The 56869-nt window shown below is 39.3% G+C and overlaps 2 protein-coding genes, 1 non-coding gene and 1 pseudogene across 3 annotated transcripts; 2 read left to right on the top strand and 2 right to left on the bottom strand.

Moving 5' to 3' along the window:
- Positions 1–14949: 14949 nt before the first annotated feature.
- LOC110907372 lies at positions 14950–16210 on the top strand (annotated as a pseudogene).
- Positions 16211–19271: 3061 nt separating this feature from the next.
- On the bottom strand, positions 19272–19424 carry LOC118486835. Its single transcript, XR_004880003.1, has one exon. It is a non-coding gene; the product is annotated as a U4 spliceosomal RNA (small nuclear RNA).
- A 2893-nt stretch (positions 19425–22317) lies between these two features.
- Positions 22318–26880, top strand: LOC110903719 (glutathione synthetase, chloroplastic). Its single transcript, XM_022149499.2, has 12 exons — positions 22318–22728; positions 22878–23047; positions 23322–23397; positions 23591–23721; positions 24248–24370; positions 24465–24545; positions 24815–24895; positions 24963–25032; positions 25137–25258; positions 26002–26141; positions 26258–26450; positions 26532–26880. The coding sequence occupies exons 1-12, from the start codon at positions 22402–22404 to the stop codon at positions 26653–26655; spliced, it is 1638 nt and encodes a 545-aa protein (XP_022005191.1). The 5' UTR covers positions 22318–22401; the 3' UTR covers positions 26656–26880.
- LOC110903720 (amidase 1) lies at positions 26844–29829 on the bottom strand. The gene is made up of 8 exons (XM_022149500.2): positions 29605–29829; positions 29376–29528; positions 28806–28930; positions 28578–28703; positions 28163–28493; positions 27871–28039; positions 27660–27794; positions 26844–27087 (listed from the first exon to the last, which is right to left on the bottom strand). Exons 1-8 carry the CDS (start codon positions 29715–29717, stop codon positions 26935–26937), a joined length of 1305 nt encoding a protein of 434 aa, XP_022005192.1. The 5' UTR covers positions 29718–29829; the 3' UTR covers positions 26844–26934.
- Positions 29830–56869: the final 27040 nt, after the last annotated feature.

Below are 56869 nucleotides of genomic sequence, written 5' to 3' on the forward strand. Positions count from 1 at the left end.
AACAATAGTTGGTTTTGTGAAAACGGGGGTTGTCTTTTTCGGAGAATTCTCAACATTTTTCTGGAATGCAATGGGGAGATGATGCAAAGGCGGAATGCCCTGTGAAAAAGTGACCGCCGACATAGAGCTTGGAGTGTTCTTCGCTGGAGAAGCCATGTGGTTGAAGGTAATGAACCGAAATAAATGAAATGAACAAAATTTCTCAGAATTGAAGCACCAATTGCCCCACGGTGGGCGCCAAACTGTTTTGGTCAAAAATCACACAAGGATAATGCAACCAAACTCTTTGTAAACGGGGAATGATGCTTGGTATGATGAACAAAGTAAAGGATCACTTAAATGTAGATTGCACAAGTGACACAAAGATTTATACGAGGAAAAAGCCCTTGATCAATGAATGATCTCCGGCATAAAAAACCTCGGGTGATGGAAACTACCGATCACCAAACTCCAATATAAGAAACAATGTTTACAACTTCGGATGGTAACGAGCTAGGTACAAAGATTGCTATGGTGTGGTATGCTAGAGTGTGTAAGAAATGTGTTGTGTCTTCCAAATGGCGAAGAGTGCCTTTTATATAAGTGTGTGGGGTCGTATTTTAGGTAAATTACCTAACTACTAGCTCGTTACCCCTTTAGAAATAGAAGTAAATTTAGCCTAACTAATTGCCCTTGAATTGTGCTAAGTTTCCATATCGTCCACAACGTTCATCTCTGATTAAGCATATGCCAAAGTTGTAAAGACGAGTCCCTTGTTTACGTTGCTAAGAGCGGATCCTGCCAGACATTCCTGCAAGATAACATTAAATCCAATGAAAACAACTGTTAGTATGAGGATCCCTGTGATGGTCCGTGATCCTGATCCTGGAACTCTTCTGAGGATCACTATCTGCCAAAGAAATAAGGATCACTGGTTAGAATCATATGTAAGGATCATAAGTCATAAAAATCCAGCCCTAACATGATCAATGAATGATCTCCGGCATAAAAAAACCTCGGGTGATGGAAACTACCGATCACCAAACTTCAATATAACAAATAATGGTTACAACTTCGGATGTTAACGAGCTAGGTACAAGGATCACTATAGTGTCGTATGCTAAAGTGTGTGAGAAATGTGTGTCCCCTTGTGAATGTTCAAGAGTACCATTTATACAAGCGTGTGTGGTTCTATTTTAGGCAAATCACCTAACTACTAGCTCGTTACCCCTTTAGAAATAGAAGTAAAATTAGCCTAAATAATCGCCCTTGAATTGTGCTGAGTTGCCATATTTGTCATAACGTCCATCTTTGATTATGCATGTGCGAGATTAGCGTGACAGATTCCTTGTTTACGTTGCTAAGGCCGGATCCAACTCGTAATTCCTGCAAGATAATATTAAGTCCAAAGAGAACAATCGTTAGTATGAGGATCCTTGGAATGATCCGTGATCCTGATCCTGGAACTCCTCTGAGGATCACTATCTGCCAAAGAAACAAGGATCACTTGTTAGGATCACTTGTTAGGATCACATGTTAGGATCACATGTAAGGATCATGGGTCATAAAAATCCAGCCCTAACAATTGTTATGGGTGAAATTCTGAGCCCATATCTTGATTTTGTATCTTGATTTTTTATTAGTTGTATATGATCAGGATACCAGATCAGGATACCGGGCCAGGATATTGGTAATATCCTGAGGCAGTATCCTGACTATTACTAACGATTGGCTTGTAAAACGTTGGTTGCAAGGTACCAACGTTAAAAGACTTGATCTACCTGAAGATTCGCTCAAGGTGGTTGAAAAATGGACGTTGATGGTGGAAGAATGGGTCTTGTAACGGTCAGAAAGGCATATTCCGCGAGAATATCGGATGTTGGTCAATGTTATTGACATTGTAACAGTTATATGAGCTGAAGACCCGGTTTTGTGAGTCAATAAGCACGTGGAAAACAAGTCGAAAGAGTCCCCCAACGTTCAGAATGGAATATTCCCAGCATCCCGGAATAATAGGAGAGTTAGTTTGTTTTTTGTAACTATATAAAGGGGCGATCGGATCATAGGTAGACACAACTTTTCACACACTTTCACTCACACTCTTTGCTCTCTAGCTACTAGCAACCACTACACACAAACACTTGTACTCAAATCTCATTGTAACACTTAGCGATCCGATCAATATCCTGCACTGTATCCTGACGTTTGAAGTAATAGAAGAACAAGGCAGCTGCGATTGTCAGCTCCCGAGGTTTTATGCCGGCGATCTAGATTGATCAAGGGCTTTCCTCGTACATCACGTGTCAACCTTTACTTTTTTGCTCATTGTTTGATCACAGATACAGCTCTATATCCTGAGTCGTATCCTGAAACTGTTTTTGCAAATAACTCAATTAACATATTTTTGAACACATTCTCTTAGCACACTACCTTACTTAACTAATTTGATCACTTAATTGCTTCGGTAATTTTTGACCAAAACAATTGTTTTCCTTCTACATTCTTCTTCCCGATGTCCTACAGCTTTGCAAAAGTTGCAGGTCACATTGCACCTTCCAAAGTGTTTCTTCCTACAATTTCTGCAAAAATGAGGATTTGAGTATTGCCCCGTTCCTCTTTTCTTAGTATTACCCATATGAAATCCTTGGGTAATCTTTTGAGCCAACTCCTTCTTTCGATCTTCCTCTCTTATGCGCACCAGTTCATCAGTTAGGGTATTGGCTAATTCCACAGCGTCGTCAATGGTGCGTGGTCTCGCAGCTTTAACGATGTTACGGATCTCTCCAATTAATCCCCAAATATAACGGGAAATAAGCACCGGTTCTGGCGAAGCCAGGGTTGGTACCATTCTCGCATATTCGAAGAATGTCGAAGTATATCCCCGACAGTCTACACCCACCATGCGATGGCTCAGAAACTTATTTGCCATTTGTTCTTTTTCATACTCGGGACAGAATTTTCTTTCCATTAATTGCTTAAATTCTTCCCAATTCATGGCATAGGCCACATTTCTTCCTTTGGCTTGAAGTACCGTATTCCACCACTCTAGCGCTCCTTCCTTGAAAAGATGCGAAGCATACATGACCTTATCTTCTTCGGCACATTTACTTATCATAAGTACTGCTTCGGTTTTCTCCAACCAACGCAGTGTCGCAGTCGCCCATTCATTGCCTGCAATTTCAGCTGGTTTACAAGCAAGAAATTCTTTGTAAGTGCAACCAGGTGTTGTAGCTTTCATTTTCTTAGGGAGTGGGGCCTGCCGTGGATCATCATGATTGTCGCCTCTGTTTACGCTATTACTGAAGTTATCTTCTTGAGTAAGTTTACTAGGAATGATTTGTTGAGGTTCAGCAGGTTTCTGAGCAGCAGCCAGGATTGCTGGAATAGCATTGGCTATCCCTTGAGCAACGATATTCTCGATATCTTGTCTAGTCATAAATTTATTTTCCTGATTTTGCTCAGATTGATTCACTTCATTAACTGATTCATTACTAGTGTTTTCCATCTGGTAGTTATTATAGGTATAAATTATTAGTGTCAGATAATCAATAATTAAACATAATAAAATAATTGCACATAACCACACAACTTTTACAACACGTATAGCCAAAATTGTCGATTTCTCGACTTCCATTTTTATAGATTATATTAGGCATCCGTACACACTGTTTATCTTACAACGTTTTATTCCTGAGCTATTTTACAAAGTTATATTTTGTTACTACTGTTATTATACAAACATAACCTCCCAACCCCACTATTCTTTAGTCAACTGGCAGTTTAGTAGCGACGTTCCCTCTCGTCGTATTTCCAGGAGATTTGTTCTCCCATTTCCCGGATCCTATTCCCCGTACCTATCAGTTCTTTGCCAAACTGACGGAGTTCGGCTAAGTTTTCGTTACTCATTGGTGGGTTCGGGATAGGTTCTGGGTCGAACTGAGGGAAAAAGTCATAAGGATTATTGAGAAGGTTTTGAAACTCCCAGTCGTTAGTCCACCACTCATCCATTTCTCCTAAAGGTCGGGTGTGGATTAGAGGGTTTGGAATAGCTGGTTCCAAATTGATTGGAAGTTGTGTTTCAGCAGGATAAGGGTAAAGATTGTTGGTGATAGGTCTAATAACATCACAGCTTGCCAGTAGATGATCTAATTCCTCCTGGAATGTAAATTCTTCAGTTTGTTTAGAACTTTCCCCGACTTCTATTCCCGTTTGCCTAACATTTTCCCTGATTTCTATCCCTGCTGGCCTATAACCCTCTCCGATCTCGATCCCTTTTCCTTTATCCATAGGATTTTCTATTTTAGGAAGTTTCCTAGTTGCTGGTTTCCTCCTGCGCACTTTCCTCCATCCTACATATCTTCTTCTTTTCTTAGGCTTTGCTTTCTCCGGAGGTGGAGCTTGAAATTCCATAGGTTCCTCCAAATCAGCAATGTAACCAGTGAAGTCGTTGGAAACTTCTATTGGTACAGGATAGAGATTGAGATTCTGAAGGGCTTCAGATAACTCATTCATGCTGTTTAGCATATATGTAAAATGCACAAAAATGCTAAGTTAAAATTTTGTAACAAAATTTCACAAATAAACATTTAAGTCTTATTACATACCGTTTTATACAAAAGACAACTGAATTTTAAACATACTAAGATTTCTCGTAACTTATTTATTTACGGGATAACTTTTCTTTAGAGCTTCTGGCTTGTAGGTACTATATGTACTAATACTGATTTAAAGGTTTGCATTCACTGCTACAGTGGCTAGATAAAGATCTGCCCATTTTTCATCTAATTTGTCTTCCCAAGGTGGATTATTGCCTATTTCCTGGATTTCCGGATTAAACCTCACTTTCTTTAGTTGTGATTTCTTTCCTTTCTCCTGACTTTTCCTAATAATCGAATTTCTTTTCTCTGGGGTAAGAGGATTCTCATAGTGTGCCTTACGGATAAAGATTCCTTCCTCAATTTCTGCTGGGTATTTTGAGGATGAGGTTCCTTTTTCTTTAAGTGAAGTATCTAGTTTGTGATAGATAGCCGAAAGTCTTTGTTTACCCATACTGTAACTAACAAATAATCAGTTAATAAAACACATAATCACAGAATGGCGATCAGAAATTTTAAGTATTCCTCAAATACTTTAATAGGCTTAAATCAGTGGCTCTGATACCACCTTTTCCTGTCACGGCCCTCGGCCCCGGTTTGACCTGGTCCAGAGCCGTGGGGCAGGAAATCCCGTGGTATTTAATTTAAGTGACAGCAGAAGTCTTTAATACAGGATCTTTTAATACTAAAAATGCTCGTTTGCTTTATTACATAATTTAGGGATAAACCCTGTTAATTTACATTAACATGATTTCACTGGGAAATCTTTAATTCTCAAAACATGTTTCTCTTATTCATTTATATTGAGCCACTTCTCTAAGCTTGTAGTGCTTCACGGCACTTTTCTTGGATCACAATAGATCACCTGAAACATGTTTGAAAAAGGTTTTGTCAGCGGGGAAATACTGAGTGAATCATTCAGTTTACTGAAAACGACACCTTTGTTATAATTTATAGTATTAAGAGCGATTACAGTGTTTCCATATCAACCAACTACCCACAGTATTTGTCACTCGACCGGATCTGTGAGTGTGGTTATATCACTGTTGGTCCGTTCACCCAAAAGTGACGTATATCACTATTTAGGTCCGACTACCTAATAGTGTATATCATAATTTAGGCACGCTCACCTAAAATGATAAAACAGTAGTAATGTGCACAATACCCCACATACCGGCTGTAATTTGGTGATTACAAAGACTTAATCCCTGTAATTATAACTTTGAAAATACTTTGGAGTATTGTAAAACAGTTGATAAAAAGAGAATGACTCACATTGCAGATTTAACGAGCAGTGTATAAGCCTACTGATTAGCCTTGTTTAACCTAATTTAAATAACAATGCACACAAACTGGGTTAGTAACTAATACAGCATTTACGACAATTCACGAGATTAAACCCTCACAACGATTGACAAAGTGCGATACTTAAACATCCAGCGGATTCACAACGAATGACAGAGTATAGCCCGAGTTCGGACAGTACTCAAACATCCTGTCGAAAATCACGACGAACGACAAAGTATAAACCCAATTTGAGCAGCACTTAAACATTCGTTGGATAGTTTCAATCGATCGGACGTTGAATCGTAATAGCGATCGAGTTATTACCCTGTTTATCGCAGCATCGTTTAGTGATTCATGTGTGTTTGTAGTAATTAGACTATATCTCAGCATATATTTGTAATTTGATCGTCGAACAAACAACAGAATGCAAGTGCCAGGCCCCTCTATTTATACCCAAAATTGGCGCCTCCCGCTAGTCGCGGAAGAATCCGTGGCACGTTTCGCGTGTCGCCTGGGGTGTCAAATTTGGGTAGGGTAGGTTAGTCACTGGTATAGGCCTGGTGAGTTGTTATTCGAACGAATCTCAATTTTGACAACAAATTCGGAAGATAATTATCAATTAAGGTTTAACCCCCCTTGAGTTTTAGGGGCCCTGATCCTGATTCCGATTGTTCTGAAAATTTTAGGGTTAATGCAGAATTACTTGGGTTTCTCAATTAGGGTTTCCTTATTAGACAATTAACATAATAAGTATTAATTTTAGTGAGAGTTGTTACAGTGACCCACCCTATCCATTCACACCTTCCTTTTTTTGGGAAACCCTATAAATACCCTTCATATGTCACATCACTTGATGTGACAGCTCCTCTCACTCGACCCAGCCGCTCTCAAGCCTCTTTCTCTCGATTTCTCGCGATTCTTGTAATTTTCAACCTAAATCTTGTACTTTCTTAATCTACACTCACTCTTTCACTTATCTATCTTTTGAATCTTAACTTTTAATCGTGAAATCACTAGATTTGAGGTGTTCTAGGATGATGTCATCATGGGGTCCTTATGAACTTCATGTTTTGGCTTCAATCCACTAAGAATAACTTAGATCTGAACGATTTCCACATGAATAAACAAAGATCTTGCAGAGATCTGAACATATTCAAGGTGGAAAGGATTGAAAGATGGTTTTCTAACTTTCTTTCAACTTTTTACACTCAATGCACTCAAAACCGATAGAATCGGAGCTTGTTCTGGTCTTCTACTCCTTCTTGTTAATGTATTGGTTTAATATCTGAATTCTATCCAAGAGACTACCGATTTCGGGTTAAACATGAAACACCGTCTCGGACTGTAACTGGTCGGACTAGGGTGATTCCTGTCTGATCGGGTTACTTGAGCCATGACGAGGTTCTGTTGTTTAACACGTTATCACGCTGCCTCGAACAAAACGCAAACTATCAAAACAACCAAGTGTAAAGACGATCAGGTCGACTGGGACGGATTGCCGTCCGATCGGATTGCCACCCGATCGGACAGCCACCCAATCGGCCTGCACCTTGGTCCCACATTTAACTTTTATTTTCAACTTTTGAGGTTTTGAACATCGAACGAATTGCCGTCCGATCGGATTGCCATCCGATCGGATTACCACCCGACCATGTGATGTTTGGACTTCAACACTTAAACAATTTTTTACAAGTTCAATGCATTATCAGTTCCAGTGGATTGCCACCCGATCGGTAGAATATCTGATCGAGTGACAACACTGCTGTGAACTTGTTCTCCGAGAAATGTCTCACCGAACGGATCGCCATTCGATCGAGTCGTCGTTCGATCGACCGACCTGAAGGGTAGAGATACTTCTCTGTTTTCAAAATGCTCCAACGAGATCTTCAAAGTACAAACCATCATACACAAACACATCAGATGACAAACCAATCGAATGGTCACTCGATCGGATAACCATCCGAATGGATTGTCATCCGATCGACCGGCCATCCGATCGGATTGCCATCCGATCGGATTACCGTCCAATTCATTGACACTTCGCACCGTTTTACGCGCCGCTCACCGTTATGCTATCGTTAACTGTTCAGGCTAATCTCTCTTTGTGCTCCCTTCAATCCAAGGTTGTGTTTAATTGTTAAACATAATCTGTGAGTATACTCGATCCCTTTTTTGCTTTATGCACTTTTGGGTGTTACATAAGTTATCTATATTCAAATCATAACGACACACAACGCAAACACTATTTATACGCTAACCGCTATTGCATGTTATACGTGACTCGATGAATGCCTGTTTGTTATGTTAACACATTGATTGCTGTCTACCTGCCTTAGCAACGATAGTACTATAGTTTGGACTCAGCACCTGTCGTGGATAGGGGTTGTTAAGGATATTACTTCACGTGTTCATAGTGGTGAACATGTGTTGCGCACTCGTTACTCGCAGTCAAATCACAGTCATTGGTAATGATAGTATCTTTGTCGATAACTTACATGCTTCACATTATACGTTGTACATGTTGGTTATGCGTAAACGATTTCGAACTCTACTATGCTATATCAAACTTGTATGCTCACCTTTACACTTTATGTACTGACCCGTATTTTAACGTATGTGACAGGTGCTTAGGATGCTTGCTTACTATTTGATGGAATCGAGCTTAGGAGAGTCTAGAAACAAACAAACAATTTACTTTTATTTGAAATCTGAGTTGTCGGAACAGAACTATTTGTCTTGATTTTGTCTGTAATAACTATGCTACTTGTTATGTCATGGTATGGGACGTGATGCTTAAATAATTGGTAATCGTAGCTGTTATGGAAACTTTTGGACAATCTGTTTGGCTCAGTGCCGCGCCCCGATGATTCCGCCATCGGTTGGGGTGTGACAGATTGGTATCAGAGCCATAACTATAGGGAATTAGGCAAGACTCGACCTAGTCCGGGTCGATGTCTTAGAAGCGACCTAGTCTATAGTTAGGAACCAACAGACCGACTTGTGCATACCCTTAGGGTTTTGTACGAGCTTACTTGCTATATCTCGCTATGCTCGCTTGCACTACACTATCACTGCACTTTAATATTTGGAAATGAACGAGTAATCAGGTCGAGATTAGGTGTGAAAAACCGCAAACTCTCGACTAAATTGCTTGTTCAACCCGCATTTTATCTATAAACAGGAGAATTTGCGTTGAATCAGGAGTGAAATCCGTACTTTGACACATAATCTCTTCCCTATTTTATCAAAACGGGAACGAAGCTGTTGAGTTAGGGGTGGAACCTAAACCTTGACGACTCGTTCCGATCTCTATTTTGGTTTATAAAACTCTCACCAAAGTCTCGACGGACTCCAACGACTTGAAGTCACACTGTAACTGGAAGGATACGTGTCATTCACCCAAATTCGAAGCAAGAGCACAGTCCCGAAGGCCAACGTGTGTACCAAAAGTCCTTGTGAATAGTCGAACCACTTTGGGCAGTCGACGTCTATCAGCCGCAGACAACCTATTCTCGATTTTTATGTGTTTCGATTCTGAGCTCGCAATTTCCGACTCTGATAACTCGTCGCTTTTATGTGGATTTTATGTGTTTTATGTGATTTTATCTGTTTATATGCCCTAATTTTTGGTGATTTATCCGCTTTCGCTTTGATCGACACACACGAATCGCACTGCACATCCATCTCAAAACGTTAACAAATCGCTACTACTTGGGGTATCATTGTACGCTATGCTGCTCGCTGTGTACTCGCTAATCGCCATCGCTATTCTCGAACGCGCGCGAACTGTGAATGATAGGTTTTTGTATTCTGACAGCTTCTGTGTGCCCTATGTGCCTTACGTGCTTCCGTGATTATGTGCTTATGTGCCTATGTGTTTATGTGTTACGTGATGGTGTTCCTGAGCTTTAGTAGCATTAGGTATGTGAGGTGAGATTCGATTTTATTGTGTTTGAGTCTTATGGCGATGTCTGTTGCAGACAATATCGTCATCTGGATCCTTTCACTCTCGAACTGCTCGTCAAAACCAGAAAGACAAACGCCTTGCTGCTCTCGTCGCGAAATAGATCGCGAAAGTTATCCCTTAAATCGTTAGCGACCTACAAGAGAATACCAGCAAGTCTTCTGAAGAGTCCAGGACAGATTCACCAAAGTCTGTTTTTAGCTTCAAGCAGTTCAAAGCTTGCGGTCCGAAAGAATTTACTGGCGAAGATGGCCCTACGGCTCTGTTTCAATGGTTTGATTCGATCGAGGTCACCCTGCACTCTGAATGCTACCGGCGTCTTCCAGTCTCGCGCTTTAGACTGGTGGACGGCCGAGGGAAACAAACGCGGAAATGATGCAGCTTACAGTTTGATATGGGGTGAGTTGAAGAACGTCATGTTGGAATAGTTCTGCCCTCCCCATGAGCACCAAAAGTTGGAGGACGAATTCTGGCATATCAAGCAGAAGGATGGTGACACTGCTGCTCTGACTGCTCGCTTCAAGCAACTAAGCATAATATGTCCTAATCAAGTCAAGACTCCTGATGTGACAATCAAGAAGTATATCCGAGCTCCGCCGGATTGTGTTGCAGACTTTGTGCAAGCTGCAAAACCAGCAACAATCGAGGAAACTTATCTGCTCGCCGCTGAAATCAACGACAAGCGAGTCAAGGCTGGCGTCTGGGACAAAGCCTCGAAGAATTTGCATCAAGCTACAACTGCCGCAACCGCTGAAACCGCCGCCACCGCTCCTCAGTCATCAAAGTCCTCTCGTCGCAAGAGGAAGAGCAACAACAGCAACTCCAGTAACAAGAACCGTGCTCTCACTACCGCTGCCCCACTTCAAGCTGTACCAGCTCAGCAACAATCTCAACACCGACCAGCTGCAGCACCAGTTACTTATGCACCGCCTGCAAAGCGTGCATATACCGGTTCTCACCCTGCGTGCCCGACATGTACTTATCATCACACAGTGGGAATCGCCTATCGATACTGCGTGCACTGCAACATGTACGACCACTTCACCGCAAACTGCCGTACTGGTCCTCGCCAAGCTACCGCTCTACGTACTGCTCATCAAGCTCTACTTACCGCTCCTCAAGGCCAGCAAGCGGCTCCTGCACCCGCGATCAATGCAAGAGTTTGCTTCGCGTGTGGTGATCCCAACCACTTCGCGAACATGTGCCCGAATAGGGTGGTGAAGCAAGAGCCTCAGCAACAGCAGCAACCCCAACAATAGCAGCAACAACAGCAAGCAGCACGCGCCCGAACCTTCAACATCAATGCGCGCCAGGCTCAGGCTGACAACAACGTGGTCAATGGTACGTTCCTTGTGAATGGTATATATGTTTCGTGTTTGTTTGATACTGGAGCCGATAACTGTTTTGTGTCGTTTGAATTCAGTCAAATTGGTTGCAGAACGGTCGAGGATCGGTGCTCTGATACTAATGATACGTGATGGAATTGAGAGAAGAAGAAGAGAAGAAACAGCAGAGAATTAGCTCAAACAATCGATACCCACTACAACTGATTACAACAGTATTTAACAGTCATCAACTAACTAACTAACAACTACCCAGCCAATTACAACTATAGCCCCCCTATTATTGAATAATACAAAACAGTCCCTCTCTTGTTAAAACCCACATTTATATAATCTTAAACTTAAAGGTCGGTGACTTTTACCTTTTTGATCCTCCTTTTCTTTTACACTTTGGCCATCATACTTTCCAATGATTGTTAGCCTCGATCCCTCTTCATCCCTTTTCTTTTAATATTCAATTGTTTGGCTGTTACTAAATGAGACGTTGATATGGTCAAATGGTTGCATTCTTTCAATTTCCATATTCTCTTTTTTTTAAATATTTTGTAATTTTTAATTGATAAAAGAACTAACCCTCCATTCTTTCATTTTGACAATTTTTTCGAAAACGAGTCTATATATACTGCATTTTCATGTTTCACGTTTCTGCGTTAATGATACAAAACTCATGTTTCAACATAGTTTTTTTTTCGGAACGAGTCTGGTCAAATATAATATGCTTTCATGCTTATTTTTACGTATGTTTTCGTTTGGTTTACGTTTTAACGTCAACTTTGTTCGCAAACGAGTCGGGTCAAATATAATACACTTTCATTCGACGCTACAAATTCGAGTTCCTGTACGTTTGACATTACTAAGTCTTGAAGGTAAGGGCGGTGTAGTGGTTAGGTGGAACCCTCACTAAACGAACCAACCCGGGTTCGATTCCGTTTCTTTTGTAAACGCAATGCTTTAGATCGGATACATCGACACACGCGTTTTCGTATAGTTAATGGATTATATAATGTGTTGCCAGCTATAAACAACTAAGCCGTTGCCGCCGCAACGCGCGGCCGAGGGCAAAAATCTAGTATCATATTATTGAGGAGAGGAGAGGATAACTCGAACATGCAAGATTTACATCTAACTTAAACAAGATTTACATCTAACTTAAACAAACCGTTGCAACAACACACCCAAGACTTACATCGAACTTACAGAATGTTCGAACACGGAGGAGTTGACCGCCTCCCAAAACGAATAATATTGGTCCGTCACGGCGAGAGTGAAGGCAATCGCGACGGTTCAACCTACTACACCGTACCGGACCACCAGATCACACTCACCTGATACGAACACAAATGGTAATCGAGCGTAAGATCGACAAAGAGAAGAAGAAACCCTAAGAGAAGAAGTAAACTCAATTCATCGATGTCTTTATTCATTTCCCAGCATCGTTTAAGTACACAAACATTAACGAACTGGCCCTTATACTATTTAATAATTCCCAATTGACCCCTACACTATTATTACCGTAACAACACTCCCTTCCTATAAAATTTTTGACCTCAAAAATCGAAAGTTGAAAAAAAGAAAAAAAAAGTGCAATTCTTTTTAAGCTTCACTGTAGTAGTGGAAAGGCGGCCCTCCTTTGCACTAACAATCTTGGACCACCATCTCTTCCTATGCCTTCCAACAAAAGCTTCACAAAAATTGTTGTCATTAACTTTGTTTTCTGCTACTTCCTTGCTTTCATTTAAAACACTCCAATTTATGGACATAACCATTGGCAATAGCTCCTCTGCGATGGTAAATGAATACCCCAAAAAGGTAAGTCTTTGGCACTTTGTTTCAGACTTAGAAAGTACAACTTCCTTTAACTCCAAGATACTATTGTCCTCGGATAGTTCGGGTAAAGCTTTTATCAGTTCATCCATGCATCGATCAGAAAGTTGCAAAATTCCAAACAAAACATTTCCACCCAAGTGTAAAATCACTAGGCCTGTTAACTGCTCCATTACGTCTTCAACCATGAAAATGAACTTGGTGCCGCTAATAAATATGAAGCCATCTGATGAGATGGCAATAGTTGACAGCGGTAATCGATGAGCTGCGGTGGAAGCTTGAGCTATGATGACAGGAAGTTTCCTATCAAAAGGTGCAATTAGATAGTCCAAAGAGTTAGCCAATATCTTCAAGTGACCTTTCTTATGAGCCTCCATATAGACCTGCATGTCAGCATCTCCAATGTCAACGAAGGCTACATTCAGATGATTGCTCTCAGGCAATTCAGTCATGTATATTCCAAGTGCTAGAGCAGTTGTAATTGTTCCATGCATCGAAAGTGAAGGATGCAAGCTTGCTATAGTAGCTACACCCATAACAATCGTTCTTTTAACATCAGTGAAATAAATGGGTATCCCAATGCAGCAATTCACAATAGTTAAATTTAAGTTTTTCTCTGCTATCGTAGTTATAAGGGTTGATGCACTATTCTTGAGCAAAGACAAGCATATGTACTGCTTAATGGTTCCAACATCCTCACGCCTAGAGACCCCTTGTTCTTTATTATTGCAATAATGCCATGAAAGTTCAATATTTCTATCTGTGTAACACCAACCCTTGATCACAATGAGAAACATCAGTTTAAGTTCCCATTTGTGGTACATGCACCCCTTTACCCTCCATTTCCCACTACATCCATCCACGAACTTGAAAGAAAACAACCGTTTAGGTTTCCATTTGTACCATATATGCCCTTTTTTGTTTTTTAAACCACTTTTGGCCCACCAAAATTTGAATTTCAATTTATAATTACTCTCCTTAAAATCATACTTCCACGGTTCACTACACCAATTCTTGGACACAATGAGGAACATCAATTTAGATTTCCATCGATGCCACATGTGTTCTAGTACAATCAACACCTGGATTTGAAATACTTTTGGTTTATCTTTGTAATCAAGTCGTATGATATCTTTAAAACCTCTAAGAACCTGCTCCACTTCAAAGGTTTCATTACTCACTTCTTCCAAAATTTTATCAAGAACATCCCAAGAAACAAATAAGCACCCTAACTTGGTTACCCCAGGTCTGCTATTTACAACTTTATGGAAAACATTAATTTGATCTCCTTGTCTATTAAAATTCGGTAAAATCACAACAGAACCGCAATCAACAGGAAAATCTTGACTTAAACAACATATTTCCTTTTCAGTTCTACTAATATCCTTTCCCTTTTCCTTTGAGTCATCTATTTCTTTTTTCTTTGAATCCTCACCCATACCCACATCCTTTTTATTGTCAAATCCAACAGGCATTTCATCAAACACCTTTGGTGCAGTTTCAATTTTAGTAAATTGAAAACAATCTTGTAATATAATACTCTCCCCGTTATCATTAGTGGAACCGGAATCTCGTAGGGAAACGACTGTACATACCTCAAAGTTTGATGCCCTGTTTGTTCCTGAAGTTTGATATCGATTCGTTTGAGTTGAATTCCCCTGCAGAATAGTTTCCCGCATCCTGGCCAAGGAAAACGCCCTCTCCAACTTTAAACCATTGCCAATATTGTGATACCTCATAAGAATATCACCAATTTTTGGTTTAAGACCGCAAATAAAGAGATATGTTGCATAGTCTTCAGAAATTTCTTCAAAAATTTTAGCCCTACTAAGCAAGACTTTGAATTCATCAAAATATTTTCCAATGATACCTTCTTGGCTCAGTGACATAAGTTCCTCCATGGTAATCTGCTCGTTAACTTGTTGATGTTGTTGTTGCCCTAATTATTGAATCGTTGATGTTGATGGTTGTTACTATCGCTGCCCAAACCCACAGTCAGAGGAAAGAGAGGAAAGAATGCTCTGATACCATTGATACGAACACAAGTGGTAATCGAGCGTAAGATCGACAAAGAGAAGAAGAAACCCTAAGAGAAGAAGTAAACTCAATTCATCGATGTCTTTATTCATTTCCCAGCATCGTTTAAGTACACAAACATTAACGAACTGACCCTTATACTATTTAATAATTCCCAATTGACCCCTACACTATTATTACCGTAACACACCCAACAAGGAATCTCTCAGGCCAGACTCGCCGGAACCCAGATCCGCCAACTAGTTTCCGGTTCCGACAGCCCCACCGGACACCTGGAAAGTCTACTTCTATGTTTCACCGTACACGCGAACACGATCGAGTCTCCGGGAGATTGCGAGATCGTTTCCTAGGAAGTGTGTGATTGGAGTTAGAGAGGAATGTAGGATTAGGGAACAGGATTTTGGGAATTTTCAGATTACCGAAGAAATGAAGATGATTAAGGATGTTAGACAGAGGTTTGGTAGGTTTTTTTATCGGTTTCCCGAGGGTGAGTCTGCTGCTGATGTGTATGATCGTGTTTCGAGTAAGTGTTTTGTTGATGATTTGTTGTAGGATCAGTTGTTTGATCTATGATGGTAGTGATACCGATACGTACGGGTTAAACATTTGGGAAATAACTTTTAAAAATGTGCAGGCTTTCTTGAATCTTTATGGAGAGACATACATAGACATGAACCGGCTTAATCATGACCTGTCAACAGACCTAAACCTGATCATAGTCTCACACGGGGTCGCTTCGCGAGTGTTCTTGATGAAGTGGTTCAAGTGGACCGTTGAGCAGTTCGAGTACTTGCACAATTTTGACAACTGTGAGTTCCGAGTGATGCAATTAGGTTCGGGTGGTGAGTACAGTCTAGCAGTTCACCACTCTGATGAACAGATGCAACAATGGGGACTATCCCCCGATATGATAGCGGGCCAAAAATGGCGAGCCTATGCTCCACGGGGTGCCAATATGGAGAAATTGCCATGGTACCTTGACGGTTTCTTAGACCATGTAAGTGATGATGGTCACGACGATTATGATGATGATAAAAATGTCGAAAATAATGTTTCTTGAGTTTTCATGTTGAAGATCCATGCAGTAGTACTATGCACATTACCTCTAGTATTGATCATATACTGTCCTTCAATAGTTATTATGTTTATATTATATATATATACTTTTGTCTCATGAAAGTTGTAACTAGTGATACTATAGTTGTAAATACAACCAAAGGGTCTTTCTTTCTTCATATGTTTTTTCACATTGAAGAAAAGTTTCACCCTAGCACAACCAATCTACGGTTCGACCATAAACTAACTGCTAAAAAGCACAACTTACAGTAAAGGAACATGATTGGATCATGTTGCGATCATGCATCAGCAACCTTGTGTCCCACACGGTGCTTTTAGAAATGGATGTTCCAAAGTTTCGTTTTCAATTCGATAAGTTCATATTGTTCTTATACGACGTATAATAGTAACACATATCCTAAACGCTTTTAAAAGTTTCACTTAACATCAAATTAGTCTAAATGTAGGAAACATGCTAAAGACACATAATTCACACCGATGAGAAAACCATTGTAGGACCAAATTAATACGCGATACACATGACCAAATTAATTCCTCATGTTTATATATTAAGGTTACCACAGAAGTTTTAGGTTGTGGTTGAGAATATCAATTGTACATCAACTACACAAAAACTCTCAGATTTGATAGATAAGCTTTCTTTAAACATCATTATCTGTTGAGTATCATTTGTTTTTTTGAATGACAAGTAAATTACTAAGCTGTTATTTAAGTCCAAAATATGCAAAACAAATATTGCTCATCCTGATATACTATTATTTATATAAAAAAGGAGTACCATTTCTATCCCACATCGCCTAAGAAATAATCTTTCCTCTTCTTTATAAAACACATTTGCGGACCATATGTTACCGGGCTTGGTAGCGCTTGCTTGTAACTCAAGTGAGGGTATCAAAGATGGTTGGACAATGATTCAGCCCAGTCAGGTTGGCTCCATCGGTGCACAAACTGGCTTGCCCATTCCAAGTTGTGAGTTGGACCATGTCGCTTGAGCGAAGGCTTGGGTTACGTGGTTCCTAAAGCAGGGGGCACTGCGTAAGGCTGGCTTCACAGAGCTGCGAAAACCCTTCGCTCACGACAGTGGAAGGATAACAAGCCGGGGCTCCATGGGTCCATAATAATCTACTTGGCTGTCTCAAATGAACAACCATCTTTTTTTTTTTCGATGATATTTTAGATGTTGTTATGTCCCGGCTGTGAATCATAAAGTATGACCAGTTTTGTGAGAACCAAAGTTCTCAGAAATATTTCTTCCTTTATAGTTGTCGAGACCTCACAGAACAAAAATCAGGGAAACACATTGAAGCTCATCCAGAAACTCCCAAGTTGCTTTCATGAAAAAAGTCAACCAGTTCGAACAGTGGACTCTTAGAGTCAAATGCGTGATAATTCGGAACCTTAAAAGTATGAAACGATTTAACAAACTTTCTACCGAAGAAAGGGATGAGGAGACCCTGATCAATTTCATCAGAAAGCAAAGAGTAACAAGTCTGTGGTCTGATTCTGAATACTCAGAATCAACATAATCTTTCTCCAAACACAACTCTTTCAAACATTCCTAGACTAAAAATATGTTGTCTGGTTAAAAGGTTACGATCATTGTGGCTGCTAGCGGCGCACATGAACTGCCACCGATCAAAACGAGGGAACTTGTGAAGATAGCTTTGCAAAAGCTTGCATCTATCCCTTCAAACAATATTCTGGTGAGACCTGTTTGCAATTGTTTTCTTTGCTAAATCATAAATCATGCTTTTTATATCTATAAATATCTAAATAATTTATATTTTACAGTACAATTTACTTACCTTTTATCTTTGTAAGTTTTAACTAAATATATTTTTTTTTAAAAAGTATTTATTAGAAACCAAAGAACCATAAGCAATGCAGCTTTAGTCATTGCAATATTATGGCACCCCTATTCGTATCGTGTTTGCTGGAACTTATCAATGGTAAGCATTGGCAGTAGGAAGAAGATAAGCAAGCATCAAACTCTTTATAGATGGAGCAATTTTGACCATTCAACTCGGGCCATGCATCACCTATCAACGGGCGATATATCTGTGGACTATCATTTGGTTTTTGGATGACAAGTAAATTACTAAGCCGTTATCTAAGTCCAAAATATGCAAAACAAATATTGGTCATTCTGATATGTTAAAGTTTATGTTTAAAGTTGGTACCATTTCTATCCCACATCGGCTGAAGAACAATCATTCCTCTTATTTATAAAACACATTTGCAGATCCAACATCGCCGGGCTTGGTAGCGCTTGCCTGTAACTCAAGTGAGGGTATTAAAGATGGTTGGACAGTGACTCAATCCAGTCAGGTTGGCTCCATTGGCGCACAAGCTGGCTTGCCCGTTCCAAGTTGTGAGTTGGAGCATGTGGCTTGAGTGAAGGCTTGGGTCACGTGGTTCCTAAAGCAGGGGGCACTGCGTAAGGCTGGCTTCACAGAGCTGCGAAAACCCCTCACTCATGACAGTGGAAGGATAACGAGTCGGGGCTCCATGGGTCCATAATAATCTGCTCGGCTGTCTCAAATGAACAACCATCTTTTTTGGAAAACTGTTCACTAAAAACTAATTACAAGTTGAGCATCAGAAAGCAAAGTGCCTCACTAAAACTAAACAATCATGAGGTTTACCTGACATGTTACAGAACAAGAAATGCTTCAAGATTATCCGCAGCTGCATCCTGTATAGGCCATGTACAGATGCAGGAAACTGCATTCCCTGCTAACCTTTTGTTGATCTGGGTCTTTTATGCGATTTAGGTATGTTACTATCCGACCATTTTTATACATTCTGATGTCATATGGGCATGTTTTACCGGTGTTCCTTATTCAAATTTTACCCGAATGACCCAATATTTGTACCGAATTAAAATGGAATAACAAATTCTGGTTTCGAATTAACCGAATCTGTTCGATATGAATACACGATTTTAACCCTACCCAAATTGCGGTCTTTAAAGAAGAAACAAAATAAACGCCGGTCTTTGATTTTTTTAAGTAGAGCCATCAGCAAAACATTAAACTTCAATGAGTTTGATCCAAAAAACAATTGAAATACAATGAACAAAATCTTTTACAATCTATTTAATTTATTTAAAAAAAATAGTAGCAAACTTTTAAGAAAAAGAAATATTAGAACTAGAGATTGTAGGGCTTTACCCTCGAGAGGGAGCCCTTCCAGAAATTCTCGACGGCCAAGGGAGACCCAAAGCCGAGGAGGGGGTTTGGAAATAGTTTTCAACCAGCAATTGACGCGCCTCAGTTATTACCTCATTTGCTGCGTCATTGCCCCAAGCGCAAAGATACTTTTTTTCATTTCCACAACCCCTTCTTTATACACACCACAATCCACCCTTTTCATACCCTCCACCGATGTGGGATCAATCACAAAACTCAATCTTCTTTCACAGCTATTTAGTCTGCTGTTTCACTTGTGTTCCTCGACAACTTGTGCTATAGATGTGCAGATAATGATCAATTAACAAAACAACCAACAATGAGATATTCTGAACCAAAAAAATTGCCAATTATGAATGTTTTTTTTCTTTTTCTTTTTCTACATTTACATCTCCATAATATGTTGAAGATTGTTCATTGTTACAATATGTAGTTCTTGCTTGCACTTGTTAATTGTAAGCTTAGCAGCTGGGAAAAAGAGAAGCAATAAACAAACCCTTTTAGTGGCAATACCCTTTATCTATAATGAGTTAAACAAGTAAGACGAAAGATTAGCTTAAACGGAAAACATACCAAACAGGTCAAAATTCACCTAAGGTGTTGAAGAGGTATGGCCCCAAATCCATACACACATGGCAGGGACCACACCACTTTGTCTCCAGCATGGCGCCTATTTCAACAGAGTGCATCCAGAAGCTTCTAGAAGCTTCTGGAAGGAATCGCAGGTGACACCAAAGATGCTCTCCCAGACAAAAAGGACAACACGTGTCACCAGTAGACGAACATCAGCTGGACCTGCAAAATATTCCTAGGACAGGCCGACAGCCCTTGCCAGAATTCTCCTGACTGGACGAATAAAGATGCGCCACGTCATCCACTACTCTGGGAGTGACAGAGGAGACTGGCGCTCGGTGGCAGCTGGCAAGGCGTCCCTTCCCTCCTTCATCATTCGGCTATAAATAGAGGACTCCTTCGGGTTTAACATTCTGCTCTCTCTCTATTTCACCTACAACACACACTATTCTCCTCAGAACAATACTTATTCTCACGCCGGAGGGTGGTCACAAGGAGAACCCCCCTCCTTGTGACGAGTCACCGGTGTTCTGTTTTGCAGGAATCAGCGATTGGCGAGTGGAGGAAGAGATTGAACCCTTATTGACGAGACGACCCAGCTGGATAACCTAGTGTTAACCAGTGTTTCATCAGGTGTCTTTTAAAGGCATAAAACCTCCTATATGGATTCAGATTCACTAATAACTTTAGACATGCAACTTTTTAATCATATTCGACACTTCAGTAACTTAAAGAAAAGAAAAAAAAACTGGTCAAAAAATGGTGTGTCAACCCAATTGTTGCTACAAAATTCACTTGTTTTGATATGCTGCCTAAGTTGCTAATCTTGTCGCTTCTGCGCTTTCAGAAATGTATCACTAGTTGTAAAATACACACAGGGCCTAGAGTTTTAAAGTTAATGAGATTGGGTCATGGTTAAAAGACTTGAACACTTCATAAAAAAAATATATAGATTGGGCCATGGTTAAATACGTAAACACTAACTTAAAAACTTATGGTCCTATGGATTCGGCCATGTTTAAAACATTCGGTTCGGTTATTTTCGGTTATGAATATAAGAATAACCATAACCGAACCGCAACATGCGGTTATCAAAAATATAAATAACCGACCCTTCGGTTGTCTCGGTAATAATTCATGAGTCATGACATACGAATAATTCATGCCATATAATAATATTAATTCATTAACATATAATATATAAATTTATCCACCATCTCATCCATTAATTTATGAGGACAATTGATGCAATCGACTAACTATTAACTATATGTATTTTTCTTTTGAAAATCACTACAGCAAGATGGTGCAGCAGCCCACTTTACATCCAAATACAAAACATGATACAATAGAGACTCACAATAACCTCTGCATTGCTACATTGAAAATTCTGGGATTATGATGCTTTGTCTGGTGTGTCATTTAGCTTAAGCAGGTAAGATTTAAAAATAAGTTACCAAAATACCCCTTATTAAACATTAGCTTTTAACATGGTTAGAAAAGTGGATGGATTTGGCAACAATTTTAAAACCTCAATGGTTCAGTTGAGAAAAAAAAAACTTTTTGGATGGATTTGGCAGTCGTATCCGTCGTATCCAAACCTTAGGGATGTTTTGGCAGTTTACTCAAGAAAAAGAAACAAAAACAATGGCAAAACTGTAAATTTAAATGGAGCAAAATCATAATTTGGCTGGAAGTATAAAATTTAGAAATATATGAAAATATTAATGGTTCGATTTGATTAATTTTTGTTAAACGATGATACAAAATAAACCGATAACCGGTTTTTGGTTAATTGGGTTTCACTTAATTCAGTTTTTAGTTGACTTCGTTTTCGGTTAACGATTCAATTAGTGTTCACCACCTAGACATTCTTAATCATTTAACATGTCATTTTTTCTAACTAAACAAAGAATAACAATACTATACTCAATTTAAAGGGAATAAAATGCCCTTATTTACTATGTAATTTTAAAAAAAAATATGAAAAAATTTATAATCGTTTAAAAATCACGAGGGTGGGTTATTGACAAATGTTTTTGGACTAATTATTGACAGAATTTGTATGAAACTTATCTGCTTGATTGGCAGAATCCTTTGAAATTCTGATGGATTGGAATTAATTCTCTTAAAATTTAATGTTTGGTTGACACATAAAGGAATTATAATTTAAATATATTCCACCATTTTTTGGATTTTAAGAATCCTTCACATCAATAATGGAATTTCAACTTTCCAATAGAATGTTAATTTTTTTAACGACAAAACTACTATATATCTGAATATATAGAGCCGGTAAAACTTACCAGAACCACAACCACGAAAACAAACGAAAAACTACAACATTTTCACAACATAAACACAATACAAAATTTGAGTCGAATTAATTCCAATTCCTAAGATTTCAATTCCTTTAAAAAAAAATTTCAAGAATCAAACGGCGATGATGGTACGATAATTCGATTCCATCTACAATGACGGCTAAATAAGTAAATAACCATTGCATTGAGTGGACTCCTCAAAAAGTCAAAATGGGTGCAGCCTGTTCTTCATCCCCCCTTCCTCTTTCGTTACCCAATCACCATTCATCCACTCTCCACCCCAAATCACCATCAAATTTCATCATCTCCCCTTCTACTCTCACTTATTATTCCCATTTCCCCAAATCTTTACCCAAATCCTCAATGAATTCGCCCCCCAAATGCAGCAGTATTACAACCAACTCCTCAACAAATTCTCTGAAAACCCCCATCTCCGATCCTCACTCAATCGACTCAGAATTGGTTCAGAAGTTGGTTCATGATGCTCTTGTTTGGAGCTCTCTTCATGGGCTTGTTGTAGGAGACAGAAATGTGGAGGTTGTTTTTTTTATGATTATGATTGGTTTTTAGGTTATGTATTATTTAAAAGATTTTCGAGTTTGGATTATGATTGGTTTTCGGGTTTTGTATTATTTGAAAGATTTTAAAGGTGAGATTTTTAGTTTCAATTATGAATAATTTTGCAGAGATCAGGATTGGTTCCTGGAGTGGGAATGGTTCATGCCCCAATTGCTTTATTACCAAATTCATTTCCAGAAGCTCAGTGGAATCAAGCTTGTGAATTGGCTCCCGTTTTCAATGAGTTAGTTGACCGAGTTAGCTTGGATGGCAAGTTTCTACAGGACACTCTTTCGAGGTAATTCAATACCCTTGACATAATTGTTTGAGTATAAGTTGTTGATTAATCGGTATATATGTTCAAATATGCTATCGGAAAAAGTATGCAAGTGAACATTTTTATATAATGCATATGTTTAGTGTATGTCTTCTTGCTATAATGTTTGAGTTTAGCCTCGTTTTAGTTTTCTTGTGTTTTGCCTTGACAAAAAGAATATGTTTTCAGACTGGTTTAAATTTTACTAATGAATATGAATGTTTTCAAACTGTCTTTTTAAATCTTGAAATTACAGAACGAAGAAAGTGGACGCCTTTACATCCAGATTATTAGATATACATTCTCGGATGCTACAAAGCGGCAAGAAAGAGGTATCTTAATAGTGTATTTATTCTATGATATTATTAATAATCAAGCAAGGCATACAACCTACAATCAGTGTAGTATTCTTGCTGTAAATTACATGGAATGCCTCTTTCTACATGTACATGAACTATTAGACACAAAATTAGGTATATGGTTGGTATCTTATTCAGGTTGCTAAAGTTTTAAAATCTTTCTTAGGATATCCGCTTGGGATTACATCGCTCGGATTACATGCTTGATGAGAAAACAAATTTACTTCTTCAAATAGAACTGAACACAATTTCATGTTCTTTTTCTGGTTTAAGTTGTCTTGTCAGCGAGCTTCATAGGTGACATACATATATAAATATATAGACACACACATTCTATAATTTTTTAAGAGTAAAATGCCATTTTCGTCCCTGAGGTTTGGCCAGTTTTGCGACTTTCGTCGAAAGGTTTGATTTTCCGCATCTGGATCCAAAAGGTTTAAAATCTTGCCTTTTTCATCCGCGCGTTAACTCCATCCATTTTTCTCTGTTAAATCACGGGTATTTCCGTCTTTTTTGTTAACTTGAAGGGCACTTCGGTCTTTTTCAGGGGTATTCGGTCTTTTTACATAAAGTGAAAAGGACCGAATTGCCCTTTAAGTTAATAAAAAAAACAGAAATATCCTTGACTTAAAGGAGAAAATGGATGCAGTTAACAAGCCAGATGAAAATGGCAAGATTTTAAACCCTTTGGATCCAGATGCGGAAAAACAAACCTTTGGACGAAAGTCGCAAAACCGGCCAAACCTCAGGGACGAAAATGGCATTTTACTGATCACTTCAAAGTGTTCAATTTTTAATGAAATTTATATCTTTCATCTTGCAGGAGCTTACTTTCTCATTACACAAAACCCCTCGGGCTTGATTCAGAAAAGGTTCCAATAAACGCGTCAACAAGTAAGTTTGCTGAGGTGTTGGCGAAGGCGTGGGCCGAGTATAGCAACCCGAGGTTCGATTTTTTCTTTTTCATGCTGATTTGTTTTTTTTTTTTTTTTTTTTAATATAATGTGGTGTTAGAAAGATTTGATAATTATGTAATACAGTGCAGTAGTATTGGTGGTGGTTCAACCTGGAGAAAGGAACATGTATGACCAACATTGGCTTACTGCAACCCTCAAGGAAAAATATCCTTTTGACCTTATAATATATATTTTTTTATTCTTAATTTAAATAGGTTGACGGGTCAACCTGTTTAGTCAAACGGGTAATCAGGTGAAATATGATTTGATGAAAAGTTTGTAAGGAAACTTTTGCAAGAAAACTGATCTTTAAGATAAATGCAAAATTATCCACCTCTAATTTAATCAACTTTTAAAAACGCGTATGCAAACACAAATACGAATTTGTGGTATTATGCTTTGAGTGTTAAAAGTAGTCCTGAGCTGATCAACACACATAACGTTACAAGTATCCGGAAGACACTGGCTGAAATTGATGCACAAGGGAAGATTCTTGCAGATGGAACTCTTCAAGTGTATGTATTATTATTCAGTTGACGAAAATTTTCGAATGAACGGCAGCTGAATGTTGAAAGATTTCAGGGATGGTGAAACCGTTGCGGTCATATATTTTAGAGCTGGATACGCGCCCACTGATTATCCTTCCGAATCGGTCAGTAGAAATCGTGAAATTTTTATTTAAAAAATTTCTTTAGTATGTTTTATTTTTCATTTTTTAAATTTACAAGAGAAAGCGAATGTTCGTGTATGTTATAGGAGTGGAAAGCTAGGCTATTGATGGAGGAGTCATCAGCTATTAAATGCCCTTCAATATCATATCATTTAACGGGTACCAAGAAAGTTCAGCAGGAGCTTGCAAAACCAAACGTGCTTGAGAGGTAATGCTAAAAGATATTTATCATTTAAACAAGTATAGGGCTATCTAATCTTAAGGGGTGGCCGTGTTAAACTAGGGGTGCTAAACGGGTTGTGTTCATGGGTTGGCAACCCAAAAATCGTGTCATACATATGTACCCGAACACGACCTGAATATTCGTGGGTTGACCCGAACACGACCAGAAGTTTTTATTTTTTAATTTTTTTTCACAAAATAATATATTAAAATTTTACTACAAAAGACACAAAGGTATATAATACAATTGCATTTTAATTACATAATTTAATGTCAATTTCTATTTTTAAGTTATAAATATGGCATAAAACACCCACCCAATTTAATTTATGACAAAACATATTGTAAAAAAATAAAATATAATATAAATAGGTTAAAGGGGTCAACCCGCCAAGCCGTTCGGGTTGACACGAACCCGACGCGTTTAGCTAAACGGGTTCGCGGGGTTCAACCTGAAACTGACACTAACCCATTTAGACTAAACCCAAACCCGCGAATTTCGTGTCAGGTTCATGTCGTGTCAGAAATTCACACCCCTATGTTAAACGCTTGGTTTCCTCTAGCAGGGGTCTCATGTTCTAATCCAAGCCCATGAGTTTTCCTCAACGGGTTCTCACGGTTACCAAAAAGAAATATAGGGATAATGTGGGAATCTGATGGTTGATCACTTGTTGTAATGGTTTTGAGTATGATAATTGAATGCCGTATGGGTTATTATTCTGGGAGCAGGTTTCTTGAAAACAAAGATGACATTGCGAAGCTTAGGGAATGCTTTGCTGGATTATGGAGTCTTGACGATTCTGATGCTGTCAAGAATGCTATTCAACAGCCAGAGGCATACGTCATGAAACCGCAACGAGAAGGCGGAGGTCATACATCTTATATATTGCAACTATACTATATATCTTTATCATCTTCTTTTCCTTTTTTTTCCAAACTTGAAACAACGTTTGTTTACATTTTTATATTATATTTTTCAACTCAGGTAACAACATTTATGGAGACGATGTTAAAGAAACACTATTAAGATTGCAGAAAGAAGGGTCTGAAGAAGAAGCGGCTTACATTCTCATGCAAAGAATATTCCCAGCCGTTTTCCCAACGCTTCTTGTACGAGAAGGTATTTGCTATAAAGAACATGCAATATCCGAACTCGGGATATTCAGTGCTTATTTAAGGTATCCTATACTTTCCGCAACATCATGTTGATTATTTATTTTTTAGTATGATATCATCTGAGCATATGCATTGATATGCAGAAACAAGGAGACGGTAATTAGTAACGAACAATGTGGTTATCTGATGCGCACCAAAGTTTCTTCGTCAAATGAAGGCGGTGTTGCTGCTGGTTTTGCCGTTCTGGATAGCTTGTATTTGAGTTGATATAAGATAATGTAAGGATCAGTAATCATTCCTTAATGATTTCTGGCTCAATCAAGAGCTAATAAGTTACCGTTTCGGTTTGATCCTTGTTGCACGCTTATCTGTCAGATACCGAAAGTTGCGGCATTTGTAATGAACTTGTATTTTATTCATGTTGTGAGACTTGAGTCAACTACAAAAGTCAAATCTTAGAATACTGAAAAGCGAATACTTTTTCTTTTATCTTATCTTATTATCTGTTTACATAAACAGTTGGAATTACAAAGTGGATACATGAACCTAGTAACTAAGTTTCTCAACAATTTCTACTTGTTCTTTCATAGTGGGATAAAGAGCCTCAACGAGATTTAACAAGAACCCATCAGAACCATGTTTTGCCATCAAAGAAACCGACACAGGAAGACCGTTATATTTCCCTAGTGGGATCGTCACCTGTGGACCAAAACCAAGGTGCAAATATTTCAATACGGCTAGCGAGAAATAAGTAGAAGTGGCAAAATGGACGGGTCGGATAACAGGTCAAACAAGGTCAACCTGATATACTTTTCGCCACAATTAGAAAAAGAGTAAAATGTCATTTTCGTCCCTAATGTTTGGCCAGCTTTGCGACTTTCGCCCAAAGGTTTGTTTTTCCGCATCTGGATCCAAAATGTTTGAACACTTGCCATTTTCATCCAGCTCGTTAACTCTATCCAATTTTCTCCGTTAATTCAGGGGTATTTTCGTCTTTTTCCTACTTGTTTTTGTTAGTAAGGGTATTTTAAATCACATAAAGTGAAAAAGATCGAATTGCCCTTTAAGTTAACAAAAAAAAACGGAAATACTCGTGACTTAACGAAGAAAAATGGATGGAGTTAACGAGCCGGATGAAAATGACAAGATTTCAAACCTTTTGGATTCAGATGCGGAAAAAACAAACCTTTGGACAAAAGTCACCAAACTGACCAAAACTCAGGGACGAAAATGACATTTTACTCATAGAAAAATGTTGAGGAGGTTCTGACCTGGCAAAATCCAGACACTCCAGCTATTGATAACAAGCTGAACGCTCGCGCACGAAATGTTTCCAATGAAGTGGTCTCTGTTTGCAGTTTAGGTGGAGGTCCAGGAACAGTCGGGATCACAATTACGCCATTTTCCTAAACACATAACAGGAAAAGTTCTTGGATTAATGTAGGTACATATGTTTTGAATGTCATGACACGAGTTACTTACCCCTAAGAGAGCAGCGAGGGCTTCCTGTAGTTGGGTCTTCACAGACTCGCATGCACCGATGTGTTCTTCAGATGTGTTGAGGGCATCAAGTATCCGTTCTGATAAACCGGGGCCCAAGTTAGGTTTCACCGTGCTCACCCACTCGCCATGGTTCTTCTTGAATTCAAACCTACGCTCAACAAGAAGGAAAAACAACACATTATGGAAAACTACTGAATTTTTGCCATGCCTATGATGGTCCTATATGTGTTATAAGTCAACATATTTACCAAAATAAATCCAAAATGCACACCTTTGTAGCAACCGCATGGCAGCAGAGAGAGCCGTCAAAGATTTTATGCTAAATTCTTCGTTTTCAGTATCGTTCTCCCTGAAATGATTCAAACTAGGAACTTTGCTTTCAACGTAGTCCCCGAGGTTAACAGGTTGCAAAATTTGACCTCCGGATAACTTCTCTATGGATGCAGCAATAACGTTGGTCACGCGAGTGCTTGGGATACTAAAAAGCTTAAAACAATCTTCAGCAATTAGAACTTGACTAGGTTGCACTAATTTTTCATTAGGCAACTGTAATAATATCTGCCCAACATGGTTTAAAGTCACGGGATCCCTAGCAAACCATCCTGCATAGAATTGGCAAATGCGCGCTCTAAAATACAGCTTTTACAGGTATTAGCATGCCTCAATGTGTAACAATCACAACTTACCAACAGTATCGAAACTTTGAGCCATGGGAATAACTCCTTCGGTTGAAACAACTCCATGTGACGGACGAAACCCAAAGATTCCACAATACGATGCAGGAACTCTTACACTTCCTCCAGTGTCCGTGCCTATACAGATAAAACTGTTAAAACTACTGCACAACTCAGAGATTACAGAAACGTCTAGACAGCTTAAACTCACAGTTGAATGGCTCATCAAATGGAACTCACCTAAAGAGAAATCAACAAGCTCAGCACCAACTGCCACAGCAGAGCCACTTGATGATCCTCCAGGGACGCGGTCTGGTGCACAGGGGTTAACCGGTGTCCCGTAGTGTACATTTTCTCCATTTATGCTGTGAACAAAACGTTATCTCACTGTAAAACCTTTGTATTAGTTTTCTCTAGGGGTGTGAACGAGCTGAGCCGCTCGTTTAATAAACCAGCTTGAGCCCGAGGTCGAGCTTGAGCCGGCTTGCGAGCCTAAATGAGCTTTGATTTATATAATTTTTATTTAATATATTAATATAAAAATATTACTATCATTTACAATATATTATATTATATTTTATATAAAAATTATAATATACATGTAAGTAATTGTAAAATATATGAATTAAATATTTAATAAACAATAAGCAAGCCTAGCTCGAGATTGAGAAACTACTGACGAGCCGAACTCGAGCTTTAGAAATAAAACAATAAACGAGCTGAGCTCGGGCTCCGCTCCGCTCGGCTCATTTACACCCCTGGTTTTCTCATGTTCTGCAAATGGAATCTGTATACATATATCTGACTGACCTATAAGCCATTTCATCCATGACAGTTCTACCAAGACATATAGCACCAGCATCCAACACAGCTGAAACAGCTGGAGCTGTGGATGTAGCAGCAGCATGAGTCCTTAACCAATCTGGATTCCCAAATCCAGACACATAACCTTCCATGTCAAATCTGCAGCCGACATAAACTTTGAAAACGATCATGTTTCAAACATGTAGATACATAGACAAATGTATACGAAACTCACATGTCTTTGACGGCAAATGTGAGGCGATTCAACGGAGAAGAGGTTGGTACCGTCGGGAGGATGAATTTCTCCATGAATGCTCCGTAATCGGTGGTGGTTCCGGTCATTGTCATTGAAATTGCAGTTGAAGAAGAGATAGAATTAGGGTTTGAATATGGGGAGTAGAGAGAGGTTTAGAGTGAAGGAGATGAATGGATAAAAGCTCCACTGGCACTCTGATAGGTCCAAAATGACAGTTGTCTGTTTAAATGGGCACGTGAAAGCTTGTGAGGATAATCAGCACGCCTTTGTCTTTCTAGCTGGCTGTCGTTTGACACGTGTGGCTCTTTGGCGCTGTAGTTAGTTCGGTTCTTGGCTAGAGTTCAGCGTGTGGTCTGTTTATTGCTCGTCTACCTGCTATCATTATATAATTTGTGATAGTGATTGAAATGAAGGAAAATTTAAAAAGAAAAAAATTGAGGACACAATTACGTGATTAATATTTATTATATTGTGTTTGTTTTAATATCTTCATGGTGAAGTTGACATTGAAGGGTTGATCTGTTCGTATTGAAGATGAATAAGAAGACGGAGATGTTTAAAACGGGGTGTTGAGACAAATGTATATGTTGTTCAACACTTCAACCTCCTCCTTCAACATTGGGTTATTTCAACATTGGGTTACTGGCCTCACTGGTTTTATATTATAAAATGTAGTTGTAAAATGTTACTGTTTATTTGTATATTTGAGAGAATATTGTTTATGCTCTATTATTTTTTTAATATATTTTGTAAGTGGCTATGAGTGGAGAAGAAAAAAATGTATAAGAAAATATTATTTAATTGAAAGGACAAAGAAAATGTAGTTATTTTTAGTATAATTATAGGGTAAAATTGGTGGAAGGAGTGTGAATGCTCTTAGCGCAAAGCCTCTATGCCATGATCCAGGTTCTTTTTAAGGAGAGAACCGTGGAATAAAGTTGAAAAACAATTTGCGTCCGTAAGAGTTTTTTAATGGAAAGAGGTGGAAAGAAGCTGAAAAAAGATTTATGTTTATTTTTTTAATGAATTGAAGGGAAAGGAAGCTGAAAATATTTGTATTTCTGAGTATGGATCAGCAATTTGGTATCAGTGCCGGAAAATACCGGTATCGGACCATACCGTACCAATCGTATTTCGGTACTGATTCGATAGCCATATTTGGCTTTTTTCGGGATTAGTACTTTTGGTTCGATATGATAAGATATTTTACCGACAGTTTACTTTCGAATATCATACCGAGCATTTTTCGTGCCGGTATCGATACCCATTTTTACGAATTTTGGGATCGGTACTTTATGTTCGATACCGGTACACTAATGATCTCATCCCCACTTCTAAGTTTTTTTATTAGAAAGAAGTAGAAACAAGAGAAAGAAAGATTTTAATGCTCTCCCATGCTAATTTTTCTCCCGAAATTGGTGGATTTTGAGATAAAGGAAGATTTCCTCATAACATTCCACCTAGTTCTTTGCTAACATTGTTGAGGTTTCCTAGGTGAGTCAAAATCCACCACATCAATCCTCTATTTATAATCATTACCCTAAACCCTAACCTAACTATTTAAATTAGGTTCCAAGTTAAGATAATCCGTACTCGTTATAATTTTGGGTGTTTTTGTTGAATTCCACGCTCCAAAACGCTAAGGAGCCCGCTCCCTGGGCGTTTTCTTTTTCAAAAAAAAAATCGTTTTGGCGTTTTTTATCCCACGTCGTGTTCAAAAGTTTTGGCCAATCACCGTTGTTCTACTTTTTCTTTGTCCAATAAAGTTTTTTGATGTTTTTTTATTTAATTTTATTTACACCCTTTTTAACATAATGCACACATCCCAACTACACCCATTTTAGAAAAAACGCCCCATCGTTGACTGGACCGTCACATGACGCACAACGCCCATGAGTAAAGACATTATTCATGTGTACCACTACAGATTTTCTAAGTATTAATATTAATTCTAGCCCAATAAGCTTAGTTAATCAGCCCACTATTTAATTAGGTATAATGGTTTATTTATTAAATCAAACCCATTTAACTATATGTATGTATATATATGCATCAACCAATCAACCTATCTCTTTTAAAAAACTATATTTAATTAGGTATAATGTTTTATGATAACCTTAAGCAGCTCAACGAGGTGGATAAGGAATTTTTGGTCTCCCCGTTTTCTGATACCGAGATCAAGGATGCTGTGTTCGGTTGCCATGATGACAAGGCCCCCGGACCTGACGGTATGAATTTTAAATTCATAAAGGCGTATATGCATTTATTCGAAGGGGATTTTCGGTCACTTTTCAGTCAGTTTTTTAGTCACGGGGTATTCAATAACGGTAGCGGTTCGTCATTCATTACTTTAGTCCCAAAAGTCAAAGACCCGGTGTCAATTAGTAACTATCGTCCTATTACCCTGGTGGGTGTAATGAGCAAGGTCATTTCTAAAGCTTTGGCTAATCGGATGAAAGTGGTGCTTCGTAAGGTCATCTCTGGGACCCAATCTGCGTTTATTAGTGGTAAATGCATCCTTACGGGCCTCTCGTCATTAGTGAAATTTTATCTTGGATTAGAAAAAGGAAGAATAAAGCTTTCTTTTTTAAACTAGATTTCGAAAAGGCATATGATAATGTTAACTGGAAGTTTGTTGACTCGATTCTTCGTCAAATGGGGTTCCCTAATCGTTGGTGTCTTTGGATTAAAGGAGTTATGGAATCGGCTAGATCCTCTATCCTGGTTAATGGAGCTCCTACTTTTCAGTTTCAGTGTCATAAAGGGTTGAGACAGGGAAACCCGCTTTCTCCTTTCCTCTTTCTTACGGTTATGGAAGCTTTGTCCTGCATGATCGACAAGGCGGTTCAAGCTGGTAAATTGAAAGGGATCAAGATGCCTAATAGAGGCCCGGTGGTTTCTCATTTATTTTTTGCGGACAACGCTATTATCCTTGGAGATTGGTCTAAGGAGGAGGTGTCAAATGTGTTAAGGATTCTTAGATGTTTTCATATTTGTTCGGGTCTAAAGATTAATATAGATAAATCCAACCTTTACGGGATTGGCGTGCCTTGGAATGAGGTGTCTAGCATGGCGTATGAGTTAGGATGTCATCTGGATAGCACTCCGTTCAAGTATTTGGGTCTAGTGGTCGGCGCTAACATGAATCAGGTCAATAATTGGTCTCCGGTTTATGAGGTGTTCCGAAACCGTTTGGCTTTTGATGTACTGAAAAGTACATATGTTTATAGTGTATATTTTGGTCAGTTTTCAGTCGTTTTGAGTTTGTTTTAAGTTAGAACTATGATACTGCTGACGTTAAGCTTTGATTTCAGGTCCCGTAGCTTAAAGTGTTGAAAAACGAGGAAAAACGAGCAGTTCGGAAGAAAAACGGGATTCGTACGCGCGTCGGAGAAGTTGGAAATCAGAAAATAATAAAAAAATCAAGAAATCGAGCTTTGAGGCGCCGCGTGACGCCACACCACCCTCGCGTCGCGCGAGGGTCTTGATTTTGACCGGGTTGAATTTCAGGATTAGGGTTTGACTTTTATTCCCAAGAAACTGAACAAAAACCCTAGTTACGAATTATTGAGACTGGGGAGCATTCTTGGAGCATTCTTTGAAGGCAATCGGAGATTTGAAGGCACGGGAATCATTGGTACGAGTCAAGAGTGAAGAATCGAAGATTTAATCGGGTTTTCTAATCCCTTATTTTGTCGATTACTTTCTTGAAACTTTGTTACGATGAATTCTTTGTTAGACAATTTCGTTTTGTGTTTGATTACTAAGATGCTTGGCTAAACATTTAAACCACCTAGACTATGATGATTGGATTGATATAAAGATTTTACCTTTTTCGTTATTTGCATGGTGTTTATGGATTGATTGTGTCTTGTAAAAGGTTTGATTTAATGATTTGATGTGTATGCGTGCTTTGATCCGGTTTATTATTGTTAATTGCTTCGTATGATTCTTAGTGACGGTCTATATCACAACATAGAGTCATGCTAGGGTTTAGATCTTGGTGAGTGTCTATATCACGTAATAGATCTTAATTCTTTAGGGAGAATCGCGCGATAACCTCTAGAAGTAACTAATAATAATTTGCTAGGTCTTAGTGTTCTACTAGTCCTAATAACTGGGAAGTGAGGGGCTATTGGTAGGTCTTACCCGGCGAATTGCTTTAGATAGGCCTTGGGAAAGGTTATGTCTTGGTTTACCTGTCGGTCTTATTAGTCTATCAAATCAAATCTATTACTTCAAACTACCCTAGATCTAGGATTGGGAAAGAATAGGTCAACATTAGGGTACTTACACAAATAATTAGATAACTGGGAAGAAGTCTAATAACCGGTAGGATTAACGGCCTAGGTAGTGTCACAGGTTTCTCCTTGAGAAGGGTCGAGGGGCCTCGTTGATTCTTAATAGGTTTAGTATCATACGATCCCGGTTCCATAACTCGTGCATTTAACTTAATTGGTAATTTCTTAAAAACAATCCAGGATTCTTGTCTAGGTGGTCCAGTTCTCATATAAGTAAAGTCCACAGTCTTCGTTCGTCTCTAGTCTAGTTCTAGTTTAATTTAGTAGTTTAATATAGATTTCCTAGATTTTCCGTAACCCCCCCCCCCAAACAATTAAAACAAGTTAAGTTGTGTCTGTCAGTGTCTAGTCAGAGTCTAGTTTACGTGATAAATAGAGTCTCGTGGTTCGATATCCGGACTTCCTATTTTATACTACATTGATCGGTACACTTGCCGATTGTGTGGTTTAGGTCGAGTCTAGAATTTAAAGCTTATTAGTGTCTAGCTTAGAGAGTCTAATTTAGTTAGTTTTTAATAGTCTGTTTAGCACACATCAAGTTTTTGGCGCCGTTGCCGGGGACTCTTGGTAATTGCGTTCATTAGCTTTGATAGATTTACTTGACAAATACGTGCTACGTGTTTTATTTTGTTTTGTGTTTTTTATTTTCATCTTGAGTCGTAGTAACTTCTGTTTGCTTTTCTTGTGTTCAGGTTTCTGCTTGTAGTGGATGCCACATCTGCGCTCGCACGGACCACCATCACCAGTCAAGCAGTCATCATCTCAATTGGGCCAAGGCCCTCAGGTTGCTTCGTCATCCTATTCTCATTTTCCCAACTTTGATTCCACCCCATTACCCACCCCACCTCCTACACCACCACCTTCGCCAAACCATTCACCTAAAACCTCACCTAAGGTTACACCACCCGATAGCCCTACTTCTAGTACCTCTAGTAATTCAGAAAACTTAGAACCAATGGCCAACCCTAGGCAAACCGTCCATCAGCAAGCCACCCAAAATTTCACCGGCCTCGCCTCACCCATCACCGTTCCACCCATAATTAATGAAAATTCATGGCAAATTCCATCTTATGCCATGCAGGCCATCACCAATAGTATCCAATTCCATGGCCGAGATGATGAGGACGCCCCGGCCCACATTAACCGTTTCTCTAGGATGCTAGCTACCTTTAGCCTTAGCGGTGCACCCAACGATGCCACCTACTTACAGTTTTTCCCGTTTTCATTAGCCGGCCGTGCGGCTACTTGGTTGGACTCTCAACCAACCGGTACCTTTACCACATGGGCGGGGCTTCGTCAAGCCTTTTTGAACAAGTATTTCCCGCCCGCTAAAGCCGCACGTCTTAGGGACCAAATCCACTCTTTTCGCATGGAGCCCGACGAGCCTTACTACCTTGCTTGGGAGCGTTTCCAAAACCTTTGTGCTCGTTGCTCCCAGCATGGTCTTTCTGATTGGGCTTTGTGTGAGAAATTTCATAACGGTCTCACCCAAGAGACTCGTGAGAGGTTCGACACTAATGCGGGGGGGCACATGATGGGTATTCTTACAGTAGCTGAGTGTCGAGAGCGTTTTGAGGCATTTGCTCAGTCTCAATCCCAAGCACGATCCGATCAGAGGTATCAAAGTGGTAATTCCCACACCACTACTAGTACACCCTCCCAAGGGGTGAACCATGTCACCATGGACCCTAGTTTAGCCTCTGTTTTGGAAAACATCACTCGAGAGCTTAAGGAGATTAGAGCTAAGGTTGATAAGTGTGAGTTTTGTCGAGGTGGTCACGACACGAGTGCATGTCCTTTACTAGTTGGTGAGGAGCAATGTGATTATTTAGGAGGGGGGTTTGGTAGAGGTCAGTCTAGCGGTTTTGGTAACAATAATCTTGGCTCGGGTTGGCGAAATAATAATAATAATTTTAATAATAATAACAATTTTCGCTCAAATGGACCTCCTGGTTTTCAAATAGCTCAAAATCCAAATAGAGGTCTAGGTTCGCTTTTCAGTGGGGGTTTAAATGGGCAAGTCAAGGATGGGGGGTCAAATAAGCAGGTTCAAACAGGTCAAGGTTCAAGTTTCGATTTAGGGGGTAGTATGGAAAGAATGGAGTCCATGATGAGTCAACTAATTGTTAGGGATCAAAATACCCAAAAGAAACTTAGTGAACATGATCTTATGCTTAAGAATCACCAAGCTGCGGTCCAAGACCTTTCTAGGGTTGTAAGTGATATGTCTAGGAAGTTAGATGAAAGATTACCCGGTCAGTTTGCAGCTAACACCCAACCTAACCCGAATGCTCATGTAAAAGCCATTACCACTCGTAGTGGCAGAACCGTAGGGAACCCGAGCGTAGAAGAGAGAGAGGTTGATGAGGATGGAGACATTATAGATGAAGTGACAGAGATGGAGGCTCCCGGCAAAGTGCAAAAGAGGCTAAGCCCAGCAAGTACCGCACAGCCCGGTGAATCTCAAAGTGAGAAGGAAGTTGAGAAAAAGCCCATAGACGTTAGACCTTCACCCTATGTGAATCATGCGTATGTTCCGTTTCCCTCGCGTCTTAAGAATCAAAAATACTCAAGGGAATACGGGCAGTTCTTAGATATCTTCAAGCAATTGAAGATTAATCTTCCGTTTATAGAGGCACTCCAGTCCATGCCAAAATATGCAAAATTTTTGAAGGACCTTCTTAGGAATAAGGAGAAATTAGGTGAGTTGTCTAATGTCCCATTGCATGGAGGGTGTTCGGCCATCGTTCCAAATAAGTTACCCGAAAAGCTTACCGATCCCGGTGTGTTCACTATTCCTTGTCTATTCGGTAGTAACACGAACACTAGAGCCTTAGCCGACCTTGGTGCTAGCATTAATTTAATGCCCTTTTCGCTTTACGAGAAGCTAGATTTAGGCGAGCTTTCACCTACTCGAATGACATTGTCCTTAGCTGATAGGTCCGTGAAACACCCAAGGGGAATAGTTGAGAATTTGCTTGTTAAGGTGGATGAGTTTGTTTTTCCGGCCGATTTCGTTATTCTAGACATGGAAGCCGATGAAAACATATCGTTAATTTTAGGTCGCCCATTCTTAAACACCGCCAAAGCTCTAATAGATGTCTCTTTGGGCACCATCACACTTAGAGCGGGCGAGGAATCAGTAGTTTTTGAGGTTACGAGTCCGAAGGGGCATAGTGACAGAGTGCATTTAGTTTCGTTAGTGGGGGAGTGTGAGAATGACGAGAGAGATGAGAAGAAGGATGTGAGTGATGCGAGTTTAGAGAAAGTGGCAGGATTTAAGTGTGGGGACCCACCGGATAGAAAGTTGGAGGAATTGGAGGAGAGAGTGGAGCGTTTAGAATCTAGGATTGCGACACTGAGCAAATCTCAGTGTGGGGATAGATTTCAATATGGGGAATGTAGATTCAAAACGCTAGATGAAGAATTGAGAGGTTTTGAAAGAGATAAGGGTTTTCGGGTTGATTTGGGCAATACATATAGTGGTGCTACAGACCGCGAGAGTATGTTTGGAGGTGAGCTGCATCTCCATGATCCTCCATAAGTATTTGAGAAGTTGCAACTCGTTTGTAGAGTTTGTATAGTTTGTATCTTCATTTTTTTCCGTTTTTTAGAGTAGTTAGTGTCGTTTTTGTTAGTTTTTCGGGTCTTTGTTTGTGGTTTGAGTCATTTGCAGGAGTACATCGCTAAAGATTTGCAGGGAATAATGAGAAAAGAGGTCCAGGTAAGTGTCTTGGACACTTAGAAACATTGTTGAGGGGTTTTGGATGGGTTGGGCAACTTTCACAAATTTTTCTAAGGCATGGAAGTGAAAACTGGACGAAACATTCTGCCAAAATCGACCCGTCGCGCGATGTCTAGCCCCCTCGCGTCACGCGAGGGGTAACGGTTCAAAAATTAAATCTTTGTGGCCCGCCGTGTAGCGCGAGACCCCTACCGCGTCGCGCGAGGCCCTCTTGAACCGGTTCGAATTGTGTTTTGGCCTTTTTTTGTATATTGAGTCTAAATTAGTGGTTTGGGTCGTTTTTAGAGTCGGTGTTGCGTTGGGTTCTGTTTTGCTTTGATTGTGCAGGTATTGGATTGTACCACTCGTACTCAATTTCCATTCGGGTGATTTCGGAACCGCCATATTGATAAACTCAAGCAGGCTAGGCAACGATCGCGAATGAAATGCTATACGATCGTTCGTGGGATTCAAGATTCGTACGGCTGGCACTGACTTTTGTCCTAACCAGCTAAGTCGTTTCCCTTTTTGTTGTTGTTGTATATTTTTATTTATTTTTCGTTTGCAGTTTTTTTTTAGGTAGTGTCGAGTCGTATTTTCGTTCTTGCATTAGAGACAATGCAATCTCTAAGTGTGGGGATGGGATATATGTAAATATCGAGTCTAAATTATTAAAAATACAAAAAAATTAAAAAATTGAAAATCCAAAAAAAAAATTGAAAAACCAGAAAATGTCCTTCGAAATAAAAAGAAGTTTGCAATTAAAACGGAAAATGATAGAAAAAACAAATTTTTGCTCGGGTTCAAATAATAATAATATGAGATTATAATAAACTGAGTTTGCGTCTAGTGTGGGATATGTGGATAGGCCCGGGTTTTGGTTCTAAGTCCCTTTGAGTTAATATACCTTAATTGTCGGTCTGCTAGTGGGTTCTCGCCTGGGAAATATGGGAAACTAAAACCGGCAAAAATAGTATAAGGGGCGCCGTTATAAGCTAAGATAGTTAGAGTTTTTTATCATATCTCGCTGAAAAAGAAAAAAAAAATATAGAATAAAAGTGAGCTAGAAACTAAATGAAAGTAACACAGGCCTATGTAATCCGAGTTGGGGATAGCAACTCTACAGCCGGAATGCCTCTGGGATGTGTGAAATCGACTTGCCGAATAAAAGTACCGAAACCTATGTAATCTGTGATTGGGGATAGTGACTCTACAGTCGGAATACCGCTGGGTTAGGGAAAGCATCGTCTAGTCTCACGAATGAAAAAAAAAAGCAAGCTAGAAAAGAAAAAAATGGAAAAAAAAATATAGATTTGATTTCAAACTCTCTTTATCTTGGTATAAAACAGTTAGGGATTGGTCAAATGACCGTTCTTTTAGTCCTATAAGCTTGAGTTGGGAGTAGGTGGACTGTAAATTCTAGCGTGAGACCCTAGGTAGACTGACCACACTTAAACTAAATTTACATGATAAGGGATTAGGATTGGATTCCGGTTTAAAGGGATAAGTATATTCGCAATCGCGGCTAACGCAAATCTTGGTTTTAATTAATTATACCTATACTTTTGACCCGAGTAATTGTTTGTTTCTGATTCCGTTGCATAATTCTTTTTCGAGGACGAAAAAAGAGTAAGTGTGGGGATGTTTGATGTACTAAAAAGTACATATGTTTATAGTGTATATTTTGGTCAGTTTTCAGTCGTTTTGAGTCTGTTTTAAGTTAGAACTATGATACTGCTGACGTTAAGCTTTGATTTCAGGTCACGTAGCTTAAAGTGTTGAAAAACGAGGAAAAACGAGCAGTTCGGAAGAAAAACGGGATTCGTACGCGCGTCGGAGAAGTTGGAAATCAGAAAATAATAAAAAAATCAAGAAATCGAGCTTTGAGGCGCCGCGTGACGCCACACCACCCTCGCGTCGCGCGAGGGTCTTGATTTTGACCGGGTTGAATTTCAGGATTAGGGTTTGACTTTTATTCCCAAGAAACTGAACAAAAACCCTAGTTACGAATTATTGAGACTGGGGAGCATTCTTGGAGCATTCTTTGAAAGCAATCGAAGATTTGAAGGCACGGGAATCATTGGTACGAGTCAAGAGTGAAGAATCGAAGATTTAATCGGGTTTTCTAATCCCTTATTTTGTCCATTACTTTCTTGAAACTTTGTTACGATGAATTCTTTGTTAGACAATTTCGTTTTGTGTTTGATTACTAAGATGCTTGGCTAAACATTTAAACCACCTAGACTATGATGATTGGATTGATATAAAGATTTTACCTTTTTCGTTATTTGCATGGTGTTTATGGATTGATTGTGTCTTGTAAAAGGTTTGATTTAATGATTTGATGTGTATGCGTGCTTTGATCCAGTTTATTATTGTTAATTGCTTCGTATGATTCTTAGTGACGGTCTATATCACAACATAGAGTCATGCTAGGGTTTAGATCTTGGTGAGTGTCTATATCACGTAATAGATCTTAATTCTTTAGGGAGAATCGCTCGATAACCTCTAGAAGTAACTAATAATAATTTGCTAGGTCTTAGTGTTCTACTAGTCCTAATAACTGGGAAGTGAGGGGCTATTGGTAGGTCTTACCCGGCGAATTGCTTTAGATAGGCCTTGGGAAAGGTTATGTCTTGGTTTACCTGTCGGTCTTATTAGTCTATCAAATCAAATCTATTACTTCAAACTACCCTAGATCTAGGATTGGGAAAGAATAGGTAAACATTAGGGTACTTACACAAATAATTAGATAACTGGGAAGAAGTCTAATAACCGGTAGGATTAACGGCCTAGGTAGTGTCACAGGTTTCTCCTTGAGAAGGGTCGAGGGGCCTCGTTGATTCTTAATAGGTTTAGTATCATACGATCCCGGTTCCATAACTCGTGCATTTAACTTAATTGGTAATTTCTTAAAAACAATCCAGGATTCTTGTCTAGGTGGTCCAGTTCTCATATAAGTAAAGTCCACAGTCTTCGTTCGTCTCTAGTCTAGTTCTAGTTTAATTTAGTAGTTTAATATAGATTTCCTAGATTTTCCGTAACCCCCCCCCCCCAAACAATTAAAACAAGTTAAGTCGTGTCTGTCAGTGTCTAGTCAGAGTCTAGTTTACATGATAAATAGAGTCTCGTGGTTCGATATCCGGACTTCCTATTTTATACTACATTGATCGGTACACTTGCCGATTGTGTGGTTTAGGTCGAGTCTAGAATTTAAAGCTTATTAGTGTCTAGCTTAGAGAGTCTAATTTAGTTAGTTTTTAATAGTCTGTTTAGCACACATCAGCTTTGTTGAAATCAAATTCGCTCTCGATAGGGGGAAGGGTTAATCTCATCAAAGCGGTCCTTGAACGTTTACCTACATACTACTTCTCTTTGTATAAGGCGCCTAAAAAGTTAATTTGGATTTGGAACGGATGATGAAAAAGTTTCTTTGGGGTGGTTCCGCGGAGGAAAGAAAGATGTATTGGGTAGCATGGGATCGGGTTACTTCTCATAAAAAGGAAGGAGGCTTAGGATTAAGTAAGCTTGAGAACCTAAATGTGGCCTTACTTTCCAAATGGGGTTGGAGGTTCAAAACGGTAGGCGAGAGTTTATGGAAAAATGTTATTGAAGCTATTCATAGTAATCGTGTGGGTTGGGAGAGTATTCCTTTTAAAAACTCTGCGGATGGAACTCGGAGGAATATAGCAAAGGTGTTCATAAAAGTTAAAGTTAATAATGATCCTATTCGGAACTGCATCAAAGGTATAATCGGTAATGGAGAAAGTATTGCTTTTTGGTTGGATCCTTGGGTTGTGAACGAGCCGCTTAAAGTTAGATTCCCTGCCTTGTTCTCGCTTGAAGTGTCGAAAAAATGTAAGGTGAAAGATAGGATTTGTCAAGGTTCAGGTCAGTTTTTTGCATGGAATTGGAAGGAACAGCCGCTCCCGGCGGCTTTGGCGTCTGATCTGCAGCATCTATCTAATCTTCTGCAGGCGGTTTCTCTCGGTCGGGTTCGGGATAAATGGGAATGGATAGGCGGCTCTTCAGGAGAGTTTTCTGTCAAAGCCGTGAGGGGCTCCTTTCCTTGGGCCGGGTTCCGAGTGATAGATACATTTACAGTTGGTGTTCTTAGATCCCAAAGAAATGCAATATATTCACCTGGCGCGCAAAATTGAACAACATTCCGACTTGCCTCGCTCTCAGTGTCACGGCCCTCGTCCCGGTTTTACACCGTCCAGGAGCCGCGGGGCAGAAAAACCCGTGGTATTTATTATTTACAGCGGAAGTCTAGCAGGATCGTTTTAAACTTGAAAATGCCCGATTGTTTTATTTCATATCTTGGGACTAACCCCGTAATTTACAATAGAGGAATTTCTCGAGGAAATTCCCTGGTTTACAAAACATGTTTATTTATTTAACTGAGCCACCCTTCAAGCTTGATTAGTGCTCCGTAGCACTTTTCCTTGATTCACATGAGGTCGCCTGAAACATGTTTAAAAATGTTTTGTCAGCGGGGAAATACTGGTGAATCATTCCGAGTTAACAAATTTACACTTAGCTATCAATTACAGCATAAGAGCGATTACAATGGCTTTTATCTTATTTTTATCTGGCGCCGTGTCACAGCCTTGTGACGATGGTCATACCACTATTGGGTATTTTCACCCAAATAGTGATGATTATCACTTGTAACACCCCGTGTTTTCGAATGTCAAAGTCAAAGTCAAAGTCCAAGTCAACTTTGACTTTCTTTGACTGTAGATAGTCGATTTTGTGTTTTAGTTGTATTATGTGGAGTAAGTGTTGTAATCAGCAAGAATCGAAGTAATCGAATGTGTTTTAAAGCGAACCGATCTACGACTGTGAATGATAGGAAGTAACAATGCGATAAAGTTAACTAATCAGTAATCAAGCCGATCTAACAATCATCGAACTCGAGACTCGAGTTATGCGAATTTTGGTATTGTTATACGTGTGTGTGTGACTTATGTGTTACTTGTGCGTGTTTACTTTATGTTTGGTGTGGTATTCAAGCAAATCAATCGAAAATCGAATCGAAACTCGAAAGGCAATCGAACTCAATCGAAACCGACATCGAAACGTGACTTATAGAAGATTGTATGTTAGATATAGTGGTTGGGATTAAAAGTAATTTGACTAGGAACCCTATCGTATTCGTATCAGCGTCTATCGAAATCGAAACGTCGAAAATCGTCGCAAAATACTCAAAGTGTGTCGCGGATCGAACAGGAGGCAACCTGATCGAACAGGCCAGCCGATCGGCTCGCATCTTGCCAGCCGATCGAGCAGCCCACTCGATCGGAGCTCCTGGCCGATCGGCTGCCACTTTCCTCTTTTGGAAGCCTATAAATAGGGTTGTCCTTGTCTTCATTTCCACTTTTGGAAAGTTCTGACCGGCCAGCTCCTATTCTTCACCTTTTCTCAGATTTCTCTCAATCCCGGTAAGTTTTCACTCTAATTCTTGTACGTTTTTTATCATTACTTGATTCTACACCTTTCTATCTTTCAAAACTTGGATTTTAACCGTGAAATCACCAAGATCTAAGTGTTCTTGGGTGATGTCATCATGGTGTTCTTGAAGAACATCATGTTTTGGCCTCATTCAACTATGAATGGCTTAGATCTAACCGATTTCCACATAAACAAGCTAAGATCTATCAAAGATCTAAACATCCACAAGTTGTGAAGGATTGGAAGAAGGAATCCCAACTTTCTTTCAACTCTTTTACACTCAACGCCTTCAAACCGATAGAAACGGAGCTTGAACCGGCTAACTAATCATCCAAACAGTTAAAAGGGTTCAAGATTCGGGTTCTATGAACAAGGTTCACCGATTTCGGGTTAAACTCTAAACCGACATTCCGAACCGTTCACCGGCCGGACTTGGGTGATTCCTGTCCGAGCCAAAGAAACAAGTAGGAACGGAGGTTATCATAGTTCAACACGTTGTCAAGATACCTTGAAAGAATGACAAATAATCAAACAGCCAAGTGTTAGACGAAAAGCCGACCAGGTCAGACTTGTTGGCCGAACGGCTAGGCTGTTCGAACAGCCCAGCCGATCGGACATGCCAGCCGATCGACCGGGCCAGCCGATCGGCTAGCACATGGTCCCACACTTTCAAAATTTCATGAAGCACAGTATTGAGGAAGAGATGTTCGATCGAACTGCGTTTGGTGAACATTACTCTTCGGATCATGAAATACTATACTTCAACACTTAATCGTTTTCACAACTCGTTCGTAGTAGGGAATGCCAGCCGATCGAACAAACTGTTCGATCGAGTGACATTCAGTTGAGGACTAATTCTGAAGATCCTAGCCGATCGAGTGAGCTAGCCGATCGAGTGAGCTAGTCGATCGAACGAACCGTTCGATCGATCGACTTGAAAGGTAGGAACACTTCAGTGTTCTCATATACTACAACGAAAACTTCAAAAGTTTAAATCCTCCAACACAAACACACCAGAGGAAGAAACAATCCACTCGAATGGCCCAGCCAATCGAGCCTACCGGCCGATCGAATAGGACTGTCCAACCGGGCACACCAGCCGACCGAACAGCCCGTTCGATCGAACCTGCCGTTCGATCGACCAGCCCATTCGATCCATTCACACTTGTTTACTTTTCTACGTTACTTATCGTTATGATATCGAACTATTCAGGCTAATCTTTACTCTCAGCGCTCCCTTCAATCCACAATCAATCACTGTGAGTATACTCGATCCCTTTTTGCTTTTAGCACTTTTGGGTGTTACATACGTTACCTATCAAATCACAATCAAACACAAACTATTTGAACGCTAACCGATTGCATGTGCTATTTGACTAAATGAATGTTGTTTATTATGTTTACACGTGGAGTGCTATCTACCTGCCTTAGCAACATAGTACTATAGTTTGGACTCAGCACCCGTTCACACGGGGGTTGTTAAGGACAATTACTTGCATGGATTACGGTGATAATCATGTATTGCGAACCGTCTCGGACGGTCAACCCGCAGTCGTTGGTATCGATGGTCCCATGTCGATAATTAACATGCATCGTTTTCCTCTGTGTACGTGCCTGGTTATGCGTAAATTATTCGAACTCTATATGCTATTATCAAACTTGTGTGCTCACCTTTACATTTTATGTATTGACTTTATTTTAACGTATGTGACAGGTAATTAGGATGCTTATTTGCTAGGAAAGCGAGGCTTGAATAAGTTTCTAGAAGCCCCCAACAAATAGTTGTCTGCCAAGAACAAGCGTCTAAGGCATAGTTGTCTGTAGATCTTGTCCTCTGGCATTGCAGCCAGAAAGTCAACAGAATAGGGGTCTAGAAGCAGATAAACAATTGCTGTAATAATATTTAAATATGAGTTGTCGGAACGGAATTTCTTGTTTGGATGATTATCTGTAATGACATGTTTGTTTATTCGGGATACGGTATGGGACGTATCTTTAACTGGATTATATAAATAGTTGTTATGGAAACTTCTGAACAATCTGTTTCGCTTAGTGCCACGCCCCGATGATTCCGCCATCGGTTGGGGTGTGACATCACTGTTAGGATTGATTAGCCTAACTGTGAGAAATTAGTAATTGATGTGCGTGAAGTGTGTTATATTTTTAGATATATATTTAAGCCCTTTTTACACTTTTAGCCAAGTTTTAAATTTATAAAACACGATATTTACTAACACTAAACACACATATGGGCAAGTGCACCCATCGTGGACGTAGTATAGTGTTGGTAAGATACCGAGGTCGTCCAAGGACACAAGAGCTTTTAATACCGGTTTATCCTCAACGTCTAATCAAATCAAAAAGTTAGAAAGATGTTTTAAACTAAGAAAAATAAAAACTAACTAAATGCTGAAAAATAAAATAAAATAAAAACAGATAGACAAGATGAATCACTTGGATCCGACACGTGTATTAGTATAACCTTTGATTATTTTCGCACTTTTGCACTTGTTTAAGAGATTATCTTAGTTATTGTAGTAGGCCCCTTTTTCGGAGGTGACGTTACCCTCAACCCAGTAGTTTGAGTCAGCAAGGATACAATCCTAAAGGGTTGGATTATTGAAAGATAATGAATTAAGTTATTAATGCAAATTATGGTAGGCCCCGTTTTCGGCGGTGACGTTACCCTCGGCTAAGTAGTCTGAGTCAGCAGGGATACAGTCCTAAATAGCCGGGTTATAGTATTAATAGTAGTTAGCTTATGAGGGGGTCAAAGAGTTTGGATCCCCGCCATCCAATACCTATGGGCATTGAAGGAGATCCTACTAAATTTGACCCAGGTCCCAAGCAGGACCTCTAAACGCTGAACAAGGGCAAGACCTTTACCAAACCGTTCCCTTAACCCCCGACCAGGTAGCCAACATACCTCCATATAGACCGTGGAGATATGAATGGTGAAAATCTTTTATTTTATATAGACAGTAAAATAATGCCAAGACACCACGGACAAACGATAAGGAAAGATCACCTTCAACATAAGTAACTAGTTATTAAAGTCATTAATACAAAACCAAATAAAAAGTGCAAAAGATTAAAAATAAAAAGTATTATACTAAACACTTGTCTTCACCAAGTGATGTAAGAGACTTAGGCAAACATGGCCTTGATTGTCAAGAACTCTTACGATCAATCTTGGATCCCGAGACGACTCACACACTCTATGATGGACAATGGATGATGGTGGTGGATGATGGTGTTATGGTGGTGGTGGGTGGTGGATGAAGTGTGAGAGAGGTGGTGTGCCAAGGGATGAGAGAGAATGAAGCCAAGCTCCTCTATTTATAGGCTGAACAGAACGCTGGACACGGCCCCGTGTTCGCTGAACACGGCCCCGTGGTGAGCAATGGAAGCTTCTACTGGTTTGTCTTTTCTGCTGCTTCCTGGGCACGCCCCCGTGTTCACTGGACACGGGGCGTGTTCAGGCTCTGTTCTCTTCTCTTTGTCTTGGGAGGTGCCGTTGAGGGTCCGGGCAGTTTACTTTTGTTCCTTTTCTTGTATTTATGGTAGAATTAGTGGTCTTTTTGCTTCTTTTGTGATTTTGAGCTCATTTCATCCTGAAAATACAAAAGGAAGACAAAAACACTCTTTTTCCAACATTAGTACTTAAAAAGGGTTAGTTTTATGCCTTAAATGATGTGTTTTATATGTTGCATTTTACACACATCAAATACCCCCACACTTGAACTTTTGCTTGTCCTCAAGCAAAACTCTTTTAATGTGGCTTACACTCCCAAATGGAATAGGTAGAAGAGAAGTTTTTTAACTTGTCCTAGAGTGTCGGGAATCCAAGGTTTGTATAGGTTCTATTTTTACCTTATTTACAATCTTATTCGTCATGGTTTATTTTGAACTTTTTCATAAGATAAACTACTTAATTTGGCATAGCATGCCTTATTAAAATTCCATTTATATACAAGTTCACATACCTCACGGGAGATCACTCAATCACTCGGCCGAAGGTGTATATTTAAGTGAATCACTCGAGAGCTGCACGGATTTACATTTTCCATATGCTTGCCAAGCGATCAATCCTCCTCCTTTTTAACTTTTACCTTTGTAAATATCAAGAGGTCTTTTGGGGTGAAGGCTTGGGTTTAAAGGTGGGTGGTTGGTTAGTGGTTAGTAAAAAGGGCGAAAATCGTAACAAGTGTCGGTTTTCGTAAAATACCTTATTTTTGGTGACATTTATTTTTGAAGTATTTCTCCAAACAAGCTTTTTGTAGCTTATGTTTGTTTTTGACTTCATCATAAATTTTTTTTTTTTTTTTTTTTTTTTTTTTTGATCACGTAAAGGTATGTTTATGAAAAACCGAGTTTGTCACTAAAATAAAGGTGAAAAAAAATGAAAAAGGTTTTTGGTGGGTAGAAAATTGTTTTGGGGGTAATGAAATGAAAGGTTTAGGCTCAAAGGGGTTTTCTAGGGGGATTTTGGGTAGGTAAAAAAAATGAAAAATAATGGTTTTGAAAGAAAAATAGTTAGTCCTAATGCCTCCATCATTTACTTACTTGGGTTTAAGTTGGTAAGGACCGGGAATGTATCGTCGTGGCAAGTTCTAGATTTGTAAAGACCGAGCGGCTATTCACACAAGAAACGAAAAATGAGCATTTAATCTAAATATGTGTATTTTTATGCTCAATAAAGGCTCAAAACTCACTTTTTGTGGGAATGGGTTTTTAATGTGACCAAGCATATATAATCGAATTTTAGCTAGACTTGTTATACCGTTTCATAATTTTCTTATGTTAGTTCTTTTTATCACGACGCTATCGGTTGTAAGTTTGTAAAAATATAACCCTTTTATAACTTGTTATTCCCAACTTAAACTAAGACAAGTAAATAAATAAAAAATGAAAAAGTTTTTGAAAAAAATTTGGGGTGTTTAGCGGTTCCAATAGAGTTTTGTGTAAGGCTTGTTTTAGGATTTTGCAAAATTCCAAGGTTTTAGCATCCCCCCCACACTTAAATTACACATTGTCCTCAATGTGTCCAAAAATAGAGTTTTTGGTTGATTAGAATATGTAAAAGTGTGTTTAAAAACAAAGATTTGTGTTACTGGCACTCTGGACACGGCCCCGTGTTGACCGGGCACGGCCCCGTGGTCAAGTGCCAGTAACAAAAATTATAGAATTGAAACAGAAGCCTGGACACGGGGGCGTGTTCGCTGAACACGGCCCGTGTCCAGTTACCTGAACTGGGTGATTTCCTGCAGGGGGCTCAGCACGGGGCCGTGTTGGTTGGGCACGGCCCGTGTGGAGCCTTCTGTTATGGAGATTTTTGTCGGTTTGTTCTGTTCTTCTGCATGGTTCCATTTTTTCTCGTTCCCTTTTTCATCCATTACCACCATGAGTCCATAAATCATAAAAACCATCATAACATTGCTAATAGAGAGATAATACATAAAGATAAAAGTTACATAGATAGTAAGCTTATGGAGTTCTAGCCCTATGTTTTATTTTAATTTTAGCAAAATTTCCAAGAATCTACTGATCCTGGTTAGACAAGGCTTTGTGGAGCTCCAACTTTCGGATGCGTTTCTCCTCATATGTCGGCAAGCCACTCCTCTACCTCCCTTGGAAGGAGGAAGGAAGGCTCGTTCGCATTTGTTTGAGGAGTTTCAACTTCCGCCGGGACTTCTTGTGGGATTTCCATAGGAGGTTCCGCGGGGATGTCTCCCCACCCGGTAGGGTTGTTAATACCGAGTGCTAAGTTCCAGTCTTGTTGTGGAAGGACTGGTTCCATAGGAGGTGCCACCAAAATGTTTAACCTTTGGTGCAAAAGGTTAATCTCTTGGAAGCTGCTTTCCAATCCCATTGTAAGATCGTTGATACGGTCAATGAGGACCTCCTCTACGGACGTCATTTCGTCGAGAGCCTCTCTTAGTGCTATCACGTAGTGCACAAGTGTGGCTTCAACGGAGGGTCTCCTTCCCCTTCGGCTGTTTGAGGAATGCACGGATGATGTTTCGCTGTTTTCACTCGCCATTCTACGAAAAATAAACCAAAAATAGTTTATAAGACGGAACAGTTTCTGGACACGGCCCCGTGCTCACTGAGCACGGCCCCGTGTTCATCTTTCTGCAGAATTTTGGAGCAAGGAACCTTGGGTTTTCGAGTTATTTTCTGAGTTTGTGCAAGCTTTTTGACAGTAAATAACTCTAAACAATGTTACATAACATGTTTTTACCAAGATTCCATGATCAAAACTCCTTGTTTCCTACCATAAAGATTGAAAATTCAAACTTTTCATGGTGGCTTTTGAAGAAAGATGAAGAAGAAGGAAATGTCTAGAAGAGGAAAGGACAAGATGAGTTGTTGGAAACTTCTTTTAGACTTACCTAGGATTGTTTGAGAGAAGATTCCTTCAAATCTCTGTCCCCAAGTTGGTCCAAATGTGCAGGATTTTTGGCTGCATTTATAGAAAATGACAGCCTGCTGGACACGGCCCCGTGTTCGCTGAACACGGCCCCGTGTGCAGAGAAAATTCTGACACAGTTTGTCCGTATTCTGACGTCATGATCAGAAGGGAATCTTTTGATGGACACGGGGGCGTGTTGGCCGAGCACGGCCCCGTGTCGGAAAGCTGATTTATGAAGTTTGTCTTTATTAAGGAGCTAATTCTTATTGGGTGGCTCCTGACTTGTTGGAACAACCCCATAGTGCCTAAGATACCTTAATTGTCCTATACTAAGGCGAGAACGCAAGAGGTTGTCGGTGAGGGTAATTCCTATTTTCATTCTAGGTGGACAAGTCCAACCCTTTCCCGGGCTCTCGTTAAAGAAGGTGTATGCCGAATCGCTCAGGTCTATGTATGCACCGAACGAGGTCGATGGGGAGTCCTTCACGGCACAATCGGCACAGGGACGACTATCGTCCACGTCTTGTTTAGGAAGAAAGGTATTTTCGGGAGCAACGAGGTTGTCAGAATGCGGTTCCAACATTTCCTCATGGTCATCGTCTTGGGATGGATCTAAGAAATCCTTCCTAAGTTCTTTTGACCAATTTAGAAGTAGTTCTTCTAGTTGAAATAGCTCGTCAAGGAGCATATCTCCTAGAATATCCGGTTGGGCGCATTCGAGGGAGAAATAGTGTTTATTTTTACTTTCGCCCCTCTTAAGGCTACAAGGAATTGGTGGGTCTATATAGTGTGGCCTATAAGTGAGGAAGAAACATTTTAATTCCTCGTGTTCGCCTCCACATAATCGACACCACAAACCATAAGAGTGCCGAAAGTAAAAAGAATCACTATTACTCATGTTTGTATCAGAAGTTACCAACCGCCGGGATCAAACGGTTCTGTTTTCAGCAACTGAATCTTGGGCACGGGGGCGTGTTGAGTGGACACGGCCCCGTGTTCAGCCTACTGTCTGATATAAAACAGGATTGCCAGTTCCAATGATTGGGCACGGGGGCGTGTTCAGCGGGCACGGCCCCGTGCTGAGCTCTGCAGAAGCTGAAAAATCTAAAAAAAAATCCTAAAAAATTAAAGAAAAATAAAAAGATGATTAGGCCGTTGATTCCTAACTTTCTTAAAATCCTTGTGTCCCCGGCAGCTGCGCCAAAAACTTGATGTGCGTGAAGTGTGTTATATTTTTAGATATATATTTAAGCCCTTTTTACACTTTTAGCCAAGTTTTAAATTTATAAAACACGATATTTACTAACACTAAACACACATATGGGCAAGTGCACCCATCGTGGACGTAGTATAGTGTTGGTAAGATACCGAGGTCGTCCAAGGACACAAGAGCTTTTAATACCGGTTTATCCTCAACGTCTAATCAAATCAAAAAGTTAGAAAGATGTTTTAAACTAAGAAAAATAAAAACTAACTAAATGTTGAAAAATAAAATAAAATAAAAACAGATAGACAAGATGAATCACTTGGATCCGACACGTGTATTAGTATAACCTTTGATTATTTTCGCACTTTTGCACTTGTTTAAGAGATTATCTTAGTTATTGTAGTAGGCCCCTTTTTCGGAGGTGACGTTACCCTCAACCCAGTAGTTTGAGTCAGCAAGGATACAATCCTAAAGGGTTGGATTATTGAAAGATAATGAATTAAGTTATTAATGCAAATTATGGTAGGCCCCGTTTTCGGCGGTGACGTTACCCTCGGCTAAGTAGTCTGAGTCAGCAGGGATACAGTCCTAAATAGCCGGGTTATAGTATTAATAGTAGTTAGCTTATGAGGGGGTCAAAGAGTTTGGATCCCCGCCATCCAATACCTATGGGCATTGAAGGAGATCCTACTAAATTTGACCCAGGTCCCAAGCAGGACCTCTAAACGCTGAACAAGGGCAAGACCTTTACCAAACCGTTCCCTTAACCCCCGACCAGGTAGCCAACATACCTCCATATAGACCGTGGAGATATGAATGGTGAAAATCTTTTATTTTATATAGACAGTAAAATAATGCCAAGACACCACGGACAAACGATAAGGAAAGATCACCTTCAACATAAGTAACTAGTTATTAAAGTCATTAATACAAAACCAAATAAAAAGTGCAAAAGATTAAAAATAAAAAGTATTATACTAAACACTTGTCTTCACCAAGTGATGTAAGAGACTTAGGCAAACATGGCCTTGATTGTCAAGAACTCTTACGATCAATCTTGGATCCCGAGACGACTCACACACTCTATGATGGACAATGGATGATGGTGGTGGATGATGGTGTTATGGTGGTGGTGGGTGGTGGATGAAGTGTGAGAGAGGTGGTGTGCCAAGGGATGAGAGAGAATGAAGCCAAGCTCCTCTATTTATAGGCTGAACAGAACGCTGGACACGGCCCCGTGTTCGCTGAACACGGCCCCGTGGTGAGCAATGGAAGCTTCTACTGGTTTGTCTTTTCTGCTGCTTCCTGGGCACGCCCCCGTGTTCACTGGACACGGGGCGTGTTCAGGCTCTGTTCTCTTCTCTTTGTCTTGGGAGGTGCCGTTGAGGGTCCGGGCAGTTTACTTTTGTTCCTTTTCTTGTATTTATGGTAGAATTAGTGGTCTTTTTGCTTCTTTTGTGATTTTGAGCTCATTTCATCCTGAAAATACAAAAGGAAGACAAAAACACTCTTTTTCCAACATTAGTACTTAAAAAGGGTTAGTTTTATGCCTTAAATGATGTGTTTTATATGTTGCATTTTACACACATCAGTAATGTTCACAATACCCCACTAGCCAGTGATTCAAGATAACCACGACTTAATCCCTGTAATTATAACTTTTGAAAATGCTTGGAGTATTGTAAAACAATGTTAATAAAAAGAGAATGACTCACATTGCAAGTTTAGACGGGCAGCGTTTAGCCTACTGATTATAGCCTGATTAACCTAAATTCAAATAACAATGCACACGAAAACTAGGTCAGTAACTAATACAACGTTTACTATAACTCACGAGATACAAACCCTCACAACGAATGACAAAGTGCGATACTTAACATCCATCGAGTTCACGACGAATGACAAAGTATAACCCTAATGTGGGCAGCACTTAAACATCCGTTGGATAGTTTCAATCGATCGGACATTGAATCGTAATAGCGATCGAGTTATTACCCTGTTTGTCGCGGCAGCGTTTAGTGATTGTGTGTGTTTTGTAGTAAATGGACGATATCTCAACGTACGATTTGAATTTTAACATCGAACCAACACAGACTTTCAAGTGCCAAACCATGCTATTTATACTGGAAATTTGTCTCCCTCGCGTGGCGCGCCAGAGACATGTGGCTCCCGCGCGTGGCGCAACGGGTCACTTTTAGCATAGGGTAGCCACGTCTGTTTGTAGCTTGGGTGAGTTGACCGTTCGACGAAATTTTCTTCATACAGCAAACTGTGAGAATAATCGTTAACTAGGGTTTACCCCCCTGAGTTTTAGGGGCCCTGATCCTGATTTCGATTGTTCTGAAAATTTTAGGGTTTATGCAGGATTACTTAGGGGTCTCAATTATGGTTTCCTATTGAACAAAATAACAAAATATAATAATAATTAATTTTGGTGAGAGTTGTTACACTCAGAAACAGGAACATTCCAATCGAGGATGTCTCTTGTCCGCTATGTCTCTTCGGCGACGAGTCTGTTGATCATTTGTTCACGTCTTGCTGGGTGGCCTCTTCTATTTGGCAATTCGTAAGCTCTTGGTGCAAGATTCCGTTATTCTTTGCGTTCTCTTTCAAGGATATTCTCGATATGCATCTTTCTGTCAAAGCTTCGGATCAATGGAGGGCGGCCATTCAAGGTATTTTGATTATTGGTTGTTGGAGTATTTGGAGGGCAAGAAATGATTTGAAGTTCTCTGGGAAGCCGGTTTGTGTTGAAAATATCATTAGTGAAATTAAAGCATTAAGTTTTTTGTGGTTTTCTAATAGATCAAAGTATAAGGATGTCTCATGGGATAGATGGTGTAAATTTGATTGATGTAGTGTCTGTATAGTTGGCCGGCCTGGTTTTTGGTCGGTTTGTTTCTAATGAAAATCTCCTTTCAAAAAAAAAAAAAAAAAAAAAACATCCCAAAATGCCAAACCAAATGAGGAGAGGGTGGTGTAGTGCATGTGGTTTGGCCAACCACATGGTCTTAAAACATAGTGTTTGCTTTCATACATTAATATTTAAAAAAAAATACACCATAAATATGAGCATTGTCTTCTCTTTTAATTTGTGTATGGCACTACTATAGTTTTTTTATTTTAAAAAATAACATGTTATGTGATTATCGGTGTCTATTTATCCGCCGCTACGTGCGGACACATATATAGTAGTGTGTGCGTGTTTGTGAGATCATATATTTCCCATTAAATGGCCCACAAACTGTTTGATGAACATTCGGCTCGTTTCGAGTCTAAAAGAGAGGATGATTGGTGAAGGAGAATCCTTATTGAGGAGGGCGAGAGGGTACGTGGTGCATTGGAGGTCTCATTGTTTTGTTTACGTATATCAGACAATGTTATATATTTTTTTAGAAAAATAAAATTAAATGTCATTTGGATTTATTATATTAAAATCCTAGAAGACTAAATTTGTACTAATAAGGCTGGCTGAGACGTTTAAAACTCAAATACAAATTTAGGTATGCTAACTTTATCCATTGAGGTATGCTAACACATGCATGAACCGTGATAAATTTGATTATTTTAATGTCACACCAAACAAATTTAGGTGTTTATCTAAACCACGTCACTCGTAAAATTATATTTAATTGAATTAGAACCCATATAATGTGATGATAATTGGCAGTGCATGAGTGTAACAAAGAGAAAAATATTTCTTTGAATATAGCAACTTGGGAAATTCTTTTTTTTTTGTGTAGCGAACTTTTTAAATAATTTGTATGATTTGAAAAATGCCTGTTAAGTGAGTGCAGTGGCGGAACCAGAACGATTTAGTTAGGGGGTCATGAGAAGCTCATATTCTATACCGGTTCATATTAGGGGGTCCATCTCTAAGTTTGTTCTTCAAAAACTCAAAATTTATAAATAAAAATTCAAAACGTTCCGGTGATCGGAGGGTCAACGGACCCTCTTGACCCCCTTCTGGTTCCGCCCCTGAGTGAGTGTATGAAAAGGTTTCAATGCTAGGTTAACTTGATCATATTAAACATTTTTTTAATGATATCTTGTAATTAATGTTATAGGTAGAGTTAATTATTTTAGGGGAATTAGTGTGTAATAATCTTAACTATACCTAATTGGTCACTGACAGTCCCATCTTTGAATATTCCCCATGCTAGTTCCATCTTTCACCTATTTTTCCTCCACCGGTCCTCAGTTAAAAGAACTTAACGGAGTTAAGTTTTTTTCCGAATTACAAACTGATGTATTAGGGCTTTTGATCAGAACGAGAATACGAGTCTATTGATGTAAAACTTACCTCGAAACGGTGCTCCAAGCGACTTGATTTTTGTTAATTGGAAGTTTAAACACCCGAATTGAAGCACCGTTTTTCATCACTTGGATCACAATTTCAGGGTAAGTTTTACATCACTCGACTCGTATCCTCGTTCTGATCAAAAGCCCTAAAACGTCAGCTTGTAATTAAGAAAAAAAACTTAACTCCGTTAAGTTTTTTTAACTGAGGACCGGTGGAGGAAAAATAAGTGAAAGGTGAGACTGACATGGGGAATATTCAAAAGTGGAACTGGCAATGGCCAGTGAAGTCTAGTTGATATTATTACAGGCCAATTCCCAATTATTTTATAAGTTCGGCTAACTCTTTTTACACATATATTGTTTGTAATTGGGTGTCCAATAGGCGGCATTCGTAACATAATAATACACAATTAAACCCACGTTCTCCGCTCATAGCTTTATAGCCTAGCGGCATCTTGTGGTGGGACAAGGTTTTGGGACCAATAGGTCATGGGTTCGATTCCCACAAGGGAAGTTTTTCCATACTTATTGAGTTTCCTCCTGAATTGGTGTATAGACATTATGCCTAGTGAAGATGGATATAATCGCATGGTTTCGCTAGTGGCACGATGATACTCCAGTGGTCCGTCAGTGATCAAAATTTGCCACTAAATAAACCGTGTTCTCCTTTATAATATCATTATTAAAATCTCGTATACTACACAAGTTAAATAAATGTAAGGGGCTGTTTGTTTACCTCTTAATAGTTCAGACCTCTTACTGATTCAACACTTAATGGTTCAAACTGTTTGTTTCGTGAGCAGATGTCTGAATGATTCAGACATTTGCCTATGAATGGTTAAGTATTATACACAGTCTGAATGGTTAATACCTCTAATTTGAATTGGTCAGACATTTGCCTCTGAAGGGTTAAACATTATAATGGCGCTCTTAATAGTTCAGATCTTTTACTGGTTCAATACTTAATGGTTCAGACGTTTTACTGGTTCAACACTTAACCATTCAGAAGTTGCCAAACAACCCCTAAGACAATATATTTGCCTTTAAAAAACTTATGTATTTCACAAGTTGAATAAATTTATGTATAACATGGGTTGAATAAAATATAATGTAATCTATTATCACATACAATCGTCAAGATATGTTTTAAAAAATGAACATTGACGTGACAATTATAATTATGTTAAGTGAATTTTTAAAACATTTTATTCTTAATCGGATATTATTTTTTAATGTCCAATATTATTTTTTGACGTAACAATTATAATTATGTTAAGTGCATTAACACGCTGTAACGGGCATGTGTGGTTCAACGATTTTACGTCTGTTTTTCTCGTTCGGTGTTATTTTTTACTTTTTTATTTGTTTTATTTTTACGAGCTCTTTTTGATGTTGATGGTCGCTGGCAGTGGTGTGGAATTAGTGCTACTAGGTACGAATTTTCGAACGTATTTAACCAATTAATTTTTTTACTAATAATTTTTTTCGAGTTTACTGCTAGACCTCCTTACTTAAGAAATACTAACTTTTTACGTGCAAATTTTTATGTACGTATCGGTATAAATTCGATTTGCCAACGTAAACTTTTTTCTGAAAATGAGTCAGGTTAAATATAATACGTTTTCGTTTAAAAAACCATTTTTACATGTATATTTTTATGTACGTTTCGGTATAAATTCGAGTTGGGATATGTTTCAACGTAAACTTTTTTGGGAAACAAGTCAAGTCAAATATAATATCTTTTCATGATTATTTTATTAACGTTTTGTAAATTTTGTTTCGATCTGAGTGAAGTCAAATTGTGATTTAATTTTTCCTTTTTCTTAAAAGCTCTAACT

Source organism: Helianthus annuus, chromosome 14 (genome assembly GCF_002127325.2).
Source record: "Helianthus annuus cultivar XRQ/B chromosome 14, HanXRQr2.0-SUNRISE, whole genome shotgun sequence".
Lineage (NCBI taxonomy): Eukaryota > Viridiplantae > Streptophyta > Magnoliopsida > Asterales > Asteraceae > Helianthus > Helianthus annuus.

Bases quoted from the DNA above. Each gene is read 5' to 3' on its own strand.
- LOC110903719 (XM_022149499.2), top strand. From the start codon at position 22,402: ATGGGTGCAGCCTGTTCTTCATCCCCCCTTCCTCTTTCGTTACCCAAT. The intron at 24,896-24,962 runs GTATGTATTATT...GAAAGATTTCAG, and splicing joins GCAGATGGAACTCTTCAAGT to GGATGGTGAAACCGTTGCGG. The intron at 25,259-26,001 runs GTAATGCTAAAA...TTCTGGGAGCAG, and splicing joins AAACCAAACGTGCTTGAGAG to GTTTCTTGAAAACAAAGATG.
- LOC110903720 (XM_022149500.2), bottom strand. From the start codon at position 29,717: ATGACAATGACCGGAACCACCACCGATTACGGAGCATTCATGGAGAAA. The intron at 28,704-28,805 runs GTGAGTTCCATT...TTATCTGTATAG, and splicing joins GCTTGTTGATTTCTCTTTAG to GCACGGACACTGGAGGAAGT. The intron at 27,088-27,659 runs GTCAGAACCTCC...TTTGGTCCACAG, and splicing joins GAGTGTCTGGATTTTGCCAG to GTGACGATCCCACTAGGGAA.